The 72089-nt window shown below is 36.8% G+C and overlaps 7 protein-coding genes across 12 annotated transcripts in view; 4 read left to right on the forward strand and 3 right to left on the reverse strand.

Annotated features, from left to right (window-relative positions):
• The window catches only part of LOC114541986 (guanylate-binding protein 3-like), a gene marked incomplete at its 3' end in the record, with an annotated part of 13118 nt that extends 11546 nt beyond the window's left edge, over positions 1-1572 (reverse strand). The window contains exon 1 of the mRNA XM_028561776.1: positions 1404-1572. The remainder of the gene's footprint in view (positions 1-1403) is intronic.
• Positions 1573-10035: 8463 nt separating this feature from the next.
• On the reverse strand, positions 10036-24145 carry LOC114541981 (TNF receptor-associated factor 3-like). 5 transcript variants are annotated; one of them, XM_028561770.1, is made up of 8 exons: positions 23976-24145; positions 16382-16560; positions 15821-15872; positions 15631-15729; positions 14872-15036; positions 14202-14357; positions 11078-11780; positions 10036-10756 (listed from the first exon to the last, which is right to left on the reverse strand). In XM_028561770.1, exons 2-8 carry the CDS (start codon positions 16528-16530, stop codon positions 10512-10514), a joined length of 1569 nt encoding a protein of 522 aa, XP_028417571.1. In that variant the 5' UTR covers positions 16531-16560; positions 23976-24145; the 3' UTR covers positions 10036-10511. The 5 variants fall into 5 exon arrangements, with proteins under 5 accessions (XP_028417571.1, XP_028417570.1, XP_028417573.1 ...); XM_028561769.1 differs by having other exon boundaries at positions 16382-16591; XM_028561772.1 differs by lacking the exon at positions 23976-24145 and adding an exon at positions 23770-23952.
• An 11910-nt stretch (positions 24146-36055) lies between these two features.
• LOC114541979 (tyrosinase-like) lies at positions 36056-36570 on the forward strand. Its single transcript, XM_028561764.1, has 2 exons — positions 36056-36400; positions 36550-36570. Exons 1-2 carry the CDS (start codon positions 36056-36058, stop codon positions 36568-36570), a joined length of 366 nt encoding a protein of 121 aa, XP_028417565.1.
• Positions 36571-39993: 3423 nt separating this feature from the next.
• On the reverse strand, positions 39994-46658 carry LOC114541982 (diphosphoinositol polyphosphate phosphohydrolase 1-like). Its single transcript, XM_028561773.1, has 6 exons — positions 46436-46658; positions 45312-45422; positions 45043-45087; positions 43618-43699; positions 41934-42040; positions 39994-41500 (listed from the first exon to the last, which is right to left on the reverse strand). Exons 1-5 carry the CDS (start codon positions 46535-46537, stop codon positions 41937-41939), a joined length of 444 nt encoding a protein of 147 aa, XP_028417574.1. The 5' UTR covers positions 46538-46658; the 3' UTR covers positions 39994-41500; positions 41934-41936.
• A 336-nt stretch (positions 46659-46994) lies between these two features.
• On the forward strand, positions 46995-55253 carry LOC114541987 (inositol hexakisphosphate kinase 3-like). 2 transcript variants are annotated; one of them, XM_028561778.1, is made up of 6 exons: positions 46995-47316; positions 51191-51310; positions 52045-52131; positions 52905-53083; positions 53210-53258; positions 53702-53790. In XM_028561778.1, the coding sequence occupies exons 1-5, from the start codon at positions 47142-47144 to the stop codon at positions 53219-53221; spliced, it is 573 nt and encodes a 190-aa protein (XP_028417579.1). In that variant the 5' UTR covers positions 46995-47141; the 3' UTR covers positions 53222-53258; positions 53702-53790. The 2 variants fall into 2 exon arrangements, with proteins under 2 accessions (XP_028417579.1, XP_028417578.1); XM_028561777.1 differs by lacking the exon at positions 53210-53258 and having other exon boundaries at positions 53702-55253.
• Positions 55254-60867: 5614 nt separating this feature from the next.
• LOC114541980 (piggyBac transposable element-derived protein 3-like) lies at positions 60868-62097 on the forward strand. Its single transcript, XM_028561766.1, has one exon. It carries the CDS (start codon positions 60868-60870, stop codon positions 62095-62097), a length of 1230 nt encoding a protein of 409 aa, XP_028417567.1.
• A 3791-nt stretch (positions 62098-65888) lies between these two features.
• LOC114541984 (protein mono-ADP-ribosyltransferase PARP14-like) lies at positions 65889-70352 on the forward strand. Its single transcript, XM_028561775.1, has 5 exons — positions 65889-66428; positions 66791-67021; positions 67261-68626; positions 69131-69424; positions 69745-70352. The coding sequence occupies exons 1-5, from the start codon at positions 65889-65891 to the stop codon at positions 70038-70040; spliced, it is 2727 nt and encodes a 908-aa protein (XP_028417576.1). The 3' UTR covers positions 70041-70352.
• The last annotated feature ends 1737 nt before the right edge of the window (positions 70353-72089 follow it).

Consider the following 72089-nt stretch of genomic DNA (forward strand, 5'->3'; position numbering starts at 1 on the left):
GAACAGACACCGCGGAAATTGGTCGGCAAGCTAAAAGATTTATAAATACTCAACAAAATATCTCTTGCACAAAAGATTTGAAGCTTGCACACGGCAAAAACAAATCATCTGAAAATGTCTGAAAATGTCTCAAAATGGCCATTTTACGGTGGCAGATGCATACGAAGAGCCTTCAAAAGTTTCCAAAACCGATATTGGAAGAAAAATTGAACTTGTTTTCAACTTATTTGATAGTATTTTCTTTGACAGCAGTTTCTGAATACTAGGATTCAAATGTGAGCAACTGATGAGATATTTTACTTCCAACACCAATTTCTGCGGTGTCCCAAGAACATCACAACATATTTGCTCTCCCGTCGCATATTGCTATCAGCTCACGTACGATCTGAGCTTATAGTATAAGGCTGCTTTCCCAACTTGCGTGTTTTCCATATACGCGCACGTAAAAATTCAAATCCTTATAAGAAATTTCCAGAAACATTTTCCGTGTTTCTATACAGTTATAGCTAAAAAAACCCGTGGGAGTTTGGGAGAACGAGAAATAATCTCCCGCAAGTGTGTCCATAACTGTATAGAAACACAGGAAAAATGTTTTCTATTTCGTTTATAATATAACTAAATAAAAACATTTTGTACAAGTATTATAATTCGACTCCATTACAAATTCTCATTACGTTGCTGCGCTTGTCACATTCGGCGGGAAAATTCCCGTGTTTCAATTACAGTGAAAGAAACACGCTTCTCGACCAATCAGCCAGCGCGTACTATAAATGTTATTTTATAAATAGCTAAGTTATTTTTGGGAAAAAACATTGTGAATAAATCGAAAGAACTTAGTTTCCACTTTCCCGCGTATTTTAAAACGCGTTTGTTCACGCATAAGTTAAATAATATCATTCTAATGCATTTATAAACTGAAATAATATGAAAAACGCGTAAGTGGGAAGCAACCTTAATTGTTAAATGTCTAATCCGGTAGCTCGATATGTAACTCAGCACTGTTTCTTCTCGGAATTACTGAATCAGAATAAACCTCTTTTTAAACTCGTTAAGACAATTGCAAAACTGCAAGTATATTGCCAGGGGAAACCCATCGCATCATATGACAATCAGGAAATGTCACAACAAAATCTAGCTTTAATTGTTTAGAAATCTAACTAAAACTGAAATCTAGCTAAAAATCTTCTTTCTAAAATTCACAAAGCAATTTTGCTTGATCGAAGCGATTACTGTAAAAACAAACGTTTAAATTGTGCCACGAATGTGATCGCTCTTAAACTGTGTTAAATGAGTTCACCCGATGTACTGATTTATGTTAAAATTCTTGCACAGTTGTACTGATGTTTCCCGGAAGGTCAGCGAACGGAGGCTATACTAAATTGTATTTAATTTTACCAACTTACCCTGCACGTACTTCTTCTGAAAACGAATGTCACTACTGTCGAATCAGTGTAGGAAGCAGTCGCCGAACTTTATTTATGTATGGGGAATCCCAGTCACTTCTCGGTAAGACGAGTACCGGGAAAACCCAATCACGAAATTACTAACGAATCTTGTGAGACGCTGTGAATTGGGATCATCTCCAGGAATCTCCTTTCATTTAACTGTCAATGGTTTTGGAGAAATCAGAGAGAAAGAGAAATCAAATTCTCACCTTGCAATGCGGAAATTCCATTTTCCGTTTTGTTTTAAAATTTCGTTTCAAAATTCTTAGTGAAAAAAATAGTTCTTAGCGATGACATGCGTCTTTTTCACTTCCGCGAATAATAAACGATAACAATAGCGTAAAAGATTCCAATTTATATTCATATATATGACACTACTCTGCCAATTTGCTATCTCTTTTATGCCACTATTTGAGACTGCGCGTATATAGACCGAAATTTATGATAATCGTTTGATATCAAACTTCAGAATTCATTACGTGCTCCCTCTAACTGCCGTAGCACCGCTCGGATTCCGTCTCCATCCCTACCGATCGGCAGTGGGCAAATTATATAGTGTAAGAGTGTGGAGCTATATGTAGATTGCGAGTTAATTGAATCGCCTAAGGCTCCGTTAGAACGTTAATGACATGCAGAAATTTGTATTTTTAATAGTTTAGTTTCAAATATTTTAAAAAGACATGTACAACTTTTTTTCCTAAAACTTGTCAAGATGCTTGCTTTTTCTGTAATCCGAGTACGTTCTGTAATTGATAATAGATATATGATATTCGAGAATTTCTTTTCCACCGAAAATTCCAAAGGAGGAAGTATAAAGCGAAAGTGATATTTTTCACGTTTCGTTTAAAATGTGTTGACATGCGTTTTCCTGGTAGAGGTGTGCCACTTACACAGATGGCGTATTTTGCTCCCGCTGGTGTATTTTGCTTTCAGCTAGCTAGGCTGTGCGCGGTAACTTTAAATGACTTCGAAATTATATTCCGAAATTTCGAAATTCATAGACTAAAGTGGATCGGACAGTTTACATACGGTTTGACTATTTCAGTTATTATCATTAGATTATTTTGGTTATTAATCATTTCGCGGTTTGAATTAATTTAGCATGATCCTATTTGATTTGCATGAGAAGTGATTGAATTAGTGATTAGGTGTTAGTGCAATCAGAGAACAGAAGTATATCAGATTCATTGTGAGACAAGCGTGCGAGAGAACGATAGCAGAATTTGTGTGAGTTTGACAATCAGTGGAGATCCACTCTTCAGGTACCGTGAGCTGTGATCAAGGTTGTTTCTATAATAGTTTAGCTGTAATCTAATCAGAATCCAATCAATTTAGAATTTATAATATATTACGAAAAATCTCCATTGGATTGTGTTTATTTCGCCCAATTGGAAACATAAAGTTAAATAAATAATTCACATATTTTATTCTGTGATTGCAGTTGACCCTAAAATTTCTATAATTACTGTCCTATCAAAATTGATATTATTCGGTATTTGTGAAGCAAAAAAGTTTTCAGTTCACTGAAGCTGGTTTTCCACGAGCGATATTTTTCGTGTGAAACGACTTTGCTACTTTTTATTTGACAATTTCTTCCAGATGGTTGCAGTTGAGAGCTCTGAAACAAAAGTAAAATGTCGCCTCGGGCGAAATTTTTTTAGCTAGCTTCTATAAGTGTATTCCATGAGCCTAAAACATGTTAAACTGCCAGGCAATGTCGGGTAATTTTGGTTCACTTAATTCTGCTCTCGTTACATGAATAATGTATAGTTAACTTGAGAGTTGGGATCCTTCCTTTTATACATCCTGCAGATAAATTTGGCCACGAATTAGTTATTAATGTTATTAGTTATTAAGTATCGTGTCAACTGTCGAAGAAACTATTTTTTTGCTTTATCGGAAAGATAACCAGAAAGATAGTCGGAAAGATAATTTCTGGTTGTTTTTCGGGCATAGCGTCGTTCAAAACAACACATTTTGTCGCCTCGTGCTGGCTGGATTCTCTTGAATGGTCTAAGAGTTTGATTAAGCGAAAATTGCAGCGCATGAGTTCGCGTTATAAATTTGTAAACGAACTCATGTCTGCATAATAAAAATATTTTTAAAATGATTCAACATGTTGTAATGATTTAATAGAGACATTTAGGATTGCATGCAGAGTATCCGACGAATGACGAACCTATATAGTTTAAAACTACTTTTTATATATCTTGAATCGTAATAATCGGCTAAGGCAATTATGAAATACGTATTTAGGGGATGTAGCTATGAATCCCCTACGGGGCATGCTCTCCGAGTTTACCCAGGCGTGACAACAAGTATTAACATCAAAATCCCCGCGCATTTATATTTACAGCATGCTTATAATATAAAAAAAGGATAATGAACTGTGTAAAATATCATACCCGGTATATTAGGGGCAGGGTTTAAATTTATAAACGGCCAAGCAAACTTGCGACTTAAAAGAGACAGTATAAAACTAGTAGTTATCCTAAGCTCGACTTGCTACCACATTTTGAAATTGTAGTAAAAATTGAATATCTACAGTTACTCATAATTATACTAATTTTCATCTTCAGAAATTTTCTTACAATTTTGAAAAATGGTAGAATAACCCGGCCTGATAGCTCTACACTATAAAGTTCTACCAGGAAAAGCCATTGAAGCGCAAGTGCGCTGCGCAACCAAAACAGCAGCGTAGCAGACAAGCTCTTAAAAGATATACGTGTTAAGCAAAGCTGAAAGGCTCATAATAACCGCCGTAATAAATAAATATATGCAATAATTTATGGTGGAGTCTCGGAAAATGAGAGGGCTAATTTATTTTGAACTTTGATGCAAATATTATACTTGTTACAACAGCTAATGTCCGTGGTAAAGATTTCAAATTTTCAAATCAGAAGTCAAATTTCATGCGATGAGCGCTGTCATCAGGAATCGCTCCATACACGCGATAAACAGAACGACCGTCGGTCGTGAACTGTTGATATGAAATATATCGATATTTTTTCTCGTTGCGAATACGAGATGTCGCTGTAACTTGAACCACGTATGACGAGAATCAAATCTCCCAGAAAGATGATATTAAAATTTCATCGTCACGGAAAGTCGTAATCTTCGAAATAATCTTTGTAATTCTATTAGCAAGCTGTGGGCGAAAATAGGTGTTGCGATAAGTATATTTTTCACGGCAATATGTCAATAACTGATTGGGACGCGGTAGTATCAATAAGATAATCTTGGATTCGGCCAGGCGTCTGTGAAAATTTATGCAGCTCATTTTTTTAAATCTAAACGTGCACATGTTCGTTCTGGAACTCCGTGATTTGCAATTTTTAAATAGTCCAGTGTGTGGTAACATCTAGCTAGGCTTGTTAAGTACAACTTAATACCCCTATGGCGATGTCATTATCGACGGGTACATGAATGCATGCAGATTATGCATAATTTATGCGGCGTCAAATAATTTTATGTAAGTCATTAGAATAACACGGTTACAAAAAAACTCATTAAAATATAAGTTTTGTCGACGAAATCTTGCCATGCAGTTACAGTGCAGGTGTTTAGGTCGTTCTGTTTCAAACGGTCAATTAATAACAATCGGAATGATTTATATAAAAGGTGTGAATAAAATTTCAATTGTTTTTGAAAAGAAATCCGAAGGAGATTTGAGATAAATTAATATAGGCGGTTTGCGTGATCTGGATGCGCGGCTTTTGACTGACGTTGCGACTACCGTATCTCGCGTTAAATCGCATTATTATAGACATTTTACGTAGCCATTATCAGCAGATGAAAAATGTTTGCGTCTGAAAGAGAGGCATTTTTCACCTGCTGCAAATATGATCCAACGCGAATGATAAAAAACAATTAAAAAGTCCATTGGAGGCCGGTCTTTTTATGTTTCATGTTTTAATTATAGGAAAAAATATATAGGCCCACGGGTTGAATTTCCACTGATAAGTTGAAGTCGACTTTGGAAATCGCAGCAAACGCAACAATCTCTGTGTAGTGGAAGCAAGCTGAAGATATAATGAACAATTCTACACAGAATGTTGTTTTTATTGAAAATTGTATGACCGCGTTTGGAAGGGCGAACAAAATCGTCGTGCAATTTCCGTCTGACTTTTATCTGGTCAGTCATGTTATGGTTATTGCGATCAACAGTGTTTTAATAATTCCAACTATAGCACTGAACAGCGTCTCTTTAACCGCGATTATGAAATCATCTCGGCTAAAAAACAAACCGTGCTACTATCTCGTTGTTATCCAATCTCTGGTCGACCTGACGGTCGGTGCTATTGGCATTCCAATATTTATCTTCTACAATGTCTCTCCGATTGTTGGGTTTTTGAACTGCACCGTAAGCTTTGTCGTCGCGCAAGCATTTTTCATTCCGAGCGGAGTATCAATACTAACGCTGTCTGCTATGACAATGGAACGGTATGCCGGTGTCTTGCACCCGTATGCATACAGCAAACAAGTTACTAAAAAAAGGATTCTGTTTTACGAATGCTTCGGTAGCTTCTTCATTATTTCGCTGGTTGGCATCTCACTGCAAATTAGAAAGGTCATCACAAACTTCTCTGTTATTTTGATATTAATTTTTTTCATCCTGAACACTTTCGTTTATACCAGGATCTATATTGTCGTCTTGAAAATAGCGCGCTCCGATAAGGTGCGAAATAGCGGTTTCAGGGAGGAAGACGCGAGCAGAAAAGAAAGATTTCTCGGCGAAATAAAGCAAGCGAAAACGTGCTTTCTCGTGCTAATGTGTTTCGTTGTATGTTTCCTTCCGTTAGCACTTGGGGGCTTTTTCAAGATACGCGGCTTCAACTACATTTTACATCAGACGTGGTCGATGACGTTAATAATGTTGAATTCAAGCGTGAATTCTGTCATATTTTTTTGGATGAAAAGGGAACTGAGGGTGCAGGCGTTGCATGTTTTAAGAAGATCGGTGGCACCGTAGAAAAGTATGGCACATACATACATGCACATTCATGTTGATCGTATCATGCGTCCCGATGTCATGTTCGACAGTCGCAGCTATACACTTAGTATAGGATAAGTTTCGTTAGTCTCCATATATGACAACGTCGATTTTTAAAATTTTGGCAGACGTGTCGATTTACCTCTCAGTTAGGTTTAACTCTTTAGCCGGCGCACCGCCCGTATACGTACGGTTAACGTTCTGGAGCCGGTTGTATATAAGAAGGTATTTCACTTTTAACTTGGTTAATGGCAGAATTAGCCAATCACAATCGTATAGTTTCTAGTTAACTACGATTTAACTACTCAAAATGTAGTTACGAGTTTTATACCTCCGGCCCTTGGACTTTAGTTTAACTTTATATAAATAGTTGATGAATAGATCATGCTGAGAACCGTATATATCTGATGAAGACGCGCACTCCTCTCATAAATGGTTAACCGTCACAAACAGCTTGAACGCATTCAACTATCACGTGTTTTTAAAAGGACAGTGGTTAAATATTAAATATAGGGTTTAAAAACAGGGTGCAAAATTAATAATAGAGCAAAATGAGTGTATGCAATGAATTTTAACAAAAGCGCGTGCAATGTATATTTATTACCATAGTATGGTTACAATAATTGATTCGTTTTCATATTCGATAGCACTGGATGTGATGTGACACCGCAGAAATTGGTGTTGGAAGTCAAATATCTCATCAGTTGCTCACATTTGAATCCTAGTATTCAGAAACTGCTGTCAAAGAAAATACTATCAAATAAGTTGAAAACAAGTTCAATTTTTCTTCCAATATCGGTTTTGGAAACTTTTGAAGGCTCTTCGTATGCATCTGCCACCGTAAAATGGCCATTTTGAGACATTTTCAGACATTTTCAGATGATTTGTTTTTGCCGTGTGCAAGCTTCAAATCTTTTGTGCAAGAGATATTTTGTTGAATATTTATAAATCTTTTAGCTTGCCGAATTTAAAGTCTAAGTATTGAGAATTACGGCTAAGTCTACCAATTTCCGCGGTGTCATGTGATGTACACATAAACTGCCGATAAACTGAATACATAAATTATTCTTAACACGAATTTCATTTTGTTCCATACCCTTTTGAAATGACACGGTTTTTATGATTAGCGCTGTAATTATTTTCAATTATGTATAAATTATTCTGCGTGCCCAACCCGAGAAATCAATTGAGGTATAGAATATATTCAATTAATGGGGGCCTTTAGAATATTTGATAACTATTATTATGGCGTTTCGTGGTGCATATATGTCTGCGTTAGCATTTTGACTGGCAACAGAATTTAATCACTGTCTGGACACATGCAGGATTAAATAAAGTATTACTCATCAGTATTTCTTAAATTGTCGTTAATTTGTTTTATCACGGATAGGATATTAATTAAGTATTAATTCGTGAAAGGTTCCATAAACGAAGATGCGATGCATGAGGTTGTGCCGACCTCTTTCTGCGCGAGCGTGTCTAGACAATAATAGATAGTGTGTTATGATAAGGTCGTCTATTCCTGCGGGGGATAGGTCTGTGTAAATAGATTGACGCTTTACGTGTTACTCACGAGCAAATGTGTCACAGGCAGGAGCCGGCTGTATAAAACTCTTTAACGACTCTGATTGGTCAATTCTGTCTTAACTACAGTAAACTGTTAAGAGTTAACTAGTATCCTTTTATACAACTGACTCCAGGGGCCGGTTGTTCGTACGCCGCCTAGCCTAAACGGTGGATAAGTTCAAAGTGGAAAACAAAATTAGAACAACTGAGCCGAAATATTTCGGTGTAAATAGTTTAATTTCAATGAAAGAACATATTTAATACACAATTATGTAGTTTCAGTCATGCACAAGATGTATGAGAAACTTTGGCTTATCCACTGTTTAAGCTATAAACGCCTTTCGAACAACCGGCCCCAGGAGACCGCAATTCTTAGTGTTTCTCTTTCAGCCAACTTTCCCATTTCACGTTATTAGGATCATGCATGTCAACGTACATGAGGCATCTGGCATTTCTCGCTATTTGCAGGCTATTTGTGGATAAATAGAGATTTGGGTTACATTTCAAGTCATAAACAAGAATTTTGAATCACATGTAATAATGAATTTTTGAGTCTCTAAATCTTCACAAATGACATTTGTAGCCTTTTCATGCATCATTTTAAAATTGGCTGGGTAGTTAGCTAGTGGCATATACAGGGTAGAAAAATCTGAATATCTTTTGCGTAATTTATGACATACATGCATGCATGCAGTGGCGAGCCAGCCTGATTATTTAGTCCAGTTATGTTCTGTTAATTACAAGATTCCGCTATTAAGTTATTTTGTCCTGATCTGTCCTGGCCAAAACCATCGACTACACTCTGAATTATTTGTACTTTTTTACACAAAATATTAATATTTCTGTTTCGTCCCCCCCTCCTCGACCCCCTAATCAATGTTGAATCTATGCTAAATGCTTGAATGAGTTATGACACATCACTCAACATTGATTTGGGGGAAAGGGGGAGAATTTTGAAATAAAGCCCGCGACTGCTGACTGTAGTGTCAATTAACACAGAGTGTCGTCAATGTTTTGACCAGGATTGTAGCTGCACTATACTGATTATATTTTGGAAAAATTGGCAACTAGACGTATAGTTCACCTGCACTGGGTCACGAATTTTTGGCTTTATAAGATTATATCTGTTTAAAATGATAAAATTGTGACCACCTTCAGACCCTGGATTGGGCACAGTTTAAAAGAAAAACGTTTAAGCAATCAAATCGCTTCCAACACAAATAATGCAGGATAGTTATAAGTAAAATAATTATTTGAATAAATTTATCATATGTAAAACGACCGAAACCATACTGAGTTATATATAGTTTGTTTTCTGATCTCACTGATGAACTGTGTTCTAAAAGAAGCATACATGATTAAAAATGCATTGCATCCTGGTCACATCTCGTATGATATCAATTTAATCGTAAATATTGAAAAGCGAAGGTCAAGTTTTTTGGCATGCTGGCACCTGGTGCGGGTTAAGGAGTGTCGAAACTTGTATTTATTTCCTCAATTTTTTTGAAGCTTTCGTTGCTTCCATGTTGAAATCGTATTGCGGGAAGACGACAACCCAGGTTGTGACGTCAGAAACAAATTTCTCGAGAACACTTATTAGTACGAGATATCATCCAAGATGGCGGGCGAAGCGCAATATTTGGATCCAAACAATCGTTATCTTGCGAGGATGTAAATGTTTAAAGATCAAACTTTTTGTATTTCTTAATAATTTTCTGGGTAAATTTTATGTTAAAATTGAATAAAAATATATTGCCATTTTCCTTTAAGGTATGCGAGTTGCGATGCAAATTGTCATGGTGGGTCACAATATAATAGTGACTTATTAGACACTGTAATAGAGATTTATGTTCTCTATTCAAAATTATGTTCACGTTTTCATTTTCGACATTAATTTCTTTTGCAATTAATTGTTTTTACAGACAGTAAGCATGAACGATGCATGGTGGTACGAAAGACTGTTGTGACTGAGTCGCTTCTTTTTTGGCCGAGACGCGCCTATTTTTCACCACTCGCGCTAATTAGACAATCTCATTTATGGTATACTTTATTACTGTGTGTTATTATTACTATAGTTGTACTAGTGATTCAATTCCCTTGTAAGTATCTATTTATGTGAGGCAACTGCAAAGGCCGCATCGTCGTGTGTCATTGAGCAGAGTTGCAAAAAGAGTTCAACCTTCCTCCGGTAGCATTTCAAGTTTTGAAAACCTTCCTCAAAATTACGTTACGTCACTGAGTCAAGTGGTAACCAGCATAACGAAATATTTGGGTTTTTTGGTACATGCATGTGATCAATTGGAGTGTTCAACTTTGAACCTTCCTCACAAACTTCATTCAAAGCAAACCTTCCTCCGGGTGGCACCCGCGTACCCGCAGCTTTTTTGCAACTCTGTCATTGAGACAGATTATGACATTCTAAGAAGCCTAAATGAATTAATAGATTTGGGTTTTCAATATTTTCTCTTACATGAAATGAAAAAAAAGTTTTAAATATTAAATGGACTTCAGTCTACGATTATCTTAATGAACATGACGTCGTCTTTCACAAATTGTCGATTACTCATATTATCCAACGGCATAAACAACGGTGAGCCGGACGCTATATTCATCTCTGACTTCGGTCGTTGGAAAGACGAACTCGTCGGATCAGAATGAAATGCGTCGACCATGTGATCCCCACTACCTTGATCCAGGAGCATCATGGTAATCTTTTTCCTAAATGGCCAGGCTTGTAATGCATCGTAATCACCTTAATACAAACAGGAAAACTCATGAAAAACCATATTTGCAATAAAAGAATTGACTTAATAAGTTTTGGGAACTGCTGGCAGCTGGGCTTTTCAGGAGAGACTGGCCTATAGGGGTGTCCTCGGCGGCTGCAGTTGCCCTCCGTGTACGGGTAAAAACATTGCTCCCGCCAACCTAAGCTATATACCTAGCTCCAGCACCCTTTGTATTTTTTTCAAGATTCCCCAAGAGATTTACGCAATATACTCAGTGAATTCGCGTACTTTCCTAACCGTGTATTACCATGCATGCACTTATGTTATACTCAATGCGTTATACTCACCTTTCACTACAACGAAAAACAAAGAAAGATGTGTTCCTTTTCCGAATCCATCACCATTCATATAAATCTTAGCGCACATTCTATACCCATATTGAGCGCTATAGAAATGTTCACTATACAAGGCCGTTTTTTTACCCGTAATAGCATCCTGTCGCTTCCTCTGGAAGCCGTCAATTTTCCATAACAGGGTACCATTATAACTATGTATAGGATGCTGTGCCTGCGCCGTTCCTTGGCATTCTAAGTCGGTTATCTTAACTGTGTTTAGAGCCAGACACTCGTCAACTTGGTCCATCCGACTAAGAAAGCGTTGAATTTTCGCGTCAGTCTCTCTGAATCCTCTTTCCAACACCACGCTGCTTTCATGACAACGGCTGCTTTCAGTAGAAATATCTCCAATTTTATTCACAAGCCCATGCAGTTCACTTTCCACCCTTGTGTTGCTGCCAGGACTCTGCTCCAAACCATCAACCCTCCTATTTAGTCCATTAAACTTTTCTTCAACCATTGAAAATTTTTCGGCAACACCAGAGCAGACCTGCTGAAGATCTTCACGTAATTTCTGTATGATCCTTGTAAACTCTGGCCGGGGAACGTAGTCTTTCAGTTGAGAAACAGCAGCGAGCACATGTTGCAATAGTAGACGGACATGATCAGGCAATCCCTTGTTCATATGTTCCTCTAACTTTCCTCGCTTTAACGTCTACATGTAAAATAAAAATATTTGTATTTTGCACAGCCTTCCGGGCGTATTCTACCATCCTCAAAAACCATAAGCTAAAAAAGAGCAGAAAGCATTGACAATAACTTGAATAAAAAATATCCTGGCGCTGAATGACAACCAAGAGATTTAGCGATAACCGGTGCAGTAAATAAATAAATAACTCGTTAAAATATAAAAAATAATTGTTATATTTTTTAGTAACTGTAACTGCAACTGTAACTGTAACTGTATTGAAAACCATAAGAATTTTTCTTATTTTGATCAAATTGAAGATAGCACTAGTATCCAGTTAAGTTAGCAGAAAAGTGATTTTGAGGGTACTTCGGCCATTCAAGAATTAGCAATTGGAAATCTTGCAGCTCGTTTATGCAGTTTTAGTAATAATTCTTTGTTTACATTTCCCCAGAGTGCAAAAAAGTATAGTAGATGTGGGTAGATTAGTGCAGAGTAAAAGTGAAGAATAGTTTGTTTTTGCTGCCCCTCTAAATTTTGAAGAGTAGCAAGAAAATAATGATGAGATAAGGATGAGAAGTGACAGTTTGAAGATTTCTTATGATAAAAAATAACCAAGTGTTTGGAGTACCAACTTTCACTACATCACCGTTGTGTTGCCCATACACTTAACCCTTACTTAATATATCAGCTATTGACGCAGAAAAAGCAGAAGATGAAGCTACAAACGACTTAGCAGAGGTACCTGCGTACTCTGGAATATGATCTCCTGATCCCTACAACTTGCAGATATGGTTAAACAAAAAATGTAGATTGAATCTGATCAAGCCAAATGCGACACGATGGAGTTCCATTTTTATCGCTGTCAAACACCTCCATAAGATCATGAATTAAAAAGGAGAAAATGTCATAGTATTTCCTCCCTCGCAGATGCACCTAAGTATACATCTTCCAATATTGAGTACAAGAATAAGAATGCTTCTATATATGCTGCTATATTTATCTGTAGCCAAAAAAATAGATAGATTTCAACTGCCTATCAATACATCCACACTTTTCTTTTCAGGTTTAAATCTGCAGAGATAGTATTTGTTAAAGTCTATACTCAAGTGATGAAACCAGTAGGGTTAGGCCTGGACATTCTCCAGGAGGAAACAAACCACTTAGCACGCACCAACAATATAAAGTGAGGGATCAGCTTACCGAGTAAGAACCTAAACAACTGCATGGTCAAAGAAGTCGATCGATAACCGATTTTAAAAAACACATCATTAATATCATGTCTTTTAATTGGTTGCTCTTGATCACGTTGCATTATATAAAAATTTCCATTTTTCTGACTGTGCAATGGAAAAAAACAATTCGCACGGTCTAGCTGGCAAAAAGTTTTTCCATAGCATGGTTGCTCTCGCTAAATTCCACTAAGTTCTAATTGTGTTTATAATATGCATCATTTCCAATATGTTTATAATTACTTAATTTACTTAATCGACTTAATTAAGTTGATCTTTTCTGGTGTCATATAAAACAATCGTGCAATGGTAAAAATATTTTCATTCGGTGAAAGATGGAATGTTCCATTGAAAAATTCCATCTTTCACCCCATAAAGATATCCTTACCAATGCACTCATAAACATTCATTATTAATATATAAATCAATACTAAGCGATAAAAAGATCAGTGCTAGAGCTTTTCTTTACCTACAATCAAAAGAAAGCTGGACAACTGACCTAACCTTTTTTAAAAAGGTGAAAATATAGCTTTGTGATGAAAATTTGTGATTCATTAAAGTAGGCATACATATTTATTTATTTATATTTTTTCTGAATTTTAGGCATATTCTTCATTAATAAGAGGCTGATCAGTCTTCCGCGAACGATTAAGATATTTTATGATATATATGGATTTAAACCAAAAACCATGACCAGAAATTTGCGACATTATGTCGCATGTGTAGGATCTACTAGTTTGGATCTAACTCTTGACAAAATGGCTTTCAACCCTGTCTATAGAATACATATAGTAAAACTGCAAAAGTACAAAAATTAACTTAGTCAAAAAAATACTATGCTTCTAGCAATGTAACTAGCTGTAACTGTAATAAGTTATAAACAAGATGTAACTAAGTAAAGTATTACAAGAAAAGTATTATAAATTAGTTTTCTTTCTCCCAAACTGTATATAGAAACACAGAAAATATTTTCTATTTCTTATAAATATTATATAAAAAATGTAGCTACACGTCCGGCTAGATAGCTAACAGCAGTTCTCTGCTATCAACTTGCCAAAGTGCAGTTTTATAAATTCTTTAGCCATATACCATCTGAGAAGTTATCTCCAAAATAAACGGTACTGATTGGCCAGTTACGCCACTAACAAAAAGGTATAAATTAACTACCCTTTTATATAAAACCGTGTTGCAAGGGTCTGCAAAAAATTTACATTACCTTACTATGATTACATCCCACAGGCTGGAAAACGCAGTCTACCGGGATTTCTTCACAAATCAATAGTTCGTGGTCTTCAGTATCTCTTCGTAAGACTTTTTGCTTACAGTATTTGCAAGTTACGGGAGTACCTTCACAGCTCGTTCGAATATGATTCTAAAGCAAACGCAAGAAAACGTAAAGGTCAGTTCACACGATCAATTTGTTGAAAGCCAATTAGATCAGCAATATTGCACTGGCTATTTACTTCCCATACACAATTAGGGATGTTCGCAAGAAGCGCGGTTACTTTGGAGAAACTTTTAATTCTTCTTTGCAACTTTCCTTATTCTGGGCAAGTTTTTTTCAATCGATCAACTTCTTTTGTCTATGATTTAAACACAGGAGCCACCCTTTTTAATCAATAGTTATCCTCCAGCGTATTTAGCATTACTGCCTAATTACAAAAATACCGGAAAAGGAAAATTTGGAGTCTAAAGGCGAATTTAAATTAAGTCTATTACGCAATGAGTTCTGAGCATTCTGTGGACAATGCAAATCAACAGAGTTTAAAACAAGAATCAGACAATGTAATTATTGATGCAACAAAATTTGATCTTTTGAACAGACCTTACATTGCTTTTAGAGTAAACATTGAATTTTCGTGTTTGAAAGCATCTTTTCTGCTTACTTGTATCGAGGCAAATTCCACGTCTTTCTGACAATACTTGCATTTAACGTTCCGATATTCACATTCGCTCTTCAAATGTTCTCCAAGATGCACACGTTTGAACTGGGTCTTGCATTGAGGGTGGGCACAACTTATCGAAGTATGTTCACAGACCCGAAAATGTGCCTAAACATTTAGAAATAGGTTGCCGTAGAGAACCTATAGATCTACGTACGTTGTCTGATACTCAGTATAGACATATTCAAGAATGGCCAAGAGGCCTGTGGCGAGGCGCACGGAAATGAGACTGAATTTTAAAATAATGTTTATTTTAATTTTTTTGCAGGACCTGCTACAAGCTAGAAAAATCGTTTCTTCAATCAAAATTTAGAAATGAACAAAATTAATGATAAGTTTGTCCTTTTCGTGTGCTTCATAACAGGCCTTTAGCTCCTTTTCGAAATGTCTACTTTTATTATTCTTTCGAAGAATTTACAGAGTTTGATTTGCGAATAACCCTATGATTGTGAAATCGTCACGTCCGATGTGTCACGTCACAACGTGGTTTTATGCACACTATTACGTCATGATGACACATTAAAGTCGTATCCCAATTATGACGTCACACCAATGACGAAGACATCAACGTCCCAAACAGGGAGAATGTGGCACAAAACACTGCGAGCGAATATCTTGATCTCGGTTTTTACATGATATGAAGATTATCAAGCCCACTTTTCTCGTCCCGTCCCTTTCTTTTTCCATCACTAACACACTCACCTCCAGCTCTCCGTACGCAGAAAACCATGTACAACCAGAATTGGTACAATGAATTTTAAGCAATTTGAGCTCACGCTTAGTGAAAGCATCGGGGAAAACCTGAAAGATTTAAAATCACCTTTCAATATCACAATGTCGGCTACAGTCCCGATGTCTGAAAATGCAAATTCAAAGTTAATACACAACTCACTTTATCCCTGCTCAACTCTTCGCCATCTTCGGGACATCTCGGAGTGGAACTCCTAGGAATAAAAATTTTTTTTGCTATAAATTCGCGATGTCGACAATAGACAATTTTTCAAGCGAATAACGCCGTTTATACATAGACAGCCCAAATTAGCGTGATATTTTAAACACGAGAATTTTATTATATTGACAAAGTGATGTTACAATATTACGACCAAAAAATTTGAGCTCCCGTGCGCTTGATGACATTCGGGTAAATTCCGAAAATTTTAGGTGCCTAAACCGGCATTGAAAGTATCTACGAGAGTGAACAACTCTTGCGTGTACCTTTGCAGTATTGATACTTCAGTCATTATTCAGTCATTGCTTTCCGTCTATAGACTGGAGCCAAAGTAACAATTCCTTAGTTATTTGAGGTATCTGAATATATCTTATCTAAATAAGTCCATTTTATGTAGGGCGTTTCTATGTTGGGAACAATGAACTTAATGGTCAAAAAGGTTTATTCCAGGATATCGACGACGTAACACGTGTTAGCTAAATAGGTCTGCATGTATTATCATACCCGCCAAGCAAAGCTTCCAGGCATGATAGACATATCAAGTGACCACAGTTCGTTTGCATGGGATTAACTAACAGGAGGTGACAAATTGCGCAGATGAATTTCATGCTTATTGTCTTGCGATCTTCGTCCGTTATCTTTGTTCCCGGCATGTTGAACAATGCGAATAATATCCTCTTTATCTGGCGAAAAAGTTATAGATGAGTCAGATGGCTATAGAGGAGTAGAAAAGAAGTTGGATAAAGATATGAACCAGCTAGTTAACTATAAGCTTGCTTTACTGGTTTACAAAGCCCTCAAATGGAGTGGAGTCTTAGCAGACTGGTCGCGAACCGCAGAGCATCTATGGACTGTTTGGAGGGGCAGGAAATAATCATTTGTAATATTTGTAATCATTTGTCGCACAAATCATAGATGCTTTGCGATTCGCGACTAGACCAGTACCCTGCCTGATTGGGAAATGGCTAATTGTTGATCTACTAACATATAAACCTGAAGGTATATACCATTTAAGTTCAGGTAATTGTTCTTTGCTAAAGATAGATATGAGGCATCCGGAATAGTGATGTCGCAACCAAGAATATTAGTCAACTGTAATGGTATTAATAAAGGGGGAATTCGTTTTAAACTAATCAGCATATTTGCTTACATTTTTTAGGCAAAGTCAATCAAAATGCCTAAATTTATAATACTTCTTATAAAATGGTAAATAATGTACCTTTTTACCGGAAGTAGTCAAAATTCATGCATTCTGACCGAGTTATTGAAAATGTTAACAAACTTGCTGATTGGAATATAATTCTATATTAATATTTAAACACAGGAACCACTCTTTTTGCTCAGGGGTCATCCTCTAGCGTACTTATAACATTTATACAGTAGAGTATAGCACTATTAACTACTTTGTTTATGTTTTTAACGTTTTTTAATGTTTTTTTGCACAGGGGTCAGCCTCTATAGCGTACTTACATTTTTATAGTAGAGTATAGCACTATTAACTACATTGCTCGGGAAAATTTCCTAAGCGCGACGTACGCGCCCCGTGTCCCGGATGTAGTGGCGTATGGGTGTTTTAGTTTTCAGTAAAATACCCTGTCCATAATATTATAATAAATAGAGAATACTATACGGTTACGCGGAAATAAATCCATATTTCGAAACAACCGTGTAATATTCTGTTTATTATATTAACAAATTAAAAGCAAACGACAATTCTAATAGTAACTCAAAACCAAATACGTATATTACTGATGGGCACACATTTAAAATAACAATGTTAAGTAAAATGCGCTTATATAGTTATAGTCTCTTGAAGGTGTATATAAGTATGGTATGAAATAAAAAACGAACGGAAACTGTGAGCTAGAAACATTTTTTGATTGGTCAAACGTATTTCCTACGCGGTTTTTGATTGGCTTGCGAAAATTATATCTTTATGACGTAAAAATATCGTATTTTTACGTGTGTTTGAATACAAATTTTCTCGGTGGTGTAAAACTCTATATAACACTCATGTTCATATAATAAATAACTGATTATTTCACCCTAACAACTTTTTTCAGCTGAATTACTAATACCATACCACAAAGAGGAGTTTCGTTTCAGACTCTTTTGGACTCAGCTCAGCTCATTTACCCTCACCTATTTTCGGCATTACCACCTTGAAATACACACTAACCACGCTTGCTCTTCTCAGCTACCTCTGTAGCTCAGTGGCAATAGCAAGCGTGGTTCGTGTGGCATTACACCGCCATCGCAAAAGCGTAGGTTCGGTTCCTGTCGGAGGAAATTAAAGTGTGTATAATTGCACTCAAAATTAAGACTCTTTGTACCTTTAGAATTAACCTGCATCGATTAAAGTGCCAAAATTCATAACTGATTTACCCTCACCTATTCCCTGCATTACCATCATATACACATTATAACCACGCTTGCTCTTGTCAGCTACCTCTGTAGCTCAGTGGAAAGAGCGTTGTACCGGCGTCGCAAAAGCGTAAAATCGGTTCCAGCCGGAGGACGTATAGTTTTAACTCACTTTTTTCCCCATCAACTGTTCCTGGCTTGAATTTTAAGTGTGTATAATTCCACTCGCAATTAAGACCATTTTAAACCTCTAGAATTTACCTGCATCGAGTGAAGTGGCAAAAATCATAATCGATTTACCCTCGCCTATTCCCGGCATTAGGCTAGTTTCCACTTAGGAAAATTCTCTTTTGGATCGGACAGGAAAAGAAAGTTTCCTTTGTATAAACGCCTCCTGAGAACCCACCGACAAAGGAAATTTTCCTGTCCGTTCCGATCCAATGGAGATCCAAAGGAGTGGAAACTAGCCTCTAAACATACCTATGTAGCTCACAGGAGCGTAGCCAGCCTGTCGATTTGCCCGTTATGCTAATATTTTAGTGTCCACTGACTATAAAAACAATAAATTTCTAAAGACATGAATAATTAAAATAATAGGAATTAGCCACATGCGCATTAACAAATTTTCGTCTTAGCTCTTCGCCGAGATGAAAAGCTTTTACACAAATAAATGAAGCAAACTAAGTATGAATACAAACAAACATTTACGACCTTGCTTTTAGAAGAAGCTTCGCGATCCTCGAACTCATGGCAATAAACTATCAAGTATATGTTTTCGAGGGGGCCAAACTGATTTCCGAAAGGTGGGCCAGATTTCCAAGGAAATATGACCCCCAGGGGGGCCAAATTTTCTAGGAAATAGGGCCTGGGAGGGCCAAATTTTGGGGGGGGGGTAAATTTCCTGGGACACCGCAGTATCACAAAACCGTAGGTTCGACTCCTTCCGGAGGACCGATAGATGACTAATATTTTTCAACTCTTCCTGGCTTGAAATGAGCTGTGTATGATTCCATTCGAAATTAAGACTATTTAAAAACCTCCAGAATTCTAAGATCTAAGATCTGAATAAATGTACCAAAACTCTAATTTGCAGCTGAAAGCACTGGCTGCTGAAAATTGATCTTTAAAGGCAAACGAAGATGTCGAAGCGTGACAATAAGACATTTGCTATAATTATAGTGTTAGGAACCTTCGTAGTACGACTAACTGACTATATATAGACTATATAGTCAAATGACACTATAATTTTTATCCCTTTTGTTAACCTATGGAAATAAGTGTATTGACAATCTGCATATGAAAACTCTGGGTATTAAAGAATTCTTTCCATTACATCAGCGCGCGCTTTAGATCTTGCTGGATTCTGACATTCATTGTAAAATTTACTCTAAAGTAGTTTTTCTGAAAACAATATGTTACTAAATTAGACTGTAATGAATAAATTGTTGACTAAATCTTCATAAGTATACCATACGCTATCAGTATGGGAATTATGGGATATGGGTCAGCATGGGTATTAAGGGGGGAATTCCCCATAACGCGACACGATTATTTAGTGCGTGCTTGTGTACAACTCTTGCGGCTAAATTATATTGCAAATAATTTTTGTCTTTTAAAAAGACGGCAATTTCAGCCTGACATAGGCATATGGTAGTATTCAACAGTGTAGCTAATATGAGAAAATCGTATTACAATATATAACATGAGAAATCGTATGGCTATACTATATGACTCTGACTTACTCTGACTGTAAATCGACTCTGGTTACCATATCAATTCGCAATCGTTTCAACATAGCATGCAAGTTGGATAGCATACATATAATAGTGCATGAGTGTATCGCCGGATCTTCCTTAATTTAATACAAGTTTAGAACAATCATCTATAGTTATATTTATAGCTTTCATCTATGACTCAACAAGCCAAATTACAATTACTTCAGTACATACATGCCTAGTCCCCTAAATAATAGTAATAAAATGTAATATATATACCGGCGCAAAATACAAACGCATGACATTTAAAAATGGAACAAACCTGTGTATATGTAAAGTTTCGCCGTCCCTAATTGCTACTAGCGAGAAATCGTCAATCGTTTTGAAAAGAAAACCGAACTTAGCTATGCATTTACCAGGAATTAAGTTGAGATTTTCCTAGAATTTTAAATAAACGAAACTGACCTCAAAAATTATTTCTTATGCATGGACCGTTACATGGCCGGTCTGGGGCTGTTCGCCGGGCCAAAATTAGCAAACGATTACATGAGTGATTTCAGTATGATATTTTAGAGCAAATTTTGGCGGAAAGTCTCGATTGTTAAGTGATGTTATGAATATTAATCCGGAACTTGCGTTGTGATTGCTGTAAACAACCGAGAACTTGTACCAAAGGTTCTTTCGAAGAATAAACGGACGATCGACGGTTTATAATATTATTTACCTATCAATAAAAGAAAAAAACACGCGAGTATAACTGTATAAGTGATTAAGGGTTCCTACTTGAGTCAATGTCAAATAACAACAACTCTTAATTCCCGCCCTTTCCTTAACATTAACCAATAAGGTTCAGAGACTGTTGCTACGGTAACAAGTCCTAGGCTATCGCATGATTATATCGTGTTTATCGCCCCCCAAGGTAAGTATCAGTTTGTCACTCGGGTGATGAAACTGATATCACCTCACTGACCAAATATATATACGTTAAATAATATAATCGCGTGATATTTAATACTAAAGGTTAGAGACTGCATGTTGTGAGTCTTATTTTACTTTCGAAGGCAACTATTACCAGCAAGTTTTTGGGACAGCGATGGGATCCCCGGTCTCGGCAGTAATTGCTAGCCTATAGTAATGGAAGATGTCGAGCAAAGAGCTTTAGCCTCTAGTCCGGTTAAACCTTTGTTTTGGAAACGATATGTTGACGATGTGGCCTCTGCGGTTAACAACTATGAGATCGATAATTTGCTGAAACATTTGAATTCGATTGAGCCAACAATTCAATTCACTGTAGAGCGCGAGAGTGAGGGAAATTTGGCTTTTTTAGATACTTATGTTCATAGAAATATCGAAGGACAATTAGAGACTGATGTTTACCGTAAACCTACACATACAGACAAATATATCTATCCTTCTACTCACACCATCCAAAAAGTCATAAAAAGTCTGTTGCAAAAACATTACCAGAAATTTGCGACATGATAATTTGCATGTATACTAATTTGCATTTAACTTTCAGCATAATGGCCTTCAACTTTACTATAAAATACATATAGTAAATATACAAAACTTAAAAATGCCGTTGCCCTAGACCTTGCCTACTGTTTTCCGACGTCTAGATGGGTAGAGCAGCTGTTAAGAGACGTTTTGGTGACATTGCTCAAAGTTTTATCCGTGTTCTGTCAACGAACTTATAAAATCGCTCACATTGATTCGAATATCTCTATTCAGGTAGTTGATAAATTGACGTGTAATATACCAAAAAAAGATATTGTCTTTCGTATTTGCGTATAAACTTTTCTGTACGGCTCGGATTTTCACTGCAATCACTTTAAAAATATTATCAGTCTTATCAGGAACTTGAACAATACGAAGGCTATATTATATACACATTTGTTCACAATCAGTTGGCCGAACGTAGAAATACCTAAGGTAAGTAATTTGATCATTAAAACGTTGGGAAACGGCTGTTCTATTGACCCAGAGGTCGGGAAACAGTAGGCAAAGTCTAGGGTAACGGCATTTTTAGGTTTTGTATTATTTACTATATGTATTTAATAGTAAAAGTTGAAGGCCATTATTCTGAAAGTTAAATGCAAATTAGTATAAATGCAAATTATCATGTCGCAAATTTCTGGTAATGACTTTGTTTCAAAAAGCTGAATCGTTAACATCCAATCGCGTTACTAGGGACAACGAGCGTGATTATGTCTTCAGTGTACGGAAAGAGAACAATTATCCACGAAACTTTTTAAATGATTGTCTAAAATCCCCTGTCCTGACTAGATGCAATTCCTCAGAGGGTGATTCCTCAAAAACAGGTTTTGTTATACTGTAGTTCCATACATTCAGGGAATTGCAGAACCAATCAGGAGGATCCTGAATAATTGTGGTATAAAAGTTGCCATAAAATTATTTCAGACACTGGCACATATTTTCGCGAAACACAAGGATCGCGTAGCGACTAAACAGAAAACTCATGCTGTACACTCTATACCATGTGGTGATTGCGAGAAAGAATATCTGGGTCAAACAAAACGCCAGTTCGGCACACGTTTAAAAGAACATCAAAAGGCCGTTTCGAACTTAGACAGTTCAAAATCAGCCTTGGCGGAACACGTGTGTCAAACTATAACCATAACATTGGGTGGAACGATTCAAAAGTCATTACCATTAATGATCGTTATAGACAAAGGCGTTGTTTGGAAGTCTAGCTGGCATATTAATGCAAGTCTTTGTGCCCTAAATAGGGATGACGGAAGTTATTTGCCAAAAGAATATTTACATCTGGGGCCGGTTGTACGAAGGCTGGATAGCGCTATCCACCGGATAGTGATTTTTTAACGCTTCTAAAAATGCTTGAAAAGCAATAAAATTTGATCTTTGGAACGAAAAGTTATTAAAGAGGATTCTCACTTTAGGAATACTAAGATTTAATCAAAGTTATAGCCCAAAACAGGCGACTTTAAAGCAAGTGAGAAAATCACAATCCGGTGGATAGCGCTATCCGGCTGTCATACAACCGGCCTCTGATTCATAGATGTCGTAATTTTGAGAGTATATAAGACATATGAAGACACTAGACCGGAGTGTCGAAACGATGGGTCGTGAAAGTTAATCTTTGTGTGGTAATTACTTTCATTTATTAAAACCAGAGTAGTGATAATTACGATGGACTGTTGTGAGTGTTTTGTTCACAAATAAACGCACGAGCTGACCATACAATGAACGAAAAATGTCAATATGAGAAATTTCAAGTTCATTGTATGGTCAGCAAGTACGTTTATTTGTAAACAAAACACGAAGATAAAGTCTCTACTTTTAATATACAATCTGAGTTCATTGATTGCTGCATTGAAATCCAAACTTCGTTGCAATCTGTTATTTTTGAAAAAACTATGATTTTCTTGGGTTATTGCGAATAAACCACGATTTTGATGGGCTATTGCGAATGAATTACGATTCCCATGATCTGTCGCCAGGCAACAAGTGACAAGTGATTGATTTTGACCAGTCGCGTGAGTAGATTTAGGCCAATTCACAAAGATAAAGATTGTATATTAATACGCAATAACTTATATACAGTTATAAATCGTGCATTGCTGCAATGTCAGGTAGGGAACACGTTTGATTGTTTACTAACGAGTTTTCCTGAAGATTATAGCGATGAATGATGACGATGAAGTATTGAGTAGCTGAGGCCAGGGACTGACTCGTTTGATTTTTCAAAAGAGGCCCCTCAGATATTACAACAATGGATGAAACTTAGTGTAGGAATATTTAAAAATTTCTATATAATTATATAATATATACCTCGCCCGCTCTTGTCAGTTACATCTGTAGCATGCACTTATATAGTCCGCCTGTCGTTGACTATGACAGATGTATAAAGAACCACTGAAATAAGCAAATTTATAGTTACATATTACATGCACATGCATGCAACAGTGGTAGAGTAATTAGCCAATAAGATAATAGAGCTAGATAGCCTACATTATTATAGTTAAAATCAAACAAACCTGCTTTCTCTGCTGAATCAAACTGTTATCAAACAAAGATATTTAGCAGTTGCCTTAGCCAGAAAATGTCACATGCCATGCATGGGTGAAACTATTTCTCGTGACCCATGACCATGCCTGGTTGGACTTTGTTGCAGTGTATAGATTGCAATATCGCTTTACCATTCATATTTTTCTTAACCGGATTCGTCCTGTATGGAATATTCAGTTTTATTATATAATATGCAGTGTTTTATTGACGAATCCGTCATTTTCAATAATATCACATCACGATAATAACACATGTGCGATTATTATGATAACAACGCATGTGCGATTATCGCCGTGTTTGACCCACCGATCTGGAATCAGGAAGGGGGATAAAAAACTTTTCAAAAAACCCAGTTTTTTATTATATAAGAAACAGAATAACACATGGATGCTTGGAAATATGGAATTTATTTCTCGTGTTGAGAAAGATACTTCACTCGTTCGCTGTCCTCACTCGTTTGATATCATTCTCAACACTCGAAATAAATTCCATATTTCCGCGCATTCATGTATTATTCTCTATGACTATGAAATGCATTAATTTATTTAGGCCAGGGAAACCCCCGAATAAAATACTAGCATTTTTTTCCGTACTACGCCATAAGATAAATATGTGTCGGGCATTAAACGGATATTTTAAGTTAAGGCTGGTTTTCATATGTCATAAGACATAACTCATAATTCGATATAATAATATTATTTTCATATGTCGGACTTACACAACGATTTACAATGAATTTCGACATCCGCCAATATGCGTTGCTGTAATTAACTAATTAAGCTGCTATGTCCTTTACGAAAAGAAAATCAAACGTAACTCACGCTTAACATGAAGAAATAAAATTCATATTATATTTTCGAAGTAATATATAGTAGCCATCAACAAAAGTGCGAAGCTTTTAACAGCACGCTGGTTTAACAGCATGCACGCTGCGATTTCCGGTTTTTTTTTCACTATCAAAACAATGAAGACCGTATTTGGTGACAAAGATTGCTTACTAGACAGTTCATTTGAAAATTGCTTACTAGGCATTTGAAAATTGCTTACTAGGCGACCTTGGTTAGCCTCATAATTAATATTACATGTGTTATTAGTCTTCTGAAGTATGTCATTGGGCTTATCTTGTACACATTCACAACAAATAGAAAACGAGTTATGGTCTCAAATGTAAATAAACATTCAATTTCTGATTTTTTTATTCATTGAGTTCCCTAAAGTAATAAGGCAAAATTGCAAATCCAAGAAAAAGACTACTTATTATTTTTTTCTTGCGGTTCGAATTCATATTTTAGCGTTTCCTGCAATCTGATTGGCTACGCGAGCGGCCCGTATGAGGCCGTACGGACCGCGCGAGATTTAAAAGCACAGGGCCTATTTATTATTTACCAGTTTAGTCGATCCGTATAGGGAAATATTTCCGTCGGTCTCAAAAATGAGACCTTGGGAAATTTCCCTATACGGACCTCCAATCTGGTAAATAACATCTGGTATATATATATATATATATATATTAACATGAGCCCCGTGACGTTTAATGTCTGTCATATTCATCGAATCGGTTAGTTTTGCGATATTAGACTTACAGCCACAACAAACGTGGGACTTTACATTGCATAAGACTTAGCTAAATTATTAACATTATACAATAACTAAATTATTTACATTATATTTCAACTAAATTATTTACATTACATTATAAACATTATAATAGTAAGATATAGCAAAGTTTTTAAAAGTCATTAAAAAGGCACTTATTTAAAAATGCAGTTCATAAAGGCAATGTTCAGGATTGTTTATGGTCTTATTAAACAATGACCGATCTTTTTCCTTAATCATTTTGGCTAAGGAATATTTATTTGAGTGTATCCATATCGGAATGCCCGATTGAAGAACTTGTTCATTTTTTCAATATATTTCCGATCCCCATACTTCAATTCCATAGTGGAATAATGACAGAATTAAAGAGTCAAACAATTTAGTGAGCCCGCTTGGCGAATATCCATAAAACTTACAAACTCTCAGAATATACTGAATTCTACTTCCAGCCAGTGACAGCAGGCCATCTACCTGCTTATCCCAACAGCGTGGGTTTTCTTGGAAGGTGACAGCAGGGATGGCGCCAGGAATGCCCCGACACAGGGGCTAAGGTCCCCGACAGGGGGGCTGAATTCCTGGTTGTTATTTAATGTGTAATTGTAGGAATCACAGTTTTCGGTTTATTGCTACAGTCCCATGCCTTAGATTTAGAGCCTAGGCTCACGAGGCGCCACCTTGGTTGGCGCCGAGCGAGAAAATTTTTGAAATTTGATTGCTCTAGATCTTTGGAAATTAGCATTTCAGAGTCTTATCACGGACTTTTTCATGAAAATTTTTATGCTACAAACCATGTACAATGTAAAATACTAAGTTAAATTTTGAAGCAGTTTATCTGTTTTATTTTGGGGAACTAAAAACAATAGAGGGCGATTCAATATATCTCCCGTTCATTCCCCGACGAATTGTAAAATTTTCCCCGACAGGGGGGCTAGAGTTCCCCGACGCGGGGGCTGTAGCCCCCCCTGCCCCCCCTCTGGCGCCACCCCTGGGTGACAGCAAATAACTTTAGCCACTTTTTGCGTCGTATCCCATTAACAGACAGGGGAGGCGTAGCGAGAGAGCGATTGCATAATAACAATTCCCACGTTTTTTTAAGATTAAGTGTCATTCTATTATTCTCAGCCTAACTCTGAATGTTAGTTACCTCGTCTAAAGCTGAATCGCCAGATGATGTGACAGGGACGCTCACTGTTATATCATCGGCAAATTTGATCAAGTTGCTCGTTTGCGGGTGTTTAACTTTGATATCACTAACCATTATCGAAAACAGGAAGGGACCAAGCACCGTTCCTTGAGGTACTCCTCTATTCATGCTAACGAAGTTAGTAGCAATTCCATCTACCACAACTCTCTGCTTTCTATCCGATATGAAATTAATTAACCAATTGATGACGTATGGGTTAAGATTTGTTGATTTGAGTTTCTGCGTCAAAATATCGTGGGGAACGCTGTCGAACGCTTTGCTAAAATCAAAGGATATTACACGGACCCAATTAGCCTTATCGTCTAGCCATTTTAGCCAATGATGCTGACACTTTATGAGAGCTGCAGTAGTGTTCAAGCTTTCCTCATTAGCATACTGATGTTTATCGATAATTAGTTTTGAAGGATAACGAATTTCTTCTTCAAATACAATCCTTTCCAGAAGTCGTATAACAACGTTAGTTAATGATATCGGTCTTAGCTGATTGCATTCCGTTAACGGAGACTCCTTTGGCAGTGGGTTTAAATTTGCCAGTTTCCAAAGAGTAGGTACGCGCTGCTGTTTTATAGATGAATTTAATACATTTGCGATAACTGGTGCAAGATAAAAGGCAAAATCTCTCAAGACCCAATACGGAATACCATCCGGACCAGCTGACGTTTGTTTTTGTCTCTTCATGCATATGAAATTTTTAACAGCTTCAATATCGATAGTTGAGATTTGAGTTCCTTCAGGAATTCTCAACGGGACAGGTCTCACGTACTCTTTATCGGTATTTATTTCTTGAAAATGTAAATTCATTTGTTCTGGATCAATAATATTGCTGATATTTTCTGACCTAGATCGTCTTCCAGTAATTTGATTGACGGTTTTCCACCATCTGCGAGAACCTTCTTTGCCTTTAGTTTTATCATTTTGAATAGCTTTTACTTGATTTTCTCGGATTAGTTTATTTATCTTCTTCTGCAGTTCAGTATTCGCGCCTTTTTTGAGTTCTCTATTCCGAAAATTGCACAGATGCTTTACAAGAGGAGACAGGAACGGTGGGTCACGAGTCGACATTTTAACCTTGATCAAAGGAAAGCACTCATTAACATATTAGAGAGAGTTTCATTTAATAAATCAACTCCTTTATTAACATCGTCAAGGTAATCTGATAGAAAGTCGAGCAGATCTGATTCGTTGTAAATTGGATCTGGTGGATGGTACAGTGCAGCGACGCAATAAGAACTGTTACTGGTTTGAATCTCACACCAGATACATTCAAAGTTGTTATCAAGGTCGACGTTCGTAATTATCCAATCGTTTCTACATAATATAGCGACTCCGCCACCAGACCGAGAATCTCGATCCTTGCAAACTATGGAATAGCCCTTGGACAAATAAGCGAGGAGGGAATTAATGAAGCCATGTTTCTGTAATAAAACAGACATCTATATCGTTCTGAACAAGCGCAGCAGTCAACGCAGGTAAGGCATCACGTTTAGCCAATAAACGGGCATTAATAACCATACATTTTGGAATTATTTTTCCTTGAGGAGGTCCATTTTTGAGTATTTTAATTGTTTTCAAATTAATAGAATTGCTTCTCCACTGTTTCGCCTCCCCTTGTCTGTCAATATGTTGGGGAATAATATGCTTATACTTCATAGAATAATTAGACCGTCTAGTGATACGAACTGGAATATTTTGATAGCTGGACGTATAAACGAAGTTGTTTAACTTCTCATAACTCGTTGTACAAGGCTTTAGATAATCTGTCCATTCTTTTGACCTGAAAGGGCGACTCTGTAGAATGTGTTGATTCTTTCAACGTCGCTTGCGAAAAGGAGCATGATTGTAATCATTAGCACTACCATACAAGTTGCCACTGGATGATGTTGGCTTGTGGTATATTATATATATTATTATATTCTATAATGGCTATCAAAACTCATCTTTTGGTCAATCAGGAGCCAAACCATCAAAGTGTTTATGATTAGCAATTAAACCCAACTGATTGAAGAAAATGCGTTGGTGGTTTAATTTTGTTTAATTTTATGGGAAGTTCCAGTATCATGAATGAATTAAGAGTAAGTGGCTGAGGTCAACTTCAAACCTTCAGGCACACGGAGGGGAACAACGAGAAACTCCAATTATTCCGCCCTCAAATCATAAGCCCTCCCCCACCTTGTTGAACCTCAGCCTGTCTGGACAATTATCACTATTGACAACCCATCCTTTAGCCCTACCATCAGGCCCATCTACTGACGCTCTTGACTCGTCAGTGAAAGGAACAAAATTCATGTCGGTCTTCGTGCATTTTCTTAATCATCCTATCCGCAAAAGTTTGTGTCTAAGTGCTAAAATAGGCCTTTTAACCTTGACGGATACGGTTTCTGGTGGTTTTCGGTTCATCTTGTTGCTCCAGGCACTTTACGTAGAATTCTTCTCAATCGACTAATATCACGCTTTGTCATTGATTTTTTAATACCTCGACCATTTAGTCATTTTACGCTTCGTTAAATCTCGGTAACAGCGGGCTCGTGTGAACAGCCCCTCATGCATATTTAATACAGTCGCTCAGAACTCCACAATCTCGCAAGTTTTGCACCTTGTGTTTTTTTGCTGCGATTGTATGTACGATTTTCTTCTTTTGATAGATGTGAACGAGTAATTATAGATACGAATTCTCTGATGTATGATGTATTGTAAGTGTTATTGAAGTGTAAACGGTCCTTTAATTTAACGGGCCTGTTCAAAACAACTATAAAAAAGGCTAGATTTTTGTAAATAAAACGTGACTGTATTTTTAATAAAATTTTGCGCTTGGTGGGATGGAAATAACTGGACAAACGTTAACGTCATCATCGTAGGAAATCGTCGGCATATTTTGATTGGATTTTAAAGTTCGGAAAATTACGAAGGATAACTAAACTCAAATTCATGCACTATATAAAGATTAGCGTAGAAGAAAATTTTACTTGGAAGCGAGTTTCTAACTCAGTACCGCGGAAACGGCACATATGCTACATGTACAGGGTATTGACTTTCTCATGCATTTGTTGTGCAGACGTGAGAGCTTACCGCTAAGCAAACTGTGCGCCCAAACTGCAGCTGTTAGTACCTATTTCTATAGCTTTCCGCTTTGGGATGCAAATCTAAATGCAGCGGTCATTTACTATCAAAGTACACACTTAAGCCCTATTTTGACCGGCTACGCTCAATTCATTGGCACGGCATGGCTAAAAAGGGTATACCCGTGCCCAATTTTACTTTAGAGTGAAACATTCTTACCAGCAAAGATGGCGCTGACGTATACGTCATATTGCTTATTATTGCATGAACTTTAGTTAATACTTCAAATTAAACTACTTGGGTTTCATTAGTTAGGATGACTAGATCATTTTATTTTCGCACAAAGAACAGCGAACGAACCTCTCTATATAATTAATTAAAAACCTTTTTGTCAGTTTTCCTGTTCTATGCTGGCGACCCTAGAAATATAAATTTATTTAGTTGAATATTCCATCGACTACTTCTAAGCACCGAATGAACATTTCTAAAACGCGAAAAAAGGTAGATTTTATATTTTGGCATGCACCAGGCCAATTTTAAAATTTTAGCGATGCCGAATTATAGAAAAATATATGCATGTATATACTAATGCGTATAGGGCAATCAAGAACGTCTGTCCCATATGTTCGTATAGGTCGTGTAGACACTGTTCAAACATATGCAAATAGATTAACAGCATAAACAACAGATTTGCATATGAAGTGGCATGTATACAGGCAAGATGGAAACTCCTGCTTTCTTTGTCTTCGCGATCATTCATATACGACACGCGTTTGACACGATGACGAAGCTTTCGCTTTATCTTCTTGCTGTTTTTCTTTTGCAGTGGTATTTCATCGACTACATTTTAGCAGAAGGCAGGATTGCTGAGCGCGAAGGTACTCTAGTAATTTTGTCATAATTGCGCATGCATGTATATAGATTAGAACACAAAATCATTTAGTTATGTATACTTGTGTGTATGTGTTTTCCCCTCATAGAGTGATGTTATAGTCGGCAGAGTCACAGACTATGCCAAAGTTTGTAATTTTATGAAGGCCGTAGAATTAATTTTAAGATCATGCATGACTCCGAATTCAATGCACAAAACTATTATGAACTTATGATTGTTAATGTATTAACTATTGTGTATAATTCAATACTACACCGAGTAGTCAAAATACGCCCACAATGTCAATGATCATGCCAATATGTAACGAGCGTATACTACTATAAATCAGCGATGAATTGCCGTTCCCAACTATTACTTGTTTGCGTTTTGTTTCGATCATATCATGACTGAAAAATCAAGGAAAATGCGTCAAAATATGTGCGACATAGTCAAAATTGTATAGACTGAAGTATAGCGTCATTTATGTCGAATTATAAAGTAAAATACGCCGGTGCAGCGGGCGCATAATTTTCCTCCAAAAGTATTCGTTTAGGCTGGGCGGACTATTTTTCAACCAATCGAAAGTATATTTTCACCAATTTCTAATATATCGCTACTCAATCGGTTAGTTCTCCAAGATTCTATACTTTCAATGTACTACCGTATGTATAAAGTCTAACCGTCATGTATCTTCGTGCACATGCATGCCATTTGTGTGATTTGTCGCAACCCATTTGCGATTACTTCATGCGTGTAGTTTCGTGCTGTGAGAAAAACAACATCTGCATGCGAGCAGGTGAACGTCAAAAAGTAAAATAACGTAGAAAAAACTTATCAACGCTAAGACCTAACGACCTGACAAAGACATTTAGCCTGAACGTCAGGAATTTTTTTGTCATGCTATTTTAAACAGTGAGTTCCAATGTCACATTTGATGACAATGTTTTTTATATATATTTTCATTCACGCTTGCACGTTCTGCACTTCGTCGATTTTACTACAGAAAAACACTTTTTACTACTGAGAAATTATACAAGCACTTTTTGAAATTTTTCGTCTGTGTATTATGTTCGTGTGAAAACGCGTTGCGAGAAGTCGACGAGTTTTAGCATTTGGATTGAAATACAAACTGCCAAGAAGATTGAGCCATATTTTTATGTTTTACGTGCAGAAAAGTTAGTATATATAACAGTTCATGTCATTGATAGAAGGTACCCACTTTATGTAAAACTGCTCAGCAAATGCTTCATTTTTGCATGCATGTAAACACTATAGATTTTTAAAGCCAGCCATGCAGATGGCATACTTGTTAAGAGTTATGCGTCTAGAGTGGCTATTCTCAAGTGCAAAAAACCTTTATTAAGAAAATTACCGTTTCAAACCCTTTTGCGCCGTCGCGTCTGGGTAAAAACGATCAACCGCTTCGCTAATCGCAATAGATCTTTCCCAAGATGATCGTTCAAGGCCGTACAATACATGTGATTACATTTTGAATTATAGTCAAAAAGCCATTCCAAGATATGCATGCATACATATGTTGTTTTTCAAAATGTGGTGTTTGCATTGTTTGCATGCATGCATGGCGGTAAAATAAGCCAATACAAAATTTACGTTACAAATTTGTGAAAAGGTATTTACTAAATCAGTGCAAATATCCCGAACACAGTACAAATTTGTATGAAAAACGCACTTCGGAGAATGTATAAGAGCTGATTCTCAGCATTTAGCTATATAACGATCAACGTGTACGATGAGCACATTTATAATGATAAAAACAGCTGTACAAATTTTTAAAAACTGCACAAGTGCTGTACATGTTATTGAGAGTTTATTATGTCAACAAAGCATATTAATAATGGTTCATGCGTCAACTTTATCTTGCATGACCCTTAATGTTTATAAGCAAAATTTTTTTGGCATGTAGAATTTTTGGCCATAGTTCATGTCATAAAGTAATCATCAAAACAATGGCAGTCTAAATGGTTCATACTTTTATGGCTGAGGTGTATGCTCGTGAACCCCAAAATTAGTTTTGGTTAATTGAAAACAGCACGAAACATTATTGCATGCACGCTATATACATCTTTTAATCGTTTCGGAATTGAACTTTTAGCTGGCCAATTAGTATATAGTTCATTAGTTGGAACACAAATTGACAAAAGTGGTGTACATTCGGGAGTGTGTACCGGCCTCTCTCATCAAAATTGGTGGCGCCTCGTGAGTTAAGACCATGATCTATGCATGCTTGAATTAAATATAGGTTGTGCTATTAAACCGCTATATCTTTTTAGTTAATCTATTTATCGACTTTGGCCTGAGGCTTTCGAGGATATAATACTTGGCTTTAGCTATGCCTATAAGTTTCTAAACGCATAGGATCTTCCTTATTATACGGCGACGCGAAGATTTGGATTTTATCTGAAAGCTCTCATTCGCCGCGGCGTTCATTCGTAAAATATTGTTTTCACCACGAGAAGATAAAATTCATATTCAAATCAAACCGCCGTATAATGTTCTTTTTATTATATTGTCAAACACAAAGAAAAAAAATTAAGCAATATAATTCGAAACGAATCCAAACGAAAACGAAACGACTTCCCTGGTATCATTTTCGGTTGAGAGAAACTCAAGAAATACCTTCATATCGTAGACGTTTTCTTTCTATAGTATTTTTGTTTTCCTGCCCATCACAAAACGATTTTACGTCTTTGTTCGTGACTCTTGCGATCAAACTTCGCCATTAAGTTTAACGAGTTTAACGAGGCCTTAAAGATGCATGCAGTGTAAACACAGTGGTTTTGGCGGAAAATGATGACGTGTTTCCCGAAATTATAGTGGTAAATATATGGAAAATATCTTTCTGTATATCTTACTGTCTACTATATATATAATAAAATGTATTATTATATCCTTTAGAGCAATATGGACGAAACCTTTCAGCTAAGATCCTATATATAACCGGCTAAGTCATCCTAGCTATGCTCCTATAGTACCTGAAGCTAAATTTGATATGCCACACATTATAGGTTCAGACTTCCGTGTTATTGCGTACTTTAAGACACGCTTCTGTCTGAAAATCAATAGTAGAAAATTGTACTTTCTTACAAGTATTCAAGAAAAATGCAACTCGATACAAATTATCGAAACTCTTGTAACATATCGCGTGCAATATAACATTTCTTCCATGGCTACATTGTAATAACACATTCCAAGCTGCTTGTCCACGATAACATGGCGTCATGCCTTTGATTATCCAATATATAATGTACAATGATAATTATTATTTAAAAATATATTTATAGACCCTGCGAAAGTTGATCTGGTCATCGTAATTGACAAATATTCCCCGAAAGGTTCGCGTAGTTTTTATCGTCAAAGGAAATTTATCCGAGAGTTGGTCGAACACCTGCCTGTTTTTCCTGCAAGAATAAACGTCGCTGCTGTTTCAGTTTCCTCGGATGTGAAATTAGAATTTGGTCTCAACAAGTTCCTCAACAAAGAATGTACAGCGAAAGCCGTAGGGAAAATTCGGTAACGCAACCTTTTTATCTTTTATCCTCAGCTGATTTGATTTTAATTGCTGATTTCAAAATTTCTTTGCAAAAATATTGTTGCAGTGCAACTTGCAGAGACGTTTTAAGCCCCGTAAAACATGTCTTATATACTTTTAGAAATAGAAGATTACTTTATAATAGTAAAAAAACCACATATATATTATTCGTTTCAAAAAATAAAATGACGCTTTTAACATTTTGTCTATACCTACAGTTATACTAGAGGCAAATCATCGATTAGCAGTGGCTTGGAATACGTTTTCAATAAATTAATATTCGAGGCAAGTGCCGGCGCCCGTCTGAACGCGCGAAAAATGATCGTTGTTCTTTCCGAAAATTCGTTGAACGTCGATGGGCAAATGTACTGGAACAACTTATCTGATCGCCGTGGTGTCCAAATCGTGTTTATCAACGCGAAAACAAATGTGATGCACATGGAGAACATGAGCGCTTTGAAAGAATTGGGAAATTTACTGGGGACAGGTAATGTCTGCAACGTATGCTATTCGTATGGATTAGCGTAATCAGGACTCAAACGACGTACAGAAATATAAGTTGACTCAAGTTGGGGAGGGAAGTTGGCTGAAGGGGAAATTCACCCTATGCAAGTCCCATGCATGTTTGCAGCCAAGGACCCCAAATACCTTAGGAATCAATCCCAACCTCGTTCCCAGGGCCTTTTGCGACAATAGGAAAAAGAAGAGGAAAGGCCCAAGGATCACCCGTTCAAAATACCCACAATAATATTGTCTCATTAAAACATATTGGAATTATGGTACTATTTCGGAATAATTGCAAAATATTCTGCCAATTACACATAAATTAGGAAATATCATTTAGGAAATCACACGTCAGATGCGGCTGGCCGATCCCAGGGGAATCAATCCACTGTTGTTGGTAAATAATAGTGAACTTAAGCAAGTGACGTTTTTAACAACAGAAACGGCATGAGTAACGTCAAAAGACTGGGTCAAGGATTGTGATTGGTGGAAAACAAAAACTTTACTTCCGGTCAACGTACGTGTTGTCAAAAACGTCACTTGCTTAAGTTCACTAATGTAGTTCTGGGTCGTTTTATTGTTCAGTTGTTGTGCCGATTGAGTTTTTTGCTCGGCATGTAAAAGTATATAAAGACAACAGAAGATATATAGCTTACAAACTGAAAACAAAAACAAACTTCAATGTTATAGACACGTTCTTCCCGAACCTTGTCCGTTGTTGCTTCTACTACCTCAACACCTCCATTATAATAAATCGTCAACCATATTCTATATGAAACATTCTATACGTGATTTGATCTTAAAGCTTCTCGTTATATGATATGTCATATTTAATAATTATCGAAAACCTGTGCCCTCATACGCATGGAAAGTAATTTAATCTGTATACGACGACTTTGTACTCGTGCTTCGGCATGACAATACGTTATTGCATTTGAGTGGTACAGACTACAGAATTACATAAAATAAGTATTTTATTCCTGACGTTCAGTTTTCCCCGGAAAATTGCGGCTCTTCAAGAGACTCAAGGCCCGCAAAATCTTTAGGGTGGGTCGCACAAGTTAGAATAAGCAAATTGGAAGTTAGAATGAAACATAAACATGTATATAATGATAGATATTCTCGCAATTTTTGTTTGTTTCAAATCCTAGAGATACCAGCACAATGCCAAACGGGAGAAATTATTTACGATCAGTGTCGAAGGCGTTGCAAATGCATTAGCGGGAAGCTCGTCGATTGTTGTCGAATACGAGTACAGTTCACGGAAATGAGCGACGCCGAGCGAACACGATACATAGAAGTCGTAAAGACTGCCTCGAAGGATCCGTTGTACAAGAAACGATACGAAACCCTTTTGACGATACACAAGACCATCTTTACTTCAGGCATCCACCAGCCCACTTACTTCCTTCCGTGGCATCGTTGGTTCATTCTGGAGTACGAAAATATGCTGCGCGAAATCGATTGCTCCGTCACAGTTCCGTATTGGGAGTCGGCTGAGGAGGCGAATAATGCGTTGGCAAGCGATTTGTGGAACAAAGATGATCATGGCTTTGGTGGAAATGGTACTGGGTCATCGAATTGCGTTCAAGATGGACCATTTAGGGCCGAAGTACGTGGATTATTTTTTTTTCATTCATCTAGGCCTGTCATAGCAAAAGAATATAGTAAAGGCTCAGTATAGTAAATTTTCCTCCGGACCGGATCTGACAGAAAGGTTTCTTTTATTTATGTGTTCGCAACCAAAACTAATTGTCTTAGGCACAAAGGAAACCATACTGATAATTTTCCTTTCTGGAAATAGGCCCAAACGCACCACTACCACAATTTCCATTAGTACGGAGATGCTGTTAAGGTGGTTCGTACCACTTACAGTTACACGAAAATCCTAAAATAGTCAGCTATACAGTATATAATGGAATCTCTTTAAAAATCCTCAAGCATGGTCCGCTCTGGGACATCTGACAAGAACTCGACTCGGCCAACTTTTCGTTGTATATAAGTGTAAAACAGAACGATTTAAAATATTTCTTTAACTTAGAAACCTTGCATAAATTGTATATCCCAACCCTCCACGAATCACCCCTATGAACACTCGTTTGAACCGCCGTTTGTCGTACCGCATTAAAAAAATGACACGAACAATCGAGCTTAGCTTCTATTATTTAATTCTTTAGAGCGAAAAATTGTAACCACATATTATCTAGAGTATAATACATGGATGAGCGGAAATACGGAATTTATTTCGATTAATGATTATTATATTTTATTCTGTTTTTTTTTTGAAAAGTTTTTTATCCCTCTTCATGATTCCAGATCGGCGGATCAAACACGATAATCGCACATGTGTTACTATCATGAATATGGCGCAATAAAACACTGCATATTATTATATAATAAAACGTTTTTTAATTGTACTGCTAGATTGTAATATTGCTCAAACATATTCTTTCTTAACTTCTCTTTGAATTTTCCTAACGGAAAAACCACCATGGCAAACAGAAACCCACTAAAATAGCATGTACTGTATGAATATAGGTATGGTCAGTTATTGAGAGTGCTGGTGGAGGCTGCTTGAAGAGGAATTTTAACGGCCGTTTTCCCGATTGCATCGCCATCATGGAAGCACTGCTGGAATTTTCGAACGCAACCAGTTTCGAAGATTTTGAATATTTCTTGCATCGAGAATTCCACGATGCTGTGCATTGCGCGATTGGCGGACAAATGTGTACCGAAGATTCCGCATCATCCCCGGAGTTCTTCCTTCACCATGCTTTTGTGGACAAACTTTGGTCAGATTGGCAGAGGCAAGGTTCGGAACACACGAAGAACGAGCATTTCACATCGCAAACCGTCGCGATGCCCGCCTCGAGTTACTTGTCGAAAGATCTTTTGGACCTCAGCAAACAACCCGATTGTGTGTGCGTGAAGTATCGTGATCCTGACGACGAAATCTACCAGACCCTTTTGGGTAAGTTCTTGAAGCATTAAAGAATTTAAAGCTAGGACTAGGAAAGTGAGCAGTCTGAATAAAGGGGCAAGATCCCTCATCCAGTGTTTGTAGAAAGAAATTTTGGAGGAAGAAGAAAAAATCAATTTTGAAGGCTGCCTCATCATTTTGAGGGGGGAAAATTACACGGCACGGCTAAAATTGGTACTCGCACCCATTTTCATTGGAGTTCAGTGCTATTAGAGGCAGACTACAAGGATGAGATTGGTACCGGCACCCATTTTAGCCGTGTCGTACCGATAAATTGAGTGCAGTATAAACGGGACTTTAACCGCCAGATTTTCAAACACAGTTCAAAAAATTTGTAAGCCATGCATTTTGCCGGTCAGATTTCTGTAAAATGTTCTCAAAATTTATTCCGCCTTAGAACAAAGTTTTCCCAAAAATGAAATGAACTGAAAATATAACGCCTGCATAGTTCCTTAGAGAAAACTTTGACCCTTGATAGAAGAATGTTTTTTTCCTATTGGTCTTACAGGGATACATACATAGGTGGCAATAGCAACCTCGTACCCAGGGCATTTTGCCTCCACATTGGGACGACGTCCGAAGATGGAGGCAAAATGCCTTGGGTACGAGGTTGGGGCAATGGATGATTTATTAGTGGGACTAATTTCGTGGCACGTAGGTGTCTTATGAGTTATGACCACTGACCTATTCTAGCATAAGTCTGTAATTTTTTTTTTAAAGTAAGCGCCTATGCATAACGCATTGTCAATTCCAATATTACCAGCCCTGGATGGGAAACCTAACAAAGGGATCCATAACTGGAGTTTTGATTTTTTCTCTCCAGCATTCTCGAAGAAACAAATAGAAGACATGCCGAGAGTGAAATTACCCCCTTACCAGGAACATGCAAGAAAATTGTTCGGAGTCACCGACAAGGATTTACAAAGAATGGAGAAAATCAGATCATTTTTACAGCCCGTGAACGTGCTGCGCGAAGATGAGTTGACTGGTCAGGATCGGGTGCTGGGGTTCAAGAAAGAAGATTTAGCCAAGGAGTGGGCAAGAAGTAAGAGCCGCCTTCTTATCTGTAGTACCAACGTATTTAACCGAAATAAAATTCAAGCCAGTTGTGGCAAGAGCATTCGAATTGAGCATTTCACTCAGTCAGGCATCGCAAAACTTAGGTTCGGTTCCTACCGGCGGACGGATGGTTGTTTCAACTGTTCCTGGTTTGAATTTGCGTTGTGTATGATTTACATTCGATATAGAGACCCTTAGATTTTTAGAATATACCCCACATTGAGTAATGCACCACAAAATTTTAATTGATTTAAAAATATCAAAGTCACGTTCTCTTACATCAAAGTAACTTTTTTACATTTTTTAAATTTCTCTTAGCCGTTGGACTTGAAAGATCAAGAAAGAACAGAAGAGACAAAGAAAGCGACGAATTTTAACTCTGCATGCAAATACAGAAATAATCTTAGTTTCAAACAAAATCATGTCAGCTGTGAAACTTAGCTGATACACACACATACATGATAGTAATAGGTATAATTTTAGACATTTTTAATTACTTAATTTATTCCATATTAATAAATGATTTAAATAATTTGTTCACGAAAATTATATTTTTCAGAACGACAGGGCACCTCGATCTCTTAATAGGCATGCAAGCAAGTTACTTAGAGAGGATGATTATAACCAGCTAGCCAGCTAGGGTCTGCTAACATTGGCAAGTCGACAAGCTATGTTGCCCAGTTGGTCACTTCGCACCACCACAATTGAGGTTGTGACTGTCGCGTTTTTGTACGTACTACCATGTACTACGTAGCTACACGCACGTAAAAGTTTAAAACCATTTAATACTAATAATAATATCTTCGATTTAAACGATATACTTATGAAATCAATGATTGAATAGATGCATATAGGTTGGATTCTGTTGGTGATTCGGCACGTTTTTTTCTGGCATAAAATTAACTACACAACAACTTAGAAGGTCTTACGTTAAGATACATCAAATCCACTAATTCAACTGCACGACGCGGACGTGACATGGAATTAGCCGCTAGCGTTAGAAATTAAACCCATTTTTAATTAGCTTTATACATACGGCCGGTTGCTCGAAAGGCGTTTAACTTAAACGGTGGTTAAGTTCAAAATGGAAAACAAAATTATACCATTTGAACAACTGGGCTGAAAATTTTTGATGTAAATAGTTTAATTTTAAATGAAAGAACATATTTAATACATAAGATGTAGTCTCAGTCAATCACAAGATGTAAAAGAGTATTTTTACACTTTGGCTTATCCACCATTTAACGTCTTTCGAAGAACCGGCCCCTGACCTGGTTTACTAAATTTGGGGGTCTATACGATTTTCATTCCTTCTGAAATTGTGAAATATCGATCCACAGTGTTACTTCACGTAGATTTGTAGATTTGGTGTATCTTGAGGTCTCTTAATTCACCTAGTCATACGACCCATACACACTCCGGTAATTCCACTAAAATTCCAGCGATATTGAAAATGAAGATTCTTTGCCGTGTTTTTCGATCGACTTTTTCGATCGAAATTTCATTAGTTTGTGTTATTTATACGCCATCCAAAAGCATTCATGCATGTAAGCAATAGGGTAATGAAATTTCGTTTTTGTAAGTACAATTTCGCTATTAATTGAAATTATTATATCATTCCCTTTTTATTTTCTATTTCGCCTACATCTTATTCTTTAGTATGTCGACCAGTCAGTGAACGCTTGGAACAGACAAATCTTATGTAAAATTAGCCGGTGATCTCGCGTTTATATTTTAACCAATCAGCGCTATCGAAATAAAAATCATTCTAGAGTATGCAATCAATTATATCATTTGTTATTCCTTTTGAAACCGGTCGCAATTCATTCTTATCGACACGCAACTACGATGTCCTTTTTTATTCTCACTGAGCTATATGATCCGATGCAGGGGTGTGTGTCTGAGAATTAGCCTTAGGGACCTTAAACATGTAGGACGGCAACACGACGTCGACGCGGCTGAAATACTCCTTTAAATAAATGCTATAGCAAATAAATGCTATGGCATATTGTATATATTTTATCAAACGATGTTTTCCGTTGTAAATAGAACGATGATGACGACTAAAACTCCCTTAGGTCCTTATTAATTATTCTTTTCTTTTTAATGCATCATCCATTGTATTGATAGCCGTCGTCGTCGTGTTCCTGTCCTACAAATTTTAGGGTCGATTTAAACTTAAAATATTCGAAAATATGAAATGAACACATTCTGGGAAATATTGCCAATGTTTATGGATTTTGCATAACCACCGGCCAACAACAATACATTGCTGACTGCATATGTCAGTGCATGATCAATGAGATCAGAGGCCTATTCATATTTGTACAGTCTGTGAATATTTTTTGACAAATGGTGGCAGCAAAATTTTGCCCGCTTGAATAGTGAGTTTTTTATGGCATGCAAGTCAAAGATACCGGATAACAATAAAAAAATTTATTTGAGCCACTCTGCAATAAATATAAAATATACAGTTATACTAGTTTTTAAGAGCCGCGCGTACATCAAAAATCTTGGTGCACACTTGAGAAATCTCCCGAAATCTCCAGAAATCTCGTCTTACAGACGTATATATACAAACAGTGATCTTGCATAGAATTGCACGAATTCTCCACACGCACGCACATTCACACGTCACGTTCTCCTTCCCAGGAAGGACGTTGGAGACAAATTCTAAAACGATTGGCAGAAGGATTTGAATATATTAATTGGAATATTTTAAATTCGTAGTTTGTAGTCATGGAGCTATATTGAAGAGCACATAAAATTACTTTTGAAGTTCACAGTTTGTTACGACTTTTTTGGGATTTTCTTCCACTGATGCATGGGTGTGAAGGGCAAATTAGTTATGAATACTCGGATTTGTAAATACTCTAGTATCACTATTTATACACATGCACTTACACTCACTTAGGACGTATCATTTAAAAGCATGGAATGGCTCAGTAGAGGGCCGGCCACACATGCAATCAAATTGGTAACGTGCACTTGATTAATACTTTCAAACTTGATTAATATTTTCTATCAATCTGCCGTTTAGCCTAAACGGGCCTCTAACGAACCATTCTCCATCACCGTAGAGTGTATTGCCGTTGACTGAACTCACCTGTCACCTGGTCGTTACAGCTTTGTCAAGATAACTAGCTTGAAACGGTTTACATTCCCTCAACATCGCTGTTGCCGAATCAACGGGGAACCATTTTCGAACACGGCCTGAAACAAAAACAAAACCTTTAAACAACTATTAACCACATTTTTTGTAGTTATATTGTGGGGAGGTCTCGATGAAATGAAGAATATTTAACAATTAGACAACGAGTCCGAGTTGTCTATGAGCGAATAGTCAACGAAGGCGAGTTGTCTAATTGTTTTAGTATACACCCTGTACCTAGATATATCAATTTCGAAAAATAATCGATACACCGCAATTACACCGAAAAATAATTTAATTAATTAAATTAACCTTTCTCACGATGACGAATATGCGGCCATTTTTGGGGTACTTTTTCTCAAAACCGCAAGCGTGAGACCTCATAACGGCCACAGTCTTTAATTTTAGGCTTGAGTTATTCTTCCAATTTTCTGTTGATTTAAAAAAAATGCTTTTCATGTTGTTATAACTTTTAAAACCCGTTTGAAAAAATTGAAAGTACCCCAAAAACGTCATCGTGAGAAAGGCTAATTCAATTTTATACGGTCGCGCGAGCGAATTTTTACCAAAGGTTCACCATCACGAATAGACAATGGTTGAGCAGCCAATCAGAATGTAGGATTTGTAATAGACAATGGTCGATGTATACTAAAGAAATATAGACGTTTCCGGCACTTACAGTACAAAGTTTTCACATTACTAGAAATTACCGACGAAATGACACAGGCATTTCTGCAAACTGCCAAATTTAGAAGTCAACTGCTTAAGGTTTTGGCCGTATTCTCTTAACGGTCTTATAAAATCGCTCACATTCATACGAATATTTCAATTCGAATAGTTAACGAATTGACTTGCATGTAATAAACCAAGTTTCTTCAAGCACTTTCAAAAAAATTATAATTCTCATCAAGTTCAACCATACCAAGCCTGTGAAATGCAAATTAGCATACAAGTGGTACTCGATCGTGTAGGGAATTTCTTGTAATTAAATCTTTCACAATATCATTGTTTTCAACTTAAAATTACCTTAAATGAAGTGGATTTCAAGTTTAAGTGTCACGGACCATGTGCATTGAAGCAAAACATCCTTCTTCAACAGATACATGCACGAGACATTTGTCAGCAAAACATCCTTCTTCAACACATCACGGAACACATACATGCACGAGATATTTGTATGCGGCTGTATATGTCAGTAAAGGTCGTTTATGTCAATAGTCGAACAGTACAATGTGGAATAATCGTACTTTTCAATACGTTTAGTACATCAGTAGACTTGTGGGAAATATTTTTTAGTAAAAACTCGTATTGCAAACGGAGTTATGCAAACAAGTTGCATTTCGAACTGTCGTCACAAAAGTTTCCCACGGCGCTATTGATATGCTATTAATAATAATGTTGAAAACAATGACTATTCTCATTAGTTGTCTCGGAAAAGCTTAATTGAAATAGCTATATATAGCCAAATAAATTCCACGCATGCGTTGAAAAAGGATGTTTTACTTCTTAAATCTAAGAATATATAGCTGAGGAAAGAAAAGAACGTAAAACACATCCCATTCAAAATAGACCTGAAGTTTTCGCTCCGATCTTTATAGAGGTCAAAGCATGATTTATGTATCTGCAGTTCGGTTCTCACCACATTTGCCCTCGTACCAATCTTCGCATTCTTCTGTGACTATAAGGACATATACAGCTGTTCGATGTTTTCGCTTGTCGTTCTGGAATTAAACACAGATGTAGCTATTATACGGCACACTGTAGCGCACTTATGACTAGATAGCTATGTAACGGGTATATTATCTTGAGCGATCAGGGGCCGGTTGTATCAAGCCAGTTTAGCTTAAACGGTGGATAAGTCAAAATTAAATAACACTCTTACAACTCTCTTGAATGAGCCTGTAAACTGAGTTGTAAACAGTATCTTTGTGTTAAGGTCAAAAACATTTAGTTCGCTTGTTGAATAAAACGGCAAACTTGCTTTCTATTTTGAACTTATCCACCGTTTAAGCTAAACGGCTTGATACAACGGGCCCCTGAATGATAACAGATTCGTGAATTTTCTAACGACACAAGAGGTTCGTTCCCTTTTGACGGACATTTCCTTCCGTTTCCGAAAACCTCGCTCGTTCATGCTGTTTCTGACACGTAGCCAGACAGGCCCAGGCTACTTACAATGGAAAAACTACTAACTACTATGGCTTTGCCCAGAATACAATTTATTAAAAACCGGGAAAGATGAAGATCAACATCTTGAGCTTAGAACAAAACAGCAAGTTTACGATGATATTTCGAAGTCATGCATTTTCCAAAATCACCGTAATTTTGTTGTCTCGTTCCGCAGCTTAAATGTCAGTAGGGATAACAAAATTTTGTTCTTTGCTGCACCATGTTTCCTCTTGTTTGCCATGAATGTTGCATGATATTAAATAGGAAACATAGTTTGGGAGCGGAATATTACTGAAAAGAATTCACAGCGAGTGAACATATTGATTTGTGCCATGCAAATAAAGCGGCGATAATAATACAGTGATGGGAGGCATCAGATCTGCGCACCATTCGGAAGAATTGGAGATCAGGTGAACATCACATTGGCAACTCTTTGATGTTTACCGAACTTATAAACCACGTAAATTTTCTATTGTTAACACACGAAAGCAATATAGGTGCAATCTGATAAGTGCACGAATTGAGGAAAGCCATGATGACACATATTGAAAGGCAAGTGAAGAAAAACAGTATAAACATCAAACATGATCAGAAAGCCCCCCTTCTCCAATATCATTTGTCTTATTTCATTGTTGTTTTTCTGGCATTTTTAATAAAGAAAAAATATCACCAGAATCAGCAGGGTTTTAGAATTACCAAGTAGACTTCATATAGAATGGAATATGCTAAAATAGCATAAATTCTGTCCAGCTATTCCCCATAGCAAATTACAACTTTAACAAATAGGTAAATTCGTTGGAACTAATTTACTACTACTATAAACCCATAGCAGCAAAGTGAGAAATCTTAATGTGTATATACACTGTATTTGTGTAATAACTAAGGCAGTTAGTACCTCAAACGTGCCAAGGAATCGACCTAGATTTCCCTTCACGCCAGCCTATAAAACAACAGATATTTTTAAGCAATACAAATCAACTTCAGTATGACACATGATTTCCTTTGGGATATTGTAGGCACCAAAGTCACTGTGAAGACACTGTGCTTTCTCCTATACAACCCCAGGAGCAATGTTCCTTATAGAAAACACTTGTATAAAGGTATATTCCAAACCTACCCCACTCTCAAAGTGCAAGCAAGCAAAATGCATGAAAAATGACAAACCTCCTCAGCAACTTCCCGTAAGGCAGCAGTTGCAAAATCTTCATCTGGTTCAACACCACCACTTGGCACAACCCACTTATCAGGTGTTTTTGAACTAGACACCAATAGAACCTATGATAAAGGTGATTAAAAGTTGTCTACAGTAACAACATTGCTATATTTTAGCTCAAAATTGTTCAGCAGATACTATAAATATTCAGAAAATAATTCACCACTGGTCTTATTTCCTGGGACAGTTAGCTACTAAAGTGGTCAAGAAGTATTATTATAGTCCAACATCATCAAGACTTCAATCAATTATAAACTTTATGATTTGTCAAAAGTTTCCAAGCAAATTTTTAATTAAACAAGGGCACATAATTAGATGCAAGTTAATTAAGGTAATTAAAATAACTCATGGCGATATGTGAAATGTGTTGAAGATGTTATTGAGTTCACAAATTTGGTACACCTTAACACATATTATGAATTAAAAAAAAATACATACATATGAAATACTTTATATTAAAATTTTGTCCAAACAATACATGCATGTATGCATGAATGAGTAGGCTAATGGTATTTAAATATTGCATTAAAATCTTGGAAAGTTCTGGACTGTATCAAACAAAGTGAATTTCTTGTGATTTCAAAAGCAATAAGAGCGACACTGCGACAGATAATGAATCTGTTTTGTACATTCGAAGCCTGGCATTAAACACGAATTTAATCATTGAAAGTCACATCCTGTCTCAGCTATTTCTAAAGTACCGTAAGGTTGTAATATACACGAATTTCACAGTGATATATGCATCAATTTTTCACACTGAGCTAATTCTTTTATTCCATCAGTCTTCTTTGTCACGGTCAACACTTTATGTGTACAATGTATATTTAACATAAATATCTGACGAAATTTTAAGTTTAAGAAGTGTCAGTCGTCAGGAAATGCTTGTTCTCGAATAGACTTTTTTGAATAGTACGAGAAACCGTCTAAATCACAGAGGATTTCTAATGCGCGAAAAGTGAAATAGGTGAAATTAAGCACTAGGTAACCTAAGCATGATGTTATTCTGTGTTTAACGACAGACCACATTAAATGTATTACAGTAACGTGTATATACATGGTAGTAAGTAAATAGTACCTCGTTCTCTGCCTCGGTCCGAAAACACAGACAACCAGCCCTTTTTTTGAATCCGTCGTTATCAAAGGTTCTTATTGTGTTCAGGTAATGGACTTTTGGCATCTTCCTTCACAGTTCAAATTTCAGAAATCGAATCAGATCGTAGAGAAACTAGCAGCAGATTCTTGTATTTCTTTTGCAGTTGTCACAGTATTTATTTACAAGCCTCCTCTGATTTGCGCCATCTTACAAACCCACAATCCATTGTTCAAAACGATTACGTAATTATTGATATCCCGGGGGTATCTGTGTTCCACATTTACAATGAGAGATTTTCTTTCAAAATATGCTATTAACTATTATTAATAAAAGCATACAAGTTCTACAAGTGCAGTATTTTAAAAAAAGGTTAACGAAGCTCAAAATTTTTTTTTTACAAATTTGACAATAGTACGTATAACCATAAAAATGATAAAATGAATAAATGTCTAAAAGCGAAACGGTTGTCCGGGTTATTTTCCCCCTCCTGTATGCTCTGCTGGCCTGGAGACTAACTGTCATGCATTGCCATGTCATATGATCTAAATGAATTACAACAAGCCGATAGGCGATAAACAAGACGTTGGAAATTAAATATTATTCGACAAATAAATGTTAAACCTATTTCAATTATTAAGCAGAGAAGAGATGGAGCGATAGAACCTGCTTTAATCCGAATATTAAAGTAATGGGAGACACGAAAAACCAAGTCTCACTTCGGCCATTCGCCCACCAAGTCGGAGGCCATTCGAACTTTCAACAGTTCGACAATCATACTGTATGTAAGCCGTTGTTCTCAAAGGAATTGAAGTTTTATCAAGAAATTCCTTCAGCATTGAAACCGTTCATCCCCCAATTTAAAGGTGAGGCGAAGTTTCGTTGCGGAATCGAAGCTGCAGCAACATGAGCTTCGGATAATTTTGAACTTTATATTGTAGCTATAAACGTAAAGTAACGAAAGCTTTATATTGTAGCTATAAACGTAAAGTAACGAGTAAAAATAACCAGAAATCACTGAGAAGCGTCTTCAAATAACAACCTCTTATCAACTGTTATATAATATAAATATTAACGACCGCCTAAAATAGGCCTCGACGTTTTTGCCTAATAATTTTGTAGCTACATTACATTAATTTTACATACAGTATACTCAGGTATAATAACCATGGTTATATTTACAGTAATTTCGTAGTGAAAAACGTGCCAGTGAAAACTGCAAGTGTCAGGCTTGCATTTTGTTGCCTAGTTTATTAACTAATCTTTTGGATGGTATTTGCCATGCAAGCTTAATATAATATCAGACCCATGCACTTGGATATAGTAATGTAGACCAATGTACTTGTGATCTGAGTAACAAGTAGAAAAAAATCACCATAGCTGAAGGGTGAAGGCATAGGTTTTTGCCAGACAATGTGACATAAAAACATATCCCTGGTAGAAATCTTAAGTAAGATCTTAAGTAAGATCTTATTAAGATCCTAATTAAGATCTTATTAGGATCTTAACATAGGATCCTGTAAGATCTTATAAGATCTTATAAGATCTTGTAGGATCTTATATAAGATCTTGTAAGATCCTATGTAAGATCCTGTAGGATCCTATAGGATCCTTTAAGATCTTATAGGATCTTTAATAAGATCTTAAAAAATCTGATAGGATCCTAATGAATCTTACATAAGATCTTACATATATCTTATAAGATCCTAATAAGATCTTAAAGAATCTTAAATAAGATCTTACGTAAATCTTATAGGATCCTAATAAAATCTTAAATAATCCTATATAGGATCTTACATAAATCTTACAAGATCCTAATAAGATCTTAAAGGTTTTGAAATAGGATCTTACATAATATTTATATTCATTATTCTATGGAATGTTTAAATGAATATTCTCTAGAATATTCAAATCTCTATAGGATGTCCTTATAGGATCCTTTGGAATAAAAGTGTTCATTGATCGTAATTCTTTTCAAAAATCTTATTTCGATAGTTTTATTCTCATTATAAACTAATTCACAAAGTTTGTATAATTTATTAAGTTTCTATATATAGATAAGTATCAATGCTTGCACATATATGCACAAAATCAAAACTAATGTTAGATGTGTCCATATAACTTTAATTTGCATGTAGCACTCTAGTTCTGGTAAGTCTATCAAATAATCATTTTGTTTCGTGGATAAAATAACTAGAGGTGGTTGTTTGAAGGCTGTCGATCTAGCTTAAATGGTGTGCAATTAGTCAAAATTATATTTCACACATTTTAAGAAGGATTGAATTGAAATATTATGCACTAGGTAATTGCAAGATATTTTCTAGCTAGATAACTGGATCAATCTTAAAGCAGTGAAATAATTACTATAGTGCAGTTTTTCCACCAAATAAAATGACTGTGCAAGAAAATAGGAAAAATATGACTAGGCTATATTTATATACTAAATATATTTACATATATTTGTATAGTACCATACATGTTAAATATATTAGAAAATGGAATGTCATATAGTTACTGATGTCCAGAAGCTTTCAACTTGGCTTTCTCGACTTTCACAATATTTATAATCCTTGTTGCCATAACTTGTTGTATTTCAGCCTCTTTCTACCCAAACCTTTTTGCACCATACTCTACACAAAGAAAAAGTCTACAATAACTGAACCAAGATATGTAATATATAAGATATATTACCTTCCACACATATTTAGATACTAACAATTACTGCTTACCAGATATACTCTTAGATTTCTCTGGGTTGAATTGGGGTTTTGCATCCTGTCATTTGAAGGCATTTGAAGCCTTGGTTAGTATGATGTTTGGACATAGGAAATCTGTAAATTCTAACAGTATAAATACAAAAATTAAACACTTGACAGTGAGTTGACACCTTATTCACTCTTAGAATGACAATTGATAGTCAAGGCACTGCAAATGCCTTGACAGAAATTTTTTTACTTGGTAATAAAAAGTTTATAAAAATTAAGGATTATATTTAATACAAGGGTAGACAACATATGTTGCCTGCCAATTGAGGTTATAACCCTAAACTGTTTAATTATATTATATTATATATATGATTCACCAGAAGTAGCATGATTTGCAGTTGATAATAATCGTAAATAGAATAATACTAATTGCTATTTATTATTGCACTTGAAGGCCAGCTAGCTTGATGCATAGAGCGCATTTTATATTTAATTAATAAAGTCTGATCTGAATTCTGAAAAATAGTTAATATTTTTAATATAAACATATAGCATATACAAACACACTCACCAGTAACCACTGAATTCAAATGCTTTAGCTACACATGTTGTTGTTGAAATTGTGGAATAGTCAATGGAACCTTTGATTATTTTCTTATTAACTTTAGAAATTTATCATAGCCATGACACAATTAATTCTTTCTCACGATTGACGATCCCAGTCACCATTTACAAAATTATCCGGATCTTCTCCAGCGTGCTTCACCAATTTCGCATGACTTTTCATTGACAAATTCAAATAATGCGTATTTATGTTAAAATACGAAAGAAAAACTCACTAAATTCTACCTAATATCTAATATCTTTATAAAACGTTGAACGGATGACAAAGACGCGCTCAAAATTTGAAAATAATGCGTGAGAAGTCCCACATAACCTTGCGGTCTTGTTTGGGCAAAACGCCCGCAATTCCCGCAATCTAACCTGCGAACAGGCATATTATATAATATCGCATTATTCGCATATTATATAATAACATTCTATAGAATACTGTGTACAGTATGTTCTATGGAATATGTTATTGGATATTTCATGTGAATGTACAATAGAATATTCTATAGGATCTGTAAATTCTATGGATCTTTATTAAGATTTGAAGAAATATGAAGATTTTATTACTAAATATAATCTTGGAAATAGTAGGATCTTATATGAAAATCGAAGATCTTATTACTGTAAATCTTAAAACAATTTCTTAGTGAATCTTACGGGAAATAATAAGATCCTGAGTAAATCTTATATAGGATTCAAAGTAGTCAAGATATTAGATAATGTTGTGGGAAAATTTTAGTATCGCACATACAACTGAAAATTCTTATCATTTCATATTAGGATTTGTCCAAACTTCAAATTCGAAATTTTACTTTAAAATTAATGCGTGATTGGAATCCTTATTAACATTTTAGGATCCTAAGCATATTGGAATCCTAAAGTATAGTTGGTTAGGACCTGTGTGTATAGTGTTAGGATCCTAAGTGTGGGGTTGGGTATCCTAGGTATAGTTTTAGGATCCTGTTTATAGTGTTAGGATCCTAAGTTCTGTTTTAGGATCCTGGGTATAGTCTTAGGATCCTAAGTTCTGTTTTAGGATCCTGAGTATAGTCTTAGGATCCTAAGTATCGTTTTAGGATCCTAAGTATAGTCTTAGGATCCTAGGTAAGATCTTACTATGTTTTAAGATCCTATCCCACCAGTTTTTCTTAAATAAGATCCTACAGGATCTTAATTAAGATCTTGTTCCTAAATAAGATCTTGCAAGATCTTACAGGATCCTGTAAGATCCTAATTAAGATTTCTACCAGGGATATATTGGTCTTCTGTTTAGCAAAAGAAGACAAAAACTGTGAAAAAGAATAACATAATCCTAAAATATTTCATTATTTCAAGTCAATTGGGTCATGCACTACTGTAGCTAGATGCATATTGCAATGTATAAATTGGTGAAATGTGCATGCATATTTAATTCATATTCTAGGTGTGGTTACAGCGGAAATAAAAGAAGACTATGAAGGGGAACCTAGTCTAATAATTCATCCAAATGGCCCTGTCCATTTTGTAAGTGATGATATTTCAAAGGACCTTTCTGGATCAGATGGTAAGCAATCATAATAATGCAAAAGTTGATAATGTTTACACTATGGTGTTAAGGAAAATAAGCTTCCTACCAGGCTGTTGCAGTATTGAAAAAAAATTCATTTATCAAAATGAAAATATCAAATATACAGCACTGTATATCACAACTATTGACTTTAGCAAAATTACAATTAAAATGTATTTATACAAACAGCAGAAAAGTTGTGTGAAACTAATTGGATATATACATATATTGGATCATTATTACATATGTTATCATTAAAACAAATTAGATAACCCATGTTTAATGGTTATGTGACTGATATTTATATATTTTCAATGTATATTGACATGGACAACCTTAATATCCAAATGTGAAAATGAGCTATTTACTGGAAGTATGAAATGTTTCAGGATAAACATAGACACTTTAATAAAATACAAGAATAACATCTCATGTTGTAAACCCAAAATTTGATCAGCTTAAAAATGAGGCGACATGTTTACAATGATATATCAACTCAATTTCAAAGTGATGTCAACTGTCTTGTTTAAATATTCATGCTAGTTACGTCTGTCATGATATTTTTGTTCCTTCACACAATCCAAGAATGTCTTTGGGAAAGGAATGATTATTCCCAGTGTTCATCACTGGTTGTTTAATACCATTTGATTTGAAACCTAAACAATGGATGAAGAATGCAAAATGTCTGAATTTAGCTTATTAATAAAGGTTATTTCATCTTCTTTGCATAGATGACATTCAGAATCCATGTGATGTTGATGAAGAAAAAGATCGTCCACATTTACGTGGTCCAACTTCATCTTGTCATTCCCAGCGTCGTAAGTGCAGCCCAGTGCTACATATACTGATATACAGGCCTTGAATTCCATTTGAATCATTTGCCTTATATCTTAGACTACGTTTACACTACTCCAGATCGGTCTGAAAACGGTGCAAAAAAGTATCAAAACGGGGTTGCATTTACACTGCGCCGGAGCGGATTTGTTCGAAAACGTCACCTTTGCCGTAGCGAAATGACCACACTTTCTAAATGTGGTCGAACGAAAACGGAGCGCTACATGGCGTTGTGTAAACACTACACCGTTAATATTCCGCTACACTTTAGATACCACTCCGCCACAATGCCTGGCGCGTTGTTGCCGTAATTCAATATAGCGAACAATTCTCCAACAATTTATCAACAAGCACCTTTCTCGCTATCGGCCGTATTATTTTCATTGTTTTTGCCACCCACGACTACAGATATAAACGTCAAGCAATGTTTCAGAAAGAAATGGCGCAATTTCCCGCGAAGAACTTACGAATGTTGACAGCGAAGAACGCTTTTGTGTAAACGCTAACGAGACAGTATCGGAATTCAAACGGAGCAGTGTAAACGCAGTCAAATTCTGCCGTCACTTTCTCGCTCCGGAGCTGTGTAAACGTAGTCTTAAAGGCATGTGTGAAAAGCAAGTTCAAGTCGTTATTTTAGGCCTCAGAGGCGCATTTGCATTCATGCCTCATGTTTTTGAAATCGGCAGAAAACATCGCACTTAAAAAGGACAAATGTAGACAGCAAATGTAATACTCTTCGTCTTGGCATCATTTTTAGAATTTCTGATTCTTGAAAATGTCATTTCTCGGTATCATTCTCCTTCGATTCTTGATCTTAAAATGGGAACTCAGATCCACAGCGACTCGAAGACAAGCGAGGAGGAAATGAAACGGAGGAGAAGCAAGTGGGAAAAAACTACCGCGAGAACCCTCGGTGTTCGTTTAGGTGGGATGAAGGTACAGTATCTTTGAATTATGATTTCTTTTTTGTAGAAAGTAAGAGGGAGTAATTATGAGTGCATTGATTTATACCTTGACAATTGATCACTTGCAACTTATCCATTCATTCACATCTCTTACAAGAGGAAAATCTGATATTGTGGTAAACTAGGAGTTGGTCTCGGAAGTGGGGGTTAGTCAATCCAATTTTCCCTGATTACATTAGTAGCAGAAATGCTTACAGTATCACTGACTATTGGGTTACAATCATTAGTCAATCGAACGTTAATTGAGGGGGACCGTATTCATGCATGTTAATTTCTTTTGAAAACAATTTCACTTTCAAGTTTCAATATAGAAATCAGCCTGGCATAGCAGAATACATTAATATGATCCCCTCAATTAACGTTCGATTGACGCCCATGGTTAAATAAAACTAAGACTTTAAAAATCTCTTTTTGGTAATTTTTCCTATTTATACATAATACAGGAATTAATTATCAGTAATTTACCGTTTTCGTAAGTTTCGTAATTGCAAGTTTACATATCTCAAAAGTAAAATTGCAATGCAAAGTTGCATAAAAAATTGCGCCGAGTGTTAGGGCCTTAATTAAGCTATATGTTTTGTTTTTTTAGGTATATCACGTTGACTGTGGAAAGTGTTTTTACATGAACAACAATGATGGTAGGAAGCTGTCGGAACATGGTTTCGAGAAAGCCTTGAGGATGTTTTTCGATAATGGCGAGACGTTTCGCTGCGCGCTTATTAGTTGCTTCATCCAAAAACTTAAAAACGTCTTGGACGTCATGGAGAAGGACTTGTGCTCGTATCGTTTCTACAACAGCTCGCTGCTGCTCGTTTACGAGGGTGAGGTAGCTGGGTACTCGAAACGTAACGAATCGGATTGTTTCACGAACACCTCGAACCACCATTCCACGCACGACACGTCTTTGGAACAGTGCACGTGCGAATGCACTAGCGAACAGTTGGACATTCGCATGATCGATTTTCAGCACGTGTCACGCGACGACAGTCACGCGGACAAGTCGTGCTGCGTCACGTGTCCGGATAAAGGGTACATATTTGGGCTTAAGTCTCTCATCAGAATATTGCGCAAAATCCAGAACGATCACCATCGTGGAAGGAAAGAAAGTTTGACGGATGGTTCTGGGAAGGATGCGTCGTAAGTTGTTTCGAGTGCGCTACTTTCAGAAGAGTGCTTCAAGGGCGTCAAGTCCGTGAGATAGTGGGTACATACCAACACGCTGTGAAATTACTGGTATAATGGTTCCTTTGGCCTGGACTCGTCATTGATATTCATAAGAGGAGGACCACAGGGCAACCTGTCCGTCGTCTGAATGCCGGTCTACTCTTGCAAATTTTACCTGCGATTTTCGGTGTGATTTTATTCTTTTTAATGATGTTTTGTGAGTCAGTAGTTATGGATTGTCCGATGTGTAAGGAACATCCGTCGTAACTTATCTACTGAGTTACATCTATATTGAAAGACGAAAATTGCATCTAAAATCGCAGCTAAAATTGTTTATCTCAGTTAAGAGGACGTGATGAATTTTAATTTCTCTAAAAGCCAACTCTTCATACCTAAGGTAAGAGGCTGGAATTACATTCAGCGCAATTGTTAATTGTATAATGAACAGAGAAAAACTCTTGTGAATCGAAACATTTCGTCCATATTGTTATACGGTCTTTCCATTTATCGTTTTATGGAGACGATACTGAACAGCCGCCGGTTGTGTGAGATTTGAATAGTGATCTGCGTAGCACAGGAAAAGTATTTACACATTTTTTTACACTGAAATTGCACGTTAGTAGTTGTATATGTTATATGTATATAGTTATATAACCGAAGTAGTGTAACTGGAAGTAAACCTTCGAATTCTTAAGAACAAAGTGTAGTTTACCCGTATAAACACTTGGTCCCCCTTGTAGTTTTTCTTCGCTTTTCAAGCCTTCACACAACCGGCGTCAAAGATATATAAGATTCGCGTGCACCAGCATCTGCACCACTACCATATTTCAAATATGCAATCAAACATTATTGCTTAATTTCATTAAATATTTTGGGAGAAAACCCAAAGAAATCAATGGTGTATATTGTTGGAATAGCAAGATAACGTTGGTGTTCATGGCCTGAAGATCTATGTGAATAATTAATTTCCTGAGTAAATGTTCTCATCAAATATTTATTAAAAAATTTTCTTCACTTTTTTAACTGTCGAAGAACGACATCTCCTAGTTTACTTTTAGACAGTTGCCGAGCACATTAATCTTTATGAGATATTTGATATACTGCTCCAGGAGTTTATGGTGTAATGTGTTGTATTACGTTAAATATTACAATATGACAAATTCATATAGCCAGTACAAAACGTTTCTTTATTCGTGATCCATTAGGTTTTTTAAGGACGTTGGAAGTATGCGTAGGTTGATATACCAATTTGAACATTATTGACGTTTGCCATCTTTAATATTTCCGAATTGGAGTCTAATATTGAGTTAAATATGTGAGTCTTCGCTCTAATTCCTCTTTCTCCCTCAAAAGTTCTTTGGTCTTCCTCTCATTTCTATCCAATCTGTTTTCAAGTGGGTGCATTAGTGGACAACATGCACATGACTTCGTGAAAACTACAATAACGACAATAATTTAATCAAGGACATTGGAAGCACATATCACTTGCAAAGGTATGTGACTTATGGTTATGGAATGAGCTTTCAGTATAATTATTGCATACTTCTTTCAAAAGTTTTAACCCGGTCAATTTTTAGTGTGGCTAGGATTTGATAAAGAGTCTTGCTAAAATGTTCTCATCTCAAACAAATTTCGCTTTCACGCTTACTGAATCTTGCGATCTCAAAAAAAACTTCATGCGAATTGATCAGGTTGTTCCCGATTGATGAAAACAACACTAAACAATGTTGTGGTGTATCAAAGGAACATGGTTGTTCTGAAGTTGAGGCAACTGGTTGAAGCCGAACGTGTTGATACAACTTGAAAACATCCATCAGCTCGCCTTTGTCGAAAGTATATTAATAAAAATATTTCTCCGGTACTTCCTAGATTAACCATTAACCACAAACTATTATACAAAAAATGGGGGAGCACCATACTGATGTTGGATTTAAAACGTCTACCCTGGCTTCGGAAAGGCTTTGGAGGCATTAGATGTTAATGAAATTTCAAAAACAAGATGGCGGATGCTTGTTATTGAGAACAGCAATTTTTACCAAGGCTTATTATATATTATGTTTATATGTTATACCTAAAAATTTATAAAGGTACAGGACAGGTATGCTCTCTCTTGATATAAAAAACAGTAAAATTCATGATCAGTATAACTGATTTGCTATTTATAATACCTGTCCTAATAATTATATCAGGAACGATTGTTCCAAAGCTTCAAGATAAGCGTCACTTATGGATTCGCTAGGGACGATCCTCACAGGAACTTCGACCCGCCTGTACCTAATATATAATCGCGAAATACATTGGTATAAGAGGGGGAAACTGAAGTTAGCGAATTAAGCACAGGGAAGGGTGTAGACCTATGCATGCCGAAGCTCGTGCGAGTACAAAACCTGACCACGACCTGCACTGAAAGCATGTCAAAATCATACGCAAATTCATCTTTCAAATTAATTCGCTTTTCAGATGAAACATGTAACGTTGCATTCAGCTACCGTTTACGGCCGTTTTCCACTTCAACCGTATCGTAGCGAAACGTAGTGTATCTCATTGTTTTAAAGTCATTAATTCTGGTCGAATACTTCGGAAACAAAGAAATACGCTACGTTACGCTACGATACGGTTGAAGTGGAAAACAGGCCTTAGAGATCAGCTGACGAGTACTGTAAATCTCGTTTACCCCAAATGTAACTTAATGCGATTATGCTACTCTACCAGACCAGCTAGCTTAAAAGTTAGCTCGACCCAGGTAGGAATCGAACCCGCGACCTTTGGTTTGCTAGCCCAGTGCTCTTCCAACTGAGATAATGGATTAGGACGGTTGGAATGATTTTCCGGAATTCAATCTATTCCCATCTTGTGTTTTAAAGATGCACCATCACATTATTAATTTACCTGAGCCATGCACTATCACAGTTTAGGACATTCTTATCCTAGCAATAATTCGACATATACAAGGAATATAATGTTAAGAGATATTACTTACTCCATTGATGAGTTTACATGCGACTGAAAACAGGTTAATTAATTGTATCTGACCACGCTGCATATAAACAAACAAAGAGAAAACCGAAACTAGTCCCGTTTCAGAGACGTCAAATTCTACTTCGTCATCAGCCTAAAGGCTGTTTTCCACTTCAACCGTATTGTAGCGAAACGTAGCAGGGGCACCAGAACCACAGAGGCAGCTCCACAGCTGCCACTCCCTGCCCTTTGCTTACGGGGGCCAACAACAGCCATGGAAGATGAAATGCAAACTACCAGAGGGCGGCAATGCATTGGGGGAAAGATTGGTATATCCCAATAATATGACATTTCAATGGGGACCGGTATGAAGAAAAACTGCCTCTCAAGGATGAACGCTCACTCTTTCCAGACAACTACAGCATTTGCCGTGAAGCAATTAGGATCCTTGATTAATCGATGACATGCATCACTAACTGTTTTGCAGGAATATCACAGGGTTATCCAAGATCAACTTAACACTGTAGTAGTTGAACTGGTCGAAGAAGTTGATGGGAGTCACCCGGAGTTGTTCATTATTTGCTATACAAGGAAGTTGTAAGGAATGATAAAGACACGACTAGGCAAAGAGTCGTGTATGATGCGTCGGCAAAGAAAATCGGTCCTAGCCTGAATGATTGCCTTTATGTTGGCCCCCCACTTACACCATTAATCTCCCGACGACTGTGAATCATCGATCATAGACATAGTCCCTTTTGCCTGTGCATAATTTTATGTTTGGTGTTATAGACAAAATATTTCTGTTGGTTATGTGCTCTCTTGATAAATCAGCTTTTTTGCTGCTAACAGAGTCGCCCAATTCTAAATTGACTAACGGACGTATCAGTGTTGCACTTGCTTAACACATAAGCGAGAACTTCCCCCCAATCAGAGGTGTAACGGTTTGTTTATACTTTGCAACTTTGCACGGTTATAATCGTTCGTTATTTGAATATTACTCGATTCCGAATTCATCCTGTGGCGGTGACAGCAGACATGGAGAAAGCCTTTCAGAATATCGCCATAGCACCAGAGCACCCTGACTACCTGAGATTTCGTGACTACCTGAGATTTCTATTGGTTGATGAGCCGTCGAGTAAAGCTCCCCAGATTCAATTGTTACGATTTACAGTTTTCGGTCCAAGCCCATTCATTCTAAATTCTCATCAAGCCCATTCATTCTAAATACCACTTTAAACCATCACATGCATTAACCGATATGCAATCATGGACCCAGAGTCCGGGAGAGTTCGCGAGATGTGTGATATGCAGTGCAACTTTCAACAAGGGTAAAAACCCGGCTATCGGACGGAGGGTTCAACATGCGGAAGTGGAAAATTAATTCCCAAGAATTGATTGAAAAGCTTTAGCAGAACTCCACATTTTCTAAAGCGGAAGCATCTGTTGATTTCGCTAATTGCACTTCAGATGCGGCTCAAGGATATGACACAGTGAACGAAGCAAGCTCTCGCGTTCTCGGACAGATCTGGAACACACATACCGATGAACTAATAATAAACAATTATTGAACATGATATGGAGAATTATAAAGTTAACGTTTGTGGTTATCAACCGAATCCGACGGCTGAGTTGAGTAGGGAGATTTAGCATGAAGTCAAAGACGACGTGAAAAAGGCGAATGAATGGCGTGGTATGTCCATAATATATTTGGGCGCATCACGCCATTTTTTCGCTATTTCTACGTCTTTGACGTTCACCTCCTCATGCTAAATCTCCCTAATGACAAACCAGCGCTTCATACAGGGTGTCTAAAAAAAAACGCAACACTTAAATATGCAAGAATATTAATATTGTTGGGGTTTGCACCATACAGTACAGGGTGTATAAAAAAAAACGCAACCACTTAATATTCTAAAATTCATATTGTTCATAAGCTCAATAGATTTTATGCCCCTGGGATTTTAAAATGGCTTCTAATCGTACAGTTCAACTGCTAATGGTCAAATCAGCTAAACTAATAATGGTGCAGCTAACAACTGAACAACGAGTTTTTATTGTCGTGCATGATAACTTGAATGCTAACTGTCGACCTTGTAAAATAAATTGTAAATAAAATTTTACTCGTTAAATACTTTCAATTCAGCTCGTTGGTTTACGCACCCGACTTTGTTTACCGACGATTGTGCCGCTAGAATATGATTATAAGCTTTCTCGCATTCCAGGGGCCAAACGTCGTTTGTGTTGTAGAACAAAGAGGATATTCATGAATATTAAGTGGTTGCGTTTTTTTTGATACACCCTGTAGTTCAGCTAAAATGACTTTTAGCATTTTAAATGAAAGATTAACCCTTTCCTGCACAGTGTTGCTCCTGAGCAACAATCTTTCATAATTTAATTAAAATTCGGCAATTAGCTGTTATCATCGTGGGTCCCCTGTAGGTTCAAGAGAAGCATCTAACAATTTATTATGCATGCAGGGATAGCTATATTTTGCTTATACAAAGTATTCTGAATAAATTTTCTTCGACCACGCTGTAAAATGGCGGACTGTCACGACGCTCAAACTTCAATGTAATTAAACACTAAGGTAAGCTGTGTTTTACTTGAGTTTTATTTTGAAATATTATATTTAATAGTATATTGATGTATCTTGAATACTCTTTGGACAGATTTTGCGATTTATTTTGACGAAAATAATGCATTATTAATCGTTGCTGTGAAGCAACATCATGCAGTACGGCTGTACGGGATACAAATATGTATACAAATTAGTAAAGAACCACATGGTTTTCGACGGCTTTTACTAGAAAATATGACCTTATATACACTTAAAAAAGCGTGTAAAGCGTTTATGTATTGAATTCAATGAAATATAGGCAAAAATATGGTGCTATTCAAACGAAATGATTATATTTTTCATATTTTGAATGCTAGAATACAGATACAGTGGGGTATCAACAATACTTGCTGGCTTCACATGATATAATTTGAATTTTTGTGTTTTTTAGGCAAATGGCAAATAGTATTTCAACAGCAAGTTTTTATGGGAAGAGTCGTAATCAAAGAATTCGGTTGACAGATAGTGGCATACACACTGAAACAAGGATCACAAATGTAATTGTCCCTGGTGATGATAGCAGTTCAGAGGAGGACAATTCAGAACAGGCCTTAGAAAATCTGGGTTTGTCAAATGATGAAACTTTTATTCCCGACAATGATGTTGATGAATCAAGTGATTATGATTCAGAGGATGAAGAGCAAAATAATGATGCACCACAACCATCAGGTGAAAAGAGCTCAAAGAATAAAAGTAAAGAAACATCTTACCGATGGCAGAGAAAATTGCCAGCTGATGTTGATACTATGTTTACTGGAGCCCCCTTTCCTGATCCACCTGAAAATGAACTGACACCTATTGAATATTTCAAACAATTTTTTGGCAATGAACTTCTTGATCATATTGTTGATCAAAGTAACCTGTATTCGGTGCAAAAAAGTGGAAAATCAGTTCAGATGACCAAACATGAACTAGAGCAGTATTTTGGAATACTGTTGATGATGGGTGTAATCAAGCAACCTCAGTATAGAATGTATTGGAGCAATGGCACTCGTATTCCATCGTTTGCTGACACAATGAGTGTGGGCCGGTTCGACAAGCTGAAGCAGTACCTGCATTGCAATGACAATACAGAAATGCTCCCAAGAGATAATCCCAACCACGACAAATTATTCAAAGTGAGACCAGTGATTGATTCCGTCTTGGAGAAATGCAAGCTACTCCCCCAGGAAGAAAAGCACTCGATTGATGAACAAATCATTCCTACAAAGTGTAGAACTGGTCTACGACAATATCTCCCAAAGAAGCCACACAAATGGGGTATAAAGGTGTGGGCAAGATGTGGAGTTAGTGGCATGGTGTATGATTTTCAAATATACACTGGAAGTGGCTCTGGATCAGAGGACGATGATCCCCTCCTAGGAGTAGGTGGCAATGTTGTCAGGCATTTGTGTAGTTCCCTTCCAAAGAATGTTGGGCACAAAGTGTATTTTGACAATTATTTTTCCTCAGTCCATCTACTACGGCATCTAGAACAAGCAAGAATCTGGGCTGTTGGTACGATTAGAGCTGATCGATTGAAAGGGGCGGAAAAATTGCTAAACAACAAAAAAGAGTTGAGCAAGAAAGGACGGGGTTCTTCTGACTGGTGTGTTGATGCTGATACAAATATTACTATAGTGAGATGGATGGATAATGGCTTGGTTCAGTTGATCTCCAACCATGTAGGAAATTCCATGGGAACACCAGCTAAGCGATGGTCAACGAAAGAGAAAAAGCATGTTGAAATACCAAGACCCCAGATAGTTGAGGAATATAATGAGCACATGGGTGGTGTCGACTTATGTGATATGCTGATGGCCTTGTATCGAATCAAGTTACGCTCCACAAAATTCTACATGCACATCCTATACTATTGCCTCAACCTTTCAATTGTCAATGGTTGGCTGCTCTATCGAAGACATGCATCCCAGAAAAATGTACCAGGAAAAGCCCAAATGGATCTCCTAAAATTTCAGACACAAGTTGCAACTGCCCTACTTATGGTGGACAAGGTCAGAAAACCACAGCGCGGCCGACCGTCCTTGACACCCCCTCCAAAGAAGAAAACCAAGTGTCATGTAATCCCTACTCCCATAGCTGATGTGAGATATGATGGGGTTGGACATATGCCTGATTTTAGTGAGAAAAAACAGCGCTGTCGCCATTGTCCAAAAGGATATTCATTTATTCAATGTACAAAGTGCCAAGTCCATCTATGTTTGGTGAGAGGGAAGAACTGTTTTAAAGACTTTCATTGTAAGTAATTGTAAATAGTATTGTAAATAATTGTAAATCACAGTCCATAGCATAATTACTCCAGGAAAATAAGAGACTTCAGAACAATATAGCACTATCTCAAAGTGCTAAGTCCACCTATGCTTGGTGATAGGGAAGAACTGTTTTAGAAGTCTTTGAAGACTTCCATTGTAAATAATTGTATATAATTGTCATTAGCATGATTACTCTAGGTAAATAAGATACTTCAGAACATATAGCTCTGTCTCTAGTTTCTTTTACAATACCATATTATTTTACCATTTCTGCACAATGTTGCTCCAGAGCAACAATTCCAAAATACCCTCGAAAACCCCCAATTTTTTTTTTTTATTATTCAGATGACAAAGAGCCTGCCCAAATATGTATAATTTGCCATCAGATATTTTTTTCCTTAAAAAATCAAAATTTATGCAGGAAAGGGTTAAGAGCCATTTTTAATTCCCAGAGGTGCTTATCTATTGCACTTTGGAGCTGTAGTAATGTTCTTGCATATTTAAGTGGTTGCGTTTTTTTTTTGAGACACCCTGTACTTCTTCATATCATGTGAAAACTGAATTGATAATTGTTTTATTATTTGTTTAAAAGAATGAACATTACAACTTTGAATTGTTCGCTTAAATTTGTGTCGATTTCACATTATCGCTGCTTTGGGAATGTCTTCGCCATTGGTGTGACGTCCTATTGTGGGATACGAAAATTTATCACACGTTATGAGGTAGTAACGTGCAAGAAAAAAGTCGTATCACACGTTATGACATCACACGTTGGACATGACGATTTCACACATGGCTATTAGCCAATGAGAGGCTGTGAATTCTTTTAAATAAATGATAATGCACTCTGTAGCGTAACCAGCCTGACGATTTGTCCCACCATGCTAATATTTTGGTGTTCATTGACTGTGAAAACAATAAATTTCTAATGAAAAGAATAATTATAGTAACTCGAAATTTGTATGCACTTTGCTAAAGTCTTATCTGATGCTGATCTCAACGACGTGACCAAGAGAACTATTCTTAGTACGGCGGCGAAGTTCTTTGATTCTTTAGGACTTATTTCGCCAGTCGTTTTGATGTTCAAATTGTTCTTCCACAATTATGCAAATCGGAAGTAGGTTGGCGAAACATTGAACGAGGACATGATCAAAAACTGGCAGTCGATCGTGAAAGATTCAAGCGTTTTCTCCCTGAGTAGATGCTACTGTAAAGACTTGTTTGCAGATGAAACGAAGTCTATCCATTACACGCCTTTGGTGATGCATCGGAATCGATGCATCAGTATTAGGACATTTCTGGAAGAGATGGAGTTCAGAATACTTAACCCAGTTACGTGAACTGGAACACAACCGGACGAACAAAAGAGACCGGTCTGTTATCAACGTCGGAGATGTCATATCGGTTAAAGAAGACAATGTTAAACGATTGAATTGGCAAAAGGTATTAGTGGATGATTTAATCCAAGGAAAAGACGGAAAGTCGCGAGCTGCGGTATAAAAAGTGATCCGAAATGACGGAAAGATAACACGGCTTCGGCGACCTCTGCAGAAGTTTTATATCCTATTGAATTATAATCCGAGCTACCAAATGAGAAAAAAGGTGAATTTCCAATCACGTTCGTGACGGAAGCCAAACAGGAGAACATTGACATTTAACTAATTTATGTACTTTAAAGTTGTGTTGATAGACTTTCGCCCGTCTATCAGGGCGGGAGTATGTTCGAAATGACGTAAGCGAAAGTATCGTGTATACCACGCGTGGACGAACAATGCTTTTCGCGAATGCCTTCGGGGCGAAGGATAACTTTGTGTGATGTACTTTGTAGCTATAATGTGTTTATTATTATTAAAGCATGAAAACTGAGTGAACATATATAAAATCCATATCTCCGCGCAACCGTGTATTATTCTATACATTTTCTGCCCGACGGATTTTGAGGCAAAAAGAGCGAACAGCCTGGAACGAGATTGTAAATAAATAATTATAGGACGCTGTATCATTCGTATATTTATCAATAATCTGGTACCCTTCGTCGGTAGAAATTGGGAAGATAAAACGAGGAGTAGTTAAGAATCGACACACTGAATACATACGGAGGTAAGGCGAGATTAAAATATCACAAGAAACGTTTGGGAAATCGCACATTTGTACAGCCGATTGCTCGGCAGGTCAAAGTTATGTTTACACGGTAAAACGGAATTTTGCACGTGCTGGTTAATTGTATATGAATCAAAGGTAAAAGCAATAGAAGAAGCTATAGCGTGGGAATGGTTGTCTGCTGTTGACACCTTACTGATTCAAGTTTTTATTGGCACGCGATTATGTTATAGTCATATACTTTCGTTTTGCCCAAAAATGGTACTGGAATTTTTGCATTGAGTGCATGGTTAAGCTTCGGGATGTATTGGATTACGCGATTATATCAATATACGAAAATATTTCAATAGATTAAGCAAATACATCAATAAAATATACTAAAAGATTACACAAATAAATTAATATCGACCTTCTCTCAATAAAACACAATCACTTATTCACTTTTATTTGTATTGGTCGTACTGATAATAGACCACCCAACAATTTATTTGCAGCCTACAGGAATTTATTTGATCATTTCCTAGAAGACCTAAAAGTTCTTTTCAAATAAACCAATCAAAATTTATCGTACATTTTGAGCAATTCTGATTGGAACAAAAGCAGGCAGTTATTAATGAAATCCGTTACCTATATATATACCAAAATTAGCAATTCAATCAAATGTTATTCAAACAATTCAACTTTTTATGTGCCGAATCAAATACAAACGAAATTGTTTAATTAAACGAAGACTTTAGTTCCTTAACATTAGCGGGATGTGATAGGGTATACTGAGTTGCGAATGTTCAAATAAGGGCATTATACACACAGACATTAATTCATAATGCCTGATAATTAAATTCCATACAAACGTCGCATAGACGTTGTAATTTACAGTATTGAGTATACACACATCACATCGGAATAAATTGTTCTACTTCACTCGAACGGTAATTCATCAATTCATAGCGACAAACCTAAGGCAGATATATGCCACCAGGCGTGCGAATATAAACGATTCATGTGAACATTTGCCAACATCCAACTCACGCACCGAGATTTAACGAAGCTTGAGAGGACTTTGAGGTAATGAAATAAGTCTTTATGACACCAAACAAGCACATGCTATTGTTATGGTGATTATACGACTGCCACGACTGCCAGGATCATGTTATCTGCTCATTTCAATACCTCAAAATCATCTCACGCTTCGTTATATCTCGGGTAACCAGGCCCATGTAAACAGCCCATTAATCGCACTTCAGTCTCTGCGCGTTTCTCCTGGGACCGGGTCGGAAACAGCTGCGTTGAGTGTAAAATAATTATGTCCATGCATACCTAATATGAAACTTTATATTACAATCGATGCTTATATATATTTGGGGCCGGTTGTTCAAAAGGCGTTTAGCTTAATCGGTGGATAAGTTAAAAATAGAAAACCAAATTATCTATTTATTGAACAACTGAGCTAAAATATTTCGATGTAAAAGGTTTAATTGTCAATGGAAGTACATATTAAATGCATAAGATGCAGGTTCAGTCATTCACAAGACCTATGAGAGTATTTTTAAATTTTGGCTTATCCACCGTTTAAGCTAAACGCCTTTCGAACAACCGGCCCCAGATATATTTAGATTCTGTGTATATATACAGTGCGTTTGAGACCCATTGTGCTATCGTATTTAGGTATAGGCAGATATCACAGAATGAGTACACGAAGTCTACATCATCAGGCACAAGAGTACAGAGTACAGGGTGTAACATATAGACCAGAGGTAACCCAGTCTATTTGGAACTTTCTTGCGCGACAAGTCAACCAGGAAAATGTTACCCACATAGCCAAAGATTTAAAACAGTATAACGTTTCAATAACTTTAGCGGATGATGAAGGGAAGTTTCTTATTCGTGGCACCAACGAAGGAATTAAACAATGTAAACAGCGTTTATCAGACCTTGCTGCATTGATTGTTGAACGAGAGAAGAAGCTTGAATATCCAGGGATAAAAAATCTGTTTTTTGATCAGGTCGGAAAGCAGCAGTTGGAAATGATTGAAAACGAAATGAGAATCGATATTAGGAGTGTTTCCTGCAGTGCAGAAAAGATCTTAAACGAGCCCGTTTTCCTACCAAGAACAAATTCCCTTTCATTGCCAAATTCCCAGAGCTCGGTCTACAATATATGCAAGTTTACTACTGAAGAGGGAATGAAAGTCACCTGGAAATATGGTAGCATTGAAAATGAAACGGTGAGTAATTTTTTTTTTTTTGAAAAAGTGATTTTATATAATTTAAATAAAATTTTTCATCCAGCGGCTGTGTATAAAGAGACTCTCTGAGATGACCTATTTTTTATTGTATGCATGTGTATTAGGGAAAACAACTCAGACATTTCAAAGTTGCAATAGAGAACTGATGATAATTATAGCATAATCGATTCACAATACACGATAAGGACAAACCTTTTATTCATAATCCTAAAACAATCTGAAAGACGCATTGTCACACAACCTCACTTACCCCCGTCCTCTCTACACTTCGTGAATTAAAGCATCCTAAAGCATCCTTTAATTTTCTTTGGAATATAATATATCTCCTTTTCTTTGTGAAGGCTGATGTGTTGGTAAACTCCGCACGGTCAAATCTTAACCATCCTACCGCATGTGGCCAAGTTTTAATGGATCGTGGTGGACCATATTATAAAGAAGCGTGTAGACCTCACACAAACATACCACCAGGAGACATCGTAGTAACTGAAAGTGGCACGCTTTCGTCCAAGTATGTTGTCCATGCCGTTTGCCGAAAATTAGTTTCATTTCAGGAACCGTTATCAGCATTTGAGGTACGGTCGTATAAAAATAGTGATATCTTTAGAGATTTGAAATAAGAAAGAGAAAAGTGCATGCAATTCTTAGGACGCTGTATTTCATTACGGCGCTGTCAGAAGTCAAAACAGACTGGATATATATTCTGTAGTTTCTCAACTTCTGATTCGCGTTGACGCACATGTTTGACTATGTTCAACGGAAGCGTTCTTTTATTGTTTATGCATTCTGAATATGAGTTTTATCATCGTTTTAGTTTATAAAAGGGCTTGTGCGCAAAATTCTTGAAAAATGTGAGGAGATAGGGGCGTCTTCGCTCGCAATTCCATTGATCGGTGCAGGTCAGCTTGGTTTTCCTGAAGAATCTGTTTTGAAAGTAATCAAATCTCAAGCACAAGAACTTAGCGACAGAAGAAGAGATCAGCTTAAATTACAAAGTATTTGCGTGATTGTGTTCCAGCCAGTCCCGTTACCAACCAAACCGCAAATCTCCAATGTAATCACGTTCAGAGAAGTCGGTATTACCCTTCTTGGCGGAACAGTAGAACATTATCAAGCAGACAGCTTGATAAACTTCTCCCCAACAGATATAAGGGTCTCAACTAAAAGCTCCCGATGTTCAAACACCCGACAAAGTGAAGATACAATGAAACAACCTCCCGGTACCGTGCTCATCAGAGAATCGTGCGCTGACAAGCATGTAAAGTATTTCATGCACTGTGTTCCTACTTCGTTTGACATTCCTGGATTAGAGAGCGCAATCAAAGCTGGTTTGAATGCTGCCCGAATTTATGAGCAACGCAACGTGCTAATATCGACCTCGGAGATAACTTCTTTTGGCGTCGCGCCCAAGGAATGTGCGGACGTGTTTCTAAAGGCGGCCCAGATATTTTCCATTTTAAATTTTAAAATGGATGTTAAAGTGGTTGTATTTGAAGCGGACTTGATGGAAAATTTTCAAGACGCTTTTGAAGAAAAGGTAAAAGAGCAACAAATGAGAGGCAGTCTTCGGAAAAGTTATCTGGGGGAGAGTTCAGAGGCAATAAACCATCAGCGTCCTATGACCATAGGCACAAAAGACGAAGTTATTATTCGACTTGTTGGGTTCCGCGATGGGGTTAACATGGCCGCTGACAAAATCGAAACGTATTTTAGTCGAAGCAAAACGAAAAAATGTATCTCAGGTGACAAAATTGTCAACAGACTTTGGAATCGTACCTCTGAAATACTGGAAATATCGAAGAAATATGAAGTCTTAATAACTTTCTCAGCTGAGGAACTTTTTATCGAAGGAATGACGGAGCAAGTATTTGAATGTAAGGATGCGTTGACAGATTTTATAAACCGTGAAGACGAAAAGAAACGAGAGATAAAAAGATTGCGTAAAATTTCTCAATGCGTGCAATGGTCGTATTTTGATAAAAATGGTGCTATTCTGTTTGATGAAAACCTGAACGGAATGATTGAGAGAGAATTTAGAGTCTTCAACAATGAATTTACGCTCCCGAGCTCCATCGGCACATACAAAGTTGATCTGGCTAATATGATCATAACCGAAATGCAAACTGGGCTAACTGCAATACTGGCAAGAATGGATTTGGAAAAAAAAAACAACCCACCGGGTATTATATGATTTAAACAATTTAGGGTATTTTGCCTTTCTACCTACCCAACCCTACCCAACCCTACCCTACCCTACCCTACCCTACCCTACCCTACCCTACCCTACCCTACCCTACCCTACCCTACCCTACCTACCCTACCCTACCCTACCCTACCTACCCTACCTACCCTACCCCCCTACCCTACCTACCCTACCCTACCCTACCCTACCCTACCCTACCCTACCTACCCTACCCTACCCTACCCTACCCTACCCTACCCTACCCTACCCTACCCTACCCTACCCTACCTACCCTACCCTACCCTACCCTACCCTACCTACCCTACCCTACCCTACCTACCCTACCCTGCCCTGCCCTGCCCTGCCCTACCCTACCCTACCCGACCCTACTCTACCCTTCCCCACTCACATCTTTCACTGCGGCTCTTACCTATACTGGGCTAAAGAAAAACAGTGTCCTCGTTGTCAATTTATACAATAACTTTAATATTATTCTTTCCAGTTTCGCCCAGAATTCCTATAATATGGGAACCACAAACAAAAACTGTTCATTTGGTCGAACTCTCCACTTCATCAAATGAATACCAGGAGATAATTGATCTGATTGGCCCTGAAGAAATATCAATCGAATGTATCGAGAGAATCCAGAATCCTCGTTTATATAAAATGTATCTTAGTAAAAAAGAGTCAATGGGAACGGAAGCAAACGAAAAGCAGTTGTTCCACGGTACAAAGTCAGAAAATGTTTCTTCAATCAATACAAACAATTTTAATCGACGTTTTTCCGGTATAAACGGTAAGAGAACTCTAATTTATTAAAGCCTATGCTAGGTTCAAGGGAGAACATTTTTATAGTTGGGACCCCTATAAAGAGTATTAGCCGCGGAAACGGCCTATTTATAATCTTTTACAAAATTCCCTAAATGGATGATTTTGGCTATAGACTAAATTTTGACATGGAATCGTCTAAGATATATTTAGTGATATTTGAACTGAAGAAGTGCGAGGAAGTATAAAACTAATTTACAGCAAGAATTGTAGATATCGGAGAAATTCGTAAATCTCTTTTGTAAAACATAAATTGATATATTTAATATTTTTCTTGCATCCATATAGGTACAAGATATGGCCATGGTGTATATTTTGCAAGAGATGCTTCCTACTCTATCAGCTTTTTACAAAGAAATAGCGAACACGACGGAGCTTTCCATATGTATGTCGCAAGAGTTTTGGTTGGCAGGAGTATAAAGGGCTGTAAAAAATTACGTGTTTTGCCGAAACGAAATGACCCACAGAACCCTGAGTTATTTTACGATTCCGCCGTGGACGACACAGAAAATCCGTCGATATTTGTGACGTTCGATGACCATCAATGTTACCCAGAATATTTGATTTCGTTCAATAAGGCATAGTTTCATTTTAGAAAGTATTTTTGCACAATGAAAGTATAATCTCCAAGTTAAAATAATTGAAACTGTCAATCTGGCAACATTTATAATCTCAGAAAGGAAATTGCAGGAAATGTTTGTTTGGTCGGCATTAAGAAATATATTACCGATTACTTTTTTTGATTCTTAAGAAATTTATAAGTATATCTGCTGCATTTCGCATGCATTGATTGATTGATTGGAAACTTCATTTCAAGAGGGTAACAGATAACAATTCGTAAAAACTGATGAACCACTGGCCCTCGAACTAAAAAACATTAAGTTAATTAAAGTTTAAATAACTATCTAACTGATCCTATAATTACATTAAGAAACTACCTACATATAAGAATTTACTTTAATAAATTTAAATTAAATAAGTCTTACGTTAAAAATGATGAACACTCATAGATTTATCTAAGAATATTTTCTTTAGAGATTTCTTAAAAGAGAGAAGAGAAGGCTTTTTGCGTAATTCAGCTGATAAACTGTTCCAGATTTTAGCACTTGAAACCGTAAAGGATCTTCCTTCATTCTCACGTTTATAGCGAGGACAGACAATATTGATATGCCCATCCCTAATTTCTCTTGAATGAATATCAATATTACGGGAAAACATGTAACTTCATCAAAGAATAGGAGCCAATTAAGCTTTCTAAAAAGATCAATACTCCTGTCTTTATAGTTAGCATACAAGATTGTTCTCGCGGCATGTTTCTGTAGCTTAAACACTCTGTCAACATTAACTTTCGAACAGGAGGTTCAAACAGTGCTACCATAGAGCATCACCGTAGCGTTATAAAATTGTAATGTTTTTTGATGTGGACTTGTTCAATCTGTACTTCCTGAGCTCTTATGCCCTGTTTGCAATCTGTCAACTGAGATGGAAGACGTTTTCCTGTAATAAATATCAACAAAAAAATGCCGGTTAAAGTTGAGAAGGCAAGTCATTAATAAAAATTAAAAATTATAGTGGACCCAAAACCGAACCTTGGTACGCTGGGTAGATGTTTAGGTTCTGTGGTGTAATGGTTATCACTTCGGACTCTGAATCCGAGAGTTCGAAACTCGTTGAAAATATTGATTCTACGCGTCTTTATGTATTTTTATTCAGGCTTTTCTCTTAGAGCCCATTTCACAAAAATAAAATCTTTTTGAATAAAAATTACACCTGGAATGTCAACTGAAGAGACCTTCTTAATTGAAATGGGAACTTGAGCAGGAAATGGTTTCGTCCATTAACCTCTGGGTTATAGGCACCTGACGTTTCCACTGCGCCACCCTGCTTGCTACAAACTTCCTTTAGCTAAAAATATATACGCAGATATGTATTTTCTTTTCATTTGTGCTATTCCGAATAAGGTAAGAACATTGGGAAATGTTCTAACAGGTATGTATAAGAGAATTGTACCACCCATGCATGCTGCATGCAACGGTCATGAGTGTAGGTCAGTTGTAGAGCATTCGATTGCAGGTCGAGAGATCAGTGGCTCAACTATGCTCGCTCCCTTCCTTTCTATAAATTAAGCCGATTAGTGCACAAAAAATTTTAATTTATTTTCGTGGCAAACAGCTAGCTGTTGGTTTTACAAACAATCCATGCAGTTTAGGTTTTATGAATGACTCTCTGGGACACATTCACGTTCCATATAATTCAGGGGCGGATCTAGGATTTTTCGTACCTTAGTCAAAAAGTTTCAGTCAAGAAATTCGGGGGGGGGGGGTGTTGCAGATGGAACGAGAAAATGACTGTTTCGCCCAATGTCAGGGCTCATCAGCATGCCTAGGAAACGCATGATACTACTAAGATATCTTTGGATTCCGACATGGACAGGCATTTTCACATAAGAGCACATGCAGTTTGTTTTTAGGCGCCAGCACCCGCCTTCAAATCTTTGCACTGGGGTAGAAATCGGTGAATTTAGTAGCAATGATGCTTTACATATTCATCCTTGATTAAATTTACATAGGTGCAACCACAAATACGCTAGTTCGATTGAATATTTTGATGTTTCTTACATCTACTTCGGTCAA

This window comes from Dendronephthya gigantea, unplaced genomic scaffold (assembly GCF_004324835.1).
Source record: "Dendronephthya gigantea isolate DGI-Jeju-01 unplaced genomic scaffold, DenGig_1.0 000327F, whole genome shotgun sequence".
Classification (NCBI taxonomy): domain Eukaryota; kingdom Metazoa; phylum Cnidaria; class Anthozoa; order Malacalcyonacea; family Nephtheidae; genus Dendronephthya; species Dendronephthya gigantea.

Bases quoted from the DNA above. Each gene is read 5' to 3' on its own strand.
- LOC114541981 (XM_028561767.1), bottom strand. The intron at 11,781-14,201 runs GTAATGTAAATT...TTTTACATGTAG, and splicing joins TGGGATGTAATCATAGTAAG to ACGTTAAAGCGAGGAAAGTT. The intron at 10,757-11,077 runs GTGAGTATAACG...GTTTGTATTAAG, and splicing joins GTTTTTCGTTGTAGTGAAAG to GTGATTACGATGCATTACAA.
- LOC114541979 (XM_028561764.1), top strand. From the start codon at position 36,056: ATGAGCGACGCCGAGCGAACACGATACATAGAAGTCGTAAAGACTGCC. The intron at 36,401-36,549 runs GTACGTGGATTA...TAATTGTCTTAG, and splicing joins ATGGACCATTTAGGGCCGAA to GCACAAAGGAAACCATACTG.
- LOC114541982 (XM_028561773.1), bottom strand. From the start codon at position 46,537: ATGCCAAAAGTCCATTACCTGAACACAATAAGAACCTTTGATAACGAC. The intron at 45,423-46,435 runs GTACTATTTACT...CCTTTATCATAG, and splicing joins GGACCGAGGCAGAGAACGAG to GTTCTATTGGTGTCTAGTTC. The intron at 42,041-43,617 runs GTGAGAACCGAA...TTTTTGTTTCAG, and splicing joins TTGGTACGAGGGCAAATGTG to GCCGTGTTCGAAAATGGTTC.
- LOC114541987 (XM_028561777.1), top strand. From the start codon at position 47,142: ATGGGAGACACGAAAAACCAAGTCTCACTTCGGCCATTCGCCCACCAA. The intron at 47,317-51,190 runs GTGAGGCGAAGT...TTCATATTCTAG, and splicing joins GTTCATCCCCCAATTTAAAG to GTGTGGTTACAGCGGAAATA. The intron at 51,311-52,044 runs GTAAGCAATCAT...TTCTTTGCATAG, and splicing joins GGACCTTTCTGGATCAGATG to ATGACATTCAGAATCCATGT.
- LOC114541980 (XM_028561766.1), top strand. From the start codon at position 60,868: ATGAGTGTGGGCCGGTTCGACAAGCTGAAGCAGTACCTGCATTGCAAT.
- LOC114541984 (XM_028561775.1), top strand. From the start codon at position 65,889: ATGAGTACACGAAGTCTACATCATCAGGCACAAGAGTACAGAGTACAG. The intron at 66,429-66,790 runs GTGAGTAATTTT...TTCTTTGTGAAG, and splicing joins GTAGCATTGAAAATGAAACG to GCTGATGTGTTGGTAAACTC. The intron at 68,627-69,130 runs GTATTATATGAT...TATTCTTTCCAG, and splicing joins AAAAAAAAACAACCCACCGG to TTTCGCCCAGAATTCCTATA.